The sequence below is a fragment of the Anomalospiza imberbis genome, chromosome Z (assembly GCF_031753505.1).
Source record: "Anomalospiza imberbis isolate Cuckoo-Finch-1a 21T00152 chromosome Z, ASM3175350v1, whole genome shotgun sequence".
NCBI lineage: Eukaryota > Metazoa > Chordata > Aves > Passeriformes > Viduidae > Anomalospiza > Anomalospiza imberbis.
In genome coordinates this window covers 44904217-44976305 of record NC_089721.1, presented here as the reverse complement: position 1 = coordinate 44976305, position 72089 = coordinate 44904217, and the positions used below count along the sequence as shown (strand labels likewise).

General features: G+C 37.0%; 1 long non-coding RNA gene across 1 annotated transcript; it reads left to right on the top strand.

Moving 5' to 3' along the window:
- Positions 1–58193: 58193 nt before the first annotated feature.
- LOC137465089 (uncharacterized) lies at positions 58194–62129 on the top strand. Its single transcript, XR_010994558.1, has 3 exons — positions 58194–59047; positions 60193–60285; positions 62018–62129. It is a non-coding gene; the product is annotated as an uncharacterized lncRNA (long non-coding RNA).
- Positions 62130–72089: the final 9960 nt, after the last annotated feature.

Here is a 72089-nt window from a genome sequence, read left to right as displayed (position 1 = left end):
AAACTCTTCTCCTCCTAATTAAAGAATAAAGGGTGAGGAGCCTGCAGACCTTTTCACTAAGTTTGGTGTGACTTTTAACCCGTTATTTTACCCTCTTCATATGGCTATCCTTTATAGCATACTCTCTGATATGTTAGTGACACCCAGCAGTGTTGCTGTGGGTCAGAATTGGTTGGCACTTTTGTTACAGATTTTACTTCCTGGGGATTTGTAAGTCGTCTCTAGGCATTAATAATAAATTAGAGTTTTACATATACACAGACTCTTTTTCTCCATTTGCCTTCCTGCAATATGCAATCCTAAAAAATAAGGCATTGAGAGGTCTAGAAAAAGACAAGCAATATGAGATTGAAGAAGGCATGACCAGCAAGAGCGTTCAGTAAACCCCCTGATCCTGGTTCTGTCAGCAATGGATTTTGCTTGTATTTTTTGCCAATTACATCTTCCAGGTAATTAAGTATGCCACAACTGCTACATTCCTGCTAAGCTGTCATAGGACTGTGGATTGTCCATATTCCTTCTGATGTATAAGCCAAAATCAAGGAGGTTCACATGATCTAATCATGCAGTCAATTAGACTAAAGCTACTTGTTTTCCTATCACTGTTTTTATCAAGAAATCAAACTTTATATCTGTGCTGGTTTCAGTTGGAGTAGAGTTCATTTTCTTCACATTGGCTGGCTGGTGTGGGCTATTCTTTGAATTTGTGCTAAACATAGTTGATAATATAGTGATGTTTTTGTTATTGCTGCAGAGGGTTACACAAAGCCAAGACTTTACTGTTTTTGGTGTTTCTGTTGTTTACACATTTGTGAGGAAGCTGGGTGTGTATGTGATGAGACAAGCTGTGACAGGTGACCCAAACTGACCAGAGTGGCATTCAGAGCATATGACAGCATGCTTAGTTTATTAAGTCGAGGGAAGAAGGAGGAAATGGTAACATTTGAGGGTGTGTTTCTTCAGAAGTAACCATAATGCATTATGGGGCTCAGTCATCCTAGAGACTGTCATGCTGAAGACTTGCCCTCCCGTCAGTAGCAGTGAATTAATTCCTTATTTTGCTTTGTGTGTGCAACTTTTGCTTACCCTATTAAACTGTCTTTACCTTGAATCCCAAATTTTCTGACTTTTACTCTTCCAATATTCTCCCTAATCTTGCTGGTGAAGAAGTAAGAGAACTTTCATGGGGCTTGGCTGACAGCTGAAGTTAAACCACAGCTCTAAAGTCCAAACCCTTGAAATGCTGGGATGATCTTACATAGAACAAAAGCAAAAGACGAGAGGCTCTCTTCTCCTTGGGACTAAAGTCTTATTTATTTTAAGAGCCACCTCGGATCTAAGTGAAGCTTCAGGGGGTAACAGAGGCCAAGGTGTCTGGTGATGTCCAGGAGAGGAAAGAGAGACCAAAGGTGTCATCCAGGGGGTTTTGAGCTCAGGGAAAAGGAGGCCAGGGCCGAGGGGCCATGTCCATTGGGATACAGGTGAGGAGAGATGAGGAGCAAGGGATAGACCACCACACCTGAGGCTTGGGTGGGGGGGAGACCATATGATACCAAACACCCAGTGCAAAACAACAACAACTAAATAAACTATTTATTGCAATACAACACACAACAGTACTTTTTGATGCCTAACTGGGTACACAAAGGGTTCAGGATAACAACAGATTTGATTGGGATGTGCTAGATTGAATTTATAGCTGTTACTGCTGTTTACTTAGTAATGAGCGGCGCTTGCCATGGGGCCCACTCTCCTGACTGTATATTACAGTCTAGTGTTCATTAGTGGCTGATTTTTACTTTCACTGCTCATTGTAGTGACATACTGCTGTTCACCTCACTGTATTGTACCTGAGAACATTCTGGTAACAGCCATGGTGATGCTCCTGGGCTGGAAGATGGCCAAGATACTGCTGCTGTTTTCTGTGCTGCTGTACTGGAGAGGCTGAAGCTTCTGTCTGAACTTGAATTGAAGGGGCTGTGGTGTGTGATGAGACCATGATGAAGCAGAAATCCATTTGCAGCCCATGGAGGACTCCTGTGTCAAAGCAGGTGAATACCAGAAGGAGGTGAATGTGACATGTGAGATGCCTCTCCTAGAGCAGGTTTGCTGGCAGGACTTGTGACCTCATGGAGGACCCACACTGGATCAGCTGGTGAAAAGCTACAGCCCATGGGAAGGGTCATGTAGGAGATGTCCAAGCAGGACTGCTTCCCATGGGTGGGACCCCACCCCAGAGTAGCTTTCCTTGCAGCCCATGTTAAAGACCATGATGAAGCAGACTGTCCCCCTGCAGTCGATGGAGGACTAAGACATGTACCATATTAATAGTGGACTATAGCAGGAAACCCTTGTTGCAGACAGGCTGGGGACAAGGGGATGTGTTCATTATCATGTTGAACCAGATGACCTGGCCCAAAGGACCAAGGCTGGAAATTGTAATGAATATACCTTTACATTGTTTATACAGTACCTGAGGCAAGTGGAAGTTTGTGAAATTTTTCTCAGACCTTTGAATGAAAATACTTTGTTTGAAGTATAGTTTTTTTTCATTGGTAATTGTTTCTGATAAGCTATTCCTGCAGTGATGTGGGGAAAAATTGGTTTTTTTTTCTTGATTGTTCATTACACAAATTAAGAAGTTATGTCGTGTTAGAAAAATAGATTACATTTTACATCTGTCTACTTAATCTGCTATTTATTGTTGAGTAGGAGACCTTATGTAATAATCTTCCCCAGAAAATCCAGTTTTCTTTGTTGTGGTAATGGAGGAATACTAGACTCTAAAAAGTGTGCAATTTAATAACAGAACAAAGAGCTGAATTTGGTGCTAATGTCCTTTATGTAATATCTCTGACTGGGAGGGAGAAAGAAACAGGACATGCACAGGGCACAGCTAAAATGTAGCTCTGATTCACAACACAGCGACAGAGCTGCACACAAAAAGTTGGAGAGGGGGGACTTATGAAGTTCTCTTGATTCATATGGATTGGAACGGTAAGAAAACTTTATTTTCTAGAATTAAGTGAGAACATATATAAAAGTACTGGGGAGTAGAGAATAATTGAATAGAGATACAGAAAGACTCTTGGTAGAGAAACAGAAAACTAATTCTGCTACTTAGCTTAAAAATCTAGTAAAAATAAGATTGGAAAAACAATGAAAACTGAAAAATTATAAGAGCAGTCCGTTAACATTATTTATAGAATGTGCTTTGGTAATTTCTCTGAGCCACATTTTCAACCTAAAAGAGCATTGCAGAGAAAAGCTAAACATGGTAAAAGAATGATTGAAACATTATTTTAAGGGCTGTTTATATGAATTTTGATTTTATTGGAAACAGTGGTAATGAAAAACAAAAATAGTAAAAAAATCTTATATATTACAATATTTAAAACCAGAAATTTGTATTGAGTATTTTTAAGAAAAAATATATCCTTATTTGTAATGTTGAATTTTTTCAAGATGTATGGACTGAATATAATATAGTACAGAAAAACTGGAAAAGGCAGGCTTACACTAATCTCTCTGGATCTGTAAATGCAGAAGTTTTTTTTTTTTAATTGTGAACACCAAATGGCTAGCAAAATGAGGGTATTAGTGCTACATACCAGGATTTTTGGGTTTGAGACATGATTAATATTTAAAAATCATTTCTGCGGCAAGTAACAAATTAAGAGTTTATCTGGATTAAAAAAAAAAAAAAACAACTTCAAAACCCCCCAACTTCAAGTTACTGTGTTACAAAGTGAATTGTTCTACAGCTGCAAAATCAAATGCCTTAGCTGAGTTAATGATTTTAATTTCTTTTGCATGTGTCAGCATTAATGGATGCATGCTTCTATAAAGCCTTGCATTTGAACAGGGTGCTGAGCAGACTACATTCAGTTCTATTGAATGCTTTTTGCATTTTTTTTTAATAACGCACAAAGGGAGACTTCAAATCAGGCTGAACTTCAAGTAAAAAGTTAATGCTATTCTCTTATGGGTTCAACCACCCACTTTGCTTAAGGTCACTAGTTGAGGCTAATGCTGCACAGAGGGGCCGCAGCAAACTTGGCATCTCCTTGATTAGGCTCCCTGCTGATCTAATACACATACCAACTCACTTGCCAAGTCAAATAACACATTTAGTGAATTGGAAATAAGATTTAAGTGAGCCAACACAATGCGGCTTGCCCTCTCATCATTTTACCAAATCCTTTTCTCTGTATGCTACACTGTGAAAACTGCTCTTGTTAGCGGACCTAATATTCATTTTTTTTCCTGTAGATTATTTGGAAACAAGTCAATTGAATGTTGGGGCTTCTAACTCCTCCTACCAAAGAAAGACATGACTTGTGGCATACTGATTGAATCATTTAATTGAAAGGCTGTTATTACTAAAATGAAAATATGGTAGTATACAGTTATCTTGGAGTGAAAAAAAATCTAGCATTAAATGCAACCCCTTTTAAAATAATGTGTTTACCCTTTTGTCTTCCAGTCTCTTATATCAAGAGTACTTCACATTAATTGCTGGTGAGTAGTAATTGATGGGGTTGATCACAGTATATATATTCATCTCTTGTGGCTGTATCACAGTAGTTAATTCTTAAATACAGTAAGATACAATAGAGTGACATTTCTATAATGCTTTTCATAAAAGCAAAGTAAATCACTTCACATACTGCTTGACTTTGAATTATTCTGTATTTCAATGAAAAAAAATCAGGAATGAAGTTAAAGCCTTCAAAATTTGTTCAGGTTTTTAATTAATTTTAGAAGGACAAAAGTTACAGTGTATAGTATACTTTGAGATTTAGCACAGATTTTTCTTGTACTTTAATGCAGTTTATGCTGTAATAAACTGCATCTGTATCATATCTCTATTTATGGTGTTCAGAGTTATGATGTGTATAGACTTTTTAATTATCTTCTTATCTCTTGTGGTTATGCATATCTATGAGCACCTCTTCCTTGTTTAACTCCTGAAATAAGAATTTGCTTCCTGAGGTACTCTTGTTCTTTTCTTTCTTTTCTTCCTTTTTTTTTTTTTAATAAACAAATTCAGAGGTACAATAATACAGTGTGGAAAATTGAAAAGGACCCTGACATTTATAACATCTCATCAAAGACAGGAGATTTTAAGTACAACATTAAAAAGGAAAAATTTATCTGTGTGACCTACAGCTGGAAGATAAAATGACTCTTTTTCTTCCAGAGTAAGGTCCAGTGCACTTGACTTCTAATGAATTCACTTACTACATTTTAATCTCCACTAGGGGATTTTGAGGTATCAGCAAAACATCTTGGAATATTTTTTGTGACCATCTGTGTACTTTCAATCTAGCTTTTAAAGCCAAGCATTTGCTGATGTTGTAGCAGACCTTTGGTGGTAGTTCAGGCAAACGGGATAACATAGAGTACATTTGTCTTGCTAACTCATTCAAGCAAAGCAGTGTGGAGGAAATCTCTTCTGCTATCAGATCCTCCTGTGATTCTGCAAACTATGAGTAGAACAAATGTGTTCCCTTGCCATTGCCCTCAAAAAGGAGAAAATGCTGCTACTGTCATAAGATCTATTTACAGTTGGGGCATGAACTAGGTCTGTATTTCTCAGGGAATCATTAACAGCCTTCAGGTCAAGTGGAAAAAAGTGACACAGAAAAGAGATACTTTTTTGTTGTTTTTCTGAATCATGCACAAGTCAAAGTAATATATATGATTCTAAGACCTGACTTTCAATTTCATAGTAGCTTGCCCAACCTAAACCACCAAAGTGGAAAATCATGTGGTTCAGGCCTCATGCTAAATACTTTCAGTTTCAGGTAAAGTATTTAGCATTTTCTAAGACCAAACATAAAAAAATGTAGCGGTTTGTCAGTAGCTCAAACTTTAATTAGGAAGTACAGTCTTCATTATTTGAGAAAATAACTTGAAGCATGCTTAAGAACAATCCTGAAATCAGAGAGACCTATCCTGTTTCTATTAAGAAAATCCTCCAGCAGCAGATCAAGGCATTTTGCATCTGAAAAGATGAGGCAGCACATGCTTAGGTAACAGTTGGTAGAAGTATAGCTAAATGCTTGGGAAACTGCATCTGTAACAGTGGAGCCTACAAAGGAAAATCAGGATTTCCTTATTTGTTTCTTCCAAGATCATCTCAGTGACCCAGTGTCACAGCAGAGTGGAAGCTTCAGATAAAGTTTATTAAAGAAGCCTGACTGCTGAGTTGTAATGTGCAGAAAGGACCCCCATGCTTTGTGAATTATTTCTTGGAGAGGAGAGAAGGTGCAGTTGGATCCAAACTTAGCCCCAGACTTTGTCAATGGTGTGAGGACCCAATTTATTTCTGTCTCAAAACTGGTTCTCAGAGGCATGTGGGGGAGGGGTTGCACATGTGCCACTTGCAGGAGTCAACTAGAAGATGAGAGAAAGCCTTGTCTCTGGGGATCCTTTGTCTGCCAACCATTTCATGTCTCACATGGGACAGGCAGGCAGCAGACCATGAGGGACACTGCACCCTCCAGAGGGGTTCTCCAATAGAAGGAAAAAGGTCTCCACCAATGGACTGCAGTGCTACACTAGACTGGGCCAATGGTCTCCTGTCAACAGGTAGCAGACCTTGGGAGGAGAGAGGAGGCATAAACATAACTGAGTCACAAGTTCTGGGGCTCTTTTGGCCTATGTTTTTTGGGTGTTGTCTTTTTGGGCTTTCAGTCAGCTTCTTGTTCTTGCTCTAGCATGCTTCTTTTCTCACTTGTCCTCCCTCTTGCGGGGTGCTTGGCTGGACACTGGCTGACTCCAAGCCTCCCATTGCCTGTCCTGCCTCCCTGTGCTCCTGACCAATGCCCTGCCTGCTTCATTCCTGCATTCCTGCCTGCCTCTAACCCTGCTTCGCTGGTCCAGCCTGGCATCATGATCCCCACCACAATCTTGTCCAACGTTCTGGACTTCCCGCCCGAGTGCCCCCTCCCTTCCTCAGCTCGTGTCCGGCTGCCTGTGGCCGCGGGAGCTGTGCCTGTGGAGCCGTGCCACTCTGAGAGCTGCTCTGGCTCCCCAGCAGGCAGTATGCACACACTCCCTGACATTTGGACATTGACAGCACTCCCTGACTTCTGGTGGTAATGCCCACTTTTTCTGTCTCCCCTCTCTCTCTCTCTCCCTCACCTCATCCTTTTTGATTTTCCTTCCTTCTTTGCTGTCTTTTCTAATCTTCTTTAGTAGGGCAACTCCCTCTTTGCTACCAAAAATGGTTCTCAGATTAAATACTGTCTTGTTTGACTTAATTTCATCCTAGACCATCTGTTTTAAAAGAACAACCTCACAGCTCCCCATAGTGGAGTGTGGCAAATGGTTTATGTGTAAAGGATTATAGAGGTTTAATTGAGCCTTTAGACAACTTTTTCCCACATGATGAAGGACAGCAAACCAGATATATGCCTGTAAATTATTTATTATGATAATGGTTAGACAAATAGATTCAATCAGAATTATTTACCACACAGTATAGGAGCTATAACTACTACAAGAGTACAATGTACTATATAAGCAATAATGAAGCAAGTATTTTAAAGCAATTGTATTAAAGCCAGTAAACCAAATTATTAAAAAGAAATAGAAGTTACTCACCTCTACCAACAACCAAGTGTCTTTTGCCCAGCCTCCAGAAGTAACCTTGAGCATCATCCCCACCCAAGGGAGGAATCTCCAAATATATTAGGAGATATAGGCCATTATAGTTTAAAATCATTCACTGGCAGTCATATGCCTCCAGGCCAGTTGTGTCAGCTCAGCAACTTTAGGTAAGCTATTAGTAGTGCCACCTGTTTGTTCCTTTATCACGGTGCTTTATCTGGTCTACCACATCTTCACCTCAGTCTCCAATTGTTTAACTTCCAGATTGATGTGTCTGACTGGTTTCAGCATTATTTATCACTAAAGCAGAATGGCACCTGTCTCCACTCACTACTGGTAGTTTTGTTAGTAGGTTATTGTTAGAGTTGATTTATATCATTCTAGGCAGGGCATCCTGCTGCACCTGCAAATCTATGGGACCTGATGGATACATCCAAGAATCCTCAGAGCTAATTGATGTTATTGCAAAACCTCCATCTGTTTTTGAGGTCTTGGAAATCTGGAGATGTCCCAGCTGACTGGAAGCTGGCTAACTTTGTCCCAGTTTTCAAGAATGGCAAGCAGGAGGACCTTGGAAATTACAGGCCTGTCAGTCTCACTTCAGTGCCTGGTAAAGTTATGGAGAAGATTATTCAGGGAGGTATTAAAAAACACCTGAAGGACAAGGCAGTCATCGGTCACAGTCAGCAGAGCTTCATGAGAGGAAAGTCCTGTTTATGACAACGTAACCCACCTAGCTGATTTAGGAAAGCCAGTAAATATAATTTTTCTGAACTTCAGCAAAACTTTTGATATTGTATCTCCCATTAACCTTCTGGACAAAATGTCTGACATACATCTCAATAATCATGTTACGTAATGGGTAAGCAACTGGCTCATGGGTTGGACACAAAGCGTTATAGTGAATGGGGTGGCATCAGACTGGTGACCTGTCAGCAGCAGGGCTCCATTCTCAGCCTAGTTCTCTTCAACATCATCATTAACAATTTGGACAAAGAACTTGAAGGAATACTCAGTAAGTTTGCTGATTACCATAATCTGGGAGGTGCTGTTGTCTCCCTTAAAGGCAGGGAGGCCCTGCAGAGACACCTCAGCAAATTGGAGGAATGGGCAATCACCAACCATATGAAGTTCATTCAACAAGGGAAAGTGCCAGATTCTGCACCTGGGGTAGGGCAACCCTGGATGGACTGGCAGACTAGGGAATGAAATGCTGGAAAGCAGCACCATGGAAAGGGACTGGGGAGTCCTGGTCAGTGGCAAGTTGAACATGAGCCAGCAGTGCCCTGGCAGCCAGGAGGGCCAAGTGTGTCCTGGGGGCCATCAGGCCCAACATTGCCAACCAGGCAAGGGAGGGGATTGTCCCCCTCTGATCTGCACTGGGGCAGCCTTGCCTTTAATTACTGTGTGTGTTTTTGGGCACCACAATATAACAGACATTATGCTATTACAGAGAGTCTAAAGGAGGGCTACAAAGATGGTGAAAACTCTGAAGGAGAAGCCAGCTGAGGTCACTTGGTCTATTCATCCCAGAGAAGAGGAGACTGAGGGGAGAATTTATTGTGGTCTTCAACATGATCATGAGAGGAAACAGAAGGCAGGTACTAATCTCTGCTGATCCGTGAGATCAGTGACAAGACTCACTTGTGACCAGTGACAGGATTCAAAGAAATTGTCTGAAGCTCAGTCTGGGGAGGTTTAGGTTTAATATCCGGTAAAAGGTTTTCATACAGAGGGTGGCTGAGCATTGGAATATGATTGCCATGGAAGTGGGGAGTCATAGCACCAACCCTGTCTGTGTTCAAGAAGTGTTTGGACAATGCTTTCAGGCCCAGGCTGTAATTCTTGGGGTGTCCTATGCAGGGCAAGGAGTCCAACTCGATGATCATTATAGATCCAACTCTGCTTATTCTATAGTTTGTAGGAATCCCCTTTGGTCCCCTCTGAGTATGAGTGGGGGGAATCCTACATGAACACAGATAAAAGACGAAAGGTGCTCTTTTCCTCGGGACTCAAATCTTGTTTATTATAGGAGCCACCTTGGATCTAGGTGATGCCTCAGGGGGTAACAGAGGCCGAGGCATCTGGTGACCAAAAGTTGTCATCCAGAGGGGTTTTGAGGCCAGGGAAAGAAGGGGTGGGGCAGAACTGGGAAGCCACATCCAATGGGACACAGGTGAGGAGAGGGGGAGGTGGGAACAGGTCAGGCAGAGACCATCACACCTGAAGCTTGCGGGGGGGAGGGGAAAGGTGTGTGGAATAGACCAATGTGACAGAGTGCAATACAAAAACTACTCAGTGCAAATTCCCAATCACTCAGTGCAAAACAACAATTAGATAGGCTATTTAGTGAAACACAACAATAGTTCTATGAAATTGTAATGTATACCAGCTGGTTTGTATTCCAGCATTTGGTTCATTTCTGAGGTCAAATGCAGATCCCTACATTGTGAATACAAAATCCAAATTTCCATTTCTTCTATGACATTGGAACATTCACAACTAAAAGCCACCTTGGAAGCAATGGTTTAAGTGACTTGCTCAGCATCACATGAAAAGTATTTTGTAGCATCAGACTCAACTCTGGAGCATGGCATACATCTTTCTTCCTTCCATTTTCCAACCTGTACACGAACTACCACAGAGACCCTAAGTGAAGTGCACTTATTTGTGAAGTGAGATTCTTCTCATACCTGTTAACATCATCTCTTCTTCCTCCTTCTGAGCCTGAGTAAGAGCCAGCAGCATGCCCAGGTGACCAAGAAGGACAATGGCATCCTGGCCTGTATCAAGAATAGTGTGGCCAGCAGGACCAGGGAACTCAATCTTCCCCTGTTCTCAACACTGGTGTGACTGCACCTTGAGTGCTGTGCCCATTTCTGGGCCCCTCAGTTTAGGAAGGACGTTGAGGTGCTGGAATGTGTCCTGGAAACGGCAGCAGAGCTGGTGAAGGGTCTGGAGCACAAGTCCTATGAGGAGCAGCTGTTCTTTAGCCTGGAGAAAAGGAGGCTCAGGGGGGACCTTGTCACTCCCTACAATGGCCTGAAAGGAGGTTGTAGCAGATGGGGGTCAATGTCTTCTCCTGGGCAACCACTGACAGGATAAGAGGATACAGTCTTAAGATGCAGCAGAGGATTTTAAGGCTGGACATTAGGAAGAATTTCTTCTCAGAAAGTGATGGAATGGGCTTCCCAGCAAGGTGGTAGAGTCCCTGGAGTCCCCCTGGAGTCACCATCCCTGAAGGTGCTTGAGAAACGACTGGGTGTTTGACTTAGTGCTAGGTCATAGGTTGGACTTGATGATGGTCAAGACCTTTTCCAACCTAAATGACTGTGATACTGTGAAATTTCCACAGGGAATTAAAATCTATATTCGCTATTAAATAGCTATAGTAAACGTGAATCACATTTCCCCTTGTTTAAGAATTTATGACATGTTCTTAACTTTTTGGTATTTAAGCTTATAAAGTTTACCAGCTTTTTAAAAAATTTCCCATGTTTTGTAGAATGTATTTATGTATTTAAAACTTCTTACTCATTCAGACAGATACAATACTTCAAGTTATCTTTATGTAAATAAATTAAAAGAAAGAAAATATTACAGTTCACCATTTACATTTTCCTTAACTCTGCCTTGGCACACTTTCAACTCCTAAGTTTAATCCTTCAGTAATTTTGAGAATCTGTGTATATATATATACACATGTTTGCATCTTTTTTCTTTTGATAAATGTTAATCCACTTTTGTGCTCCTCTGTGTGGATATATTAGTCCATTATTTTTACTTAATTGCACTGTTATGAAGACCAGAGGCATCAACATCTGACTCTTCATGGAAAAAGAAGTTGAAGGGTTTGCAAGGTACATGGGAGTAACTGGCCAAAATGTTCAAGTTTTGCATAAATTTGTATCTTGTTTGTTATGTAATGCCATGCCACAGCACAGCTAGCCCAACCGTAAGGTGTTAGGGCAGTGAGACATTTTCACCTTGCTGTTCTCTGCCAGCAGAGGAACATTAAAGCAGTGTATTAATGCTTCTCCAGTTGGTGCAATTTCTCCACCTTGATGAATTTCCTCTTGTCTTGCAACTCTATGGAATGACTCCTACCACATTAAAATTCTAATAACAGACAAGTTTTTATATGGATGATCCTTAAAGGACAGCATGTGAGCTGGGAGCAGCTGATGTCCAAGAAGCTGTTGATGAGACTCGGATGCGAAATAAGAAGATATCGGTACTGGGAGGTCATGACTTTGTATTTTTCAGGTTTGGATCATTTAATTCCCTTGGCCAAAATACCCACAGTACTTTTCATCAGACTGCTGGTACTTCTGTTTTTCACTGTATATCTCCTTGCTGTGCATACAGCTGCCATAGATACTGACTTTAATGACTTACAGTGGATTTCTGGTGTGGTGGTAAATACAGATGTAGACTGGTGTTATATTTTAGTTAAATGGTATGCTTTGTCTCACCCCTTGAAAATGATTGGTTTATTCCAAGCCTGTGATCCTCCCCTGCAGTATCCTGTGTCTGTAATCCCATTGGCCCAATCTGTTCCGCACCCACTTTGAATCTCCCTGTTAAGTGTGCCGGGGGGACGGTTCTCTCTCTGTTCGCTGGCTCTCCCTGGCCACTGCTCTCTCCCCACCACCACCCCTTTCCCCTCTCTCCTCCTCCCCATTCTCCCCTCACTCCCCTTTCCCCCCCTCTCCCTCAGAAACCATGCTGCCTCCTGGGGGTAGGACCCCCAATAAACCCTCATCTAATGAGCACCCTCAGAAGCCGTGTGGAGTCTCCTTGCCTCCCTGCTGCTACCAGCGAACCAACAGACTAGGGGGCCCCCCGAAATGCGCCACTACAGCAGACTACTCCATACACAGTACTAATGGTACAGACAATAACGTGGGTTATGTTCAAACCAAAACCAATTACACAAGAGATAATCAAATTGTTTTTCCTACTAAATTGCACGTTTGTGTTATTTTCCTTTTACTATAGGCAGATTATTTTAAATTTATTTTATAATTTCCTTCAGAATTTCTTGTTAAAATATGAAATGGCACAAAATTTTACACATACATAAAACACTCTGATGTAATTATTTTTTGGCCTCTGACTGAAAGGTATATTAGATCCTTAGCTTGTACTCTGTTGTAGTTTGACATGGAAGTGAATTTTTTCAGGAAGTTGGGTCAAACCAATCAGTGGTCCAGTTTGGATATTGGCACCTGGAGTGACCACTGAAGGTATGGATACGCCTCTGAGAACACAGGGGGTTAAAAGCAGGAACTCCCAAGAGCTCGCTCTCTTTGGTTCCAGTCAGGATGCTGCTGACAGATCTCCCCTGCCCAGCCATGCGCTGGGTGGGGGAAGGAAAGCCATGCGGCCTGGTTGAGGTGAGCCGAGGGGGCTGAAGGACTGGAACCGAGCCAGCTCCTGCGGACAGAAGGGTGGAGAGAAGAGGAGATGCCTTTGTTTTCCCCCCCACCACCAGAGGGAAGAGACAGAGAGTCCGGATGGCACCTGTAACTTTGCCGGCGTGGAGGAGAAGGAGTGGGGGGAAGGTGCCCAGCCATGGCCTTGGGAATTGACTTCTGGGCAGAGATTTCAGCCATCCAGGGAGTCTGAACTTTTAACCCTTTCCTGAGAAATGATGGCTTTGTAAAATACTACTCCTCCTTGATTTAAAGTAGAAGAGAGACAGTCTGAGATCTGAGATGATGGAAGAGGAAATTTTTGAGTCGGGAGGAGATGATGGAGTGGCTTGTGGCTGGACTTTTCTTGTTAGCCATAGACTGAACCAAATTCTCCTGACAGAGGCTGGACTTAGGGGGATGTGTTGGTAGGCCAAGAGACCTGTTTCAGTGATTACCAACAGAGGAATGGAGAGAACAGAGGAAAGTTGAGGAGGGTGTGGAGAGGCCCTCTGTCTTCAGAGAAAAGAAGACCTCTGTTCTTGGACCCTCGGCCCCAGGGGGAAATGGGGGGGACTGTAGTCCCAAGATGAGAAACTGAACTGTTGTTTTTCTTGGTCCTTGGCAAAGCATCCTTAAAGGAGCCCTATGAGCAGCCTGTCCATGCACAGTGGTGAGAGCACTGTGCCATGGAAAGGAGAGTGTCAACATGGCAGATTTTCTCTGGGCGGTTGCCATGTGTGACATGGAACCACAAGGGTGGCAGTTGTGTTTCCTGGGGGAGTCTGTGGCACAGGAGAGACTCCTGTCTCCCTTGATAGACTGAGTATTGATTATCTGAAGGGTGGCAACTTGATCAGGATCCTGGGTGGTGTCTCATTGTGGGTTTGTTTGGAAATTAGGTGGGAGGAGGAGGAGTGTTTTGGGAGGTCTTCATCCTGGATTTAATGTTTATGTTTTTATAATAGTAGTAGTTTAATAAAGTTTTTTCTTTTGTTATTAAACATGGGCCTGGTCTGCTCTGTTCCTGATCACATCTCACAGCAATTATTTGGGAAAGTGCATTTTCATGGGGGTGCTGGCATTGCGCCAGTGTCAAACCATGACACACTCTTACTAACTTTGATGTAGCTTTATAAATACCACTGTCAGCTGCCTAAATGAGTACTCTTATGAAGAACCAAGAAGAAAACCAATACCAGTTTCTGTGTGACTTGTGTGAAAAGACTTCATTAGCTCAAAAATGTGCAACTTAAATCTCAATAAATCGATGGTTCATTAATTAAATTACACCTATTTCTCATATAAGAGATGCAGGCCTCATATCCACAGTAGATCTGTAGGTATTTAGATCTAAGTAGAAAATAATTGTTTTTAAATAAATTTGACCCTCAAATTATTTTTTCAAGCTATAATTTTTCTCCATTAGGTACTTGTTGCAATATTGTAACAGTCAAATATTTTCAAAATAAAGGAAGTGTACTTTGACAGGAAATAGATATCCTGTGATGAAGCCTAAAAACACTGTATGAATAGTTTCAATGTGTGGTTCCACTGCACCAAAATCAAAGAAAAGAGTAATAGATCATGTAGTCTCAATGTATGCCCACCGTCTTGTCCCTGTGAAATATGTATATCCATATGTAAGTCCATGTAGACTGCAGTATTACTGAAAAAAAAAAAAAGCCAAGGCTATTAGATATTTATCATACTTTTCAAACAGTAATCATGAGATTTTTGAAAATATATATTTTTATTGCATCATCTATTTGGGTCTTTATGGGTTTTCTGTGTTACTCTACATGACAAAAATAACAATAGCTCATCTAGTAGAAGCAGCACAGGGCTGGAATCGATAATTAGTTCTGACAATTTGCTATAAGGGAGTTATTTTTCAACTACTGAAAAAGTTGATCATGCATCAATAGAACACACTTTCCATCACTTAAACAAGATGTATTCAACTTCTTGCAGCAATACAAGAATACTGGAACAGAGATAATATTCTTTAACCTACTGCTAACTTTGAAGGCTTATCTTGATCAGTAGTGTGATTTAGGCCTGTATTGATATATTTTGACCTAAAACATGCCATTGTTAAAATAAAAAGCCTGGTAATTTGATAATATCATCTTAATAGCTGACCAAACACGTCACACAGTACAATTTGTGGTAAAAAGGATGAAATTTGCTGGATTGACAAGTAAAGCTGCAGTGTTTATTCCCAGTGAGGCTGTGAACTGAGGTAAGTTTTTCTGTTCTGGCTTCCACTGTAGCCATAGCACATTATGGTTGGAAAGAAGAAAACAAGATAGGTGTGTGTCTCCACAGAAAAAGTAGGTAGAAGTACAACTTCCAGATTGGTTTCCCATATTTCCCATACTGTGACAGGTTGTATGTTTAATAATTTAAAATAAATTTTAAAAATCTTGTGTAAGAATGTTAAGCTTAAGTTCAAACTTCACTGTAAATATTTCATTTACACTCAGGATAAAAATTCTCACTTGAAATAATAGGTATGTTTCAATACATTTAAATGCAACACATTTTATTATTCCACTCCTCTGTAACAGTTTTTTTTTCTGTTCAAGATACTTCTTTCACAATAAATTAATGATAGAGAAAATGCACAGGTATAAAAGTTCTGCCTTTCAAGAGTTTCCCACAATATAGAACTATAATCACACTAAGAAAACAAACAAAAAACCCAACTACAAAACATGAGAACAACCGCCTACACTCAAATAACAAGAGATATAGGAGCTCAATGGCAATCTAATTCCTCAGCACCTCATCTTCTGAAGTCAGCATTCTTTTCTGATATACAGGGAATAGAATAAAATTGCAAAGGAAAATTTGGGATTCTAAACATAAAAACAAAGTCGGACACAAAATGCCGGATTATAATTTACTGTATTTACTTGCTGTCGCGGTGAATTGTGCATTTGCCTTTGATTCTCATACAGGAAACTGAAAATTCTGTATAAACTGACAGCAAACAAAATCATAAGAAAATATTTTTAGAACGCTCATAGTTCTGAACTTTTGCAGACAGTAGTTTTAAGCTTTTCCAACATTAACTTTTTGTAACAGTTTATTGACATAAGAAACACTGTCTGAAGTTGCCAAAAGAACATAATTAATCCAGATATGTAATTTTATTTAAGAGGAACAGAAGCTCCCTTGTACTCCCTAAATAACTTGTTTATGAAATCCATTTGATTGTTTTACATTAATTTGATTTGTGCTCTCTCACTATGCCTTCTTAAGACATACATGCAACAGTATTGAATTCATTTCATTTTTTACAACACTGTGCAATTGTTCCTGCCTTTTCTTATCATCTGAGTTGATGGACTAATTAGAAGCAGTCAAGGTTATATTTAGGTGTTCCAATAAAAAATGTTTCTAATTGCCCCAAGACTGAGAATAATTCAATTACAAATCTTTTCAGTTTGATTCATTCCTTTCTTCCTAACGAAGGATTATATTGGTGGGTTTCTGGTAATGGAACTGGGTGGCTTAGGAGGGGCATTAAAATATCCTTACAGCTTTAACTGATGTGATTAAGTTTTAAGAAGTTTGTTTTTCTTCTTAAAATCCTACAGAGGTCGAGTATTTATATGATTCTCTTGGAGCAGTGGTTGAGAAGTTGGATGAACTGACAGTAGTAATCTATTGAAATGTGTTCATTAGTTCTAAAAAGATTTGAAAAAGCTATTTTCCACCTCACACGACTTTAGTTAATAAATGGGGGGTGGGGGAGGAACATAATGATTTAATGTCCTTAATTAGCAACTTTTACTACAGGATCTCTTCTTAGTTAACACCCTGTTATTGGTTCACACTTCTGTAATCATTACTGAGTAGATAATCAGGGTTGACAAATATTTTGAAGTTGACTCATTGAGTTCAAACCTTTGCCCTGTCAGTAATCTAAACTGAACTAGATACTCATTGAGCTTGCAGAAAAATATATCATCAACAACTGGAACAAGACAGGGGAATTATATTTTTTTGGGGGATTTCCTCTACTTTCCTGTTAGGAAAGTGTGACAGTTGACAGATTTTCATTGCTTATTTCAACAGTTTCATGGGCCTGCATACTCTGCAAAATCAAAATAGTAATTAATATTAGAAATACAGTAACTTAGGGCTTTAAAATATTGCTAAAATATGTTTATTATTGGAAATCCAGTGCTTGACACAGCAAGAAAAGTGCCAGGTGGTGATTCAGTGTACAAATAAATTACACTGTGTCTTGAAATATATTTTGGAATATGAGTGGTAATAATAACACCCTTGAGAACACCCATGCCACTAGCGGACAGATTCTTAACTTCATTTTTAAAGACAGACTGACCATTACTGTCCTGGTTTTGGCTTCAGTGACCCCGGGATGGTGTAAACCAGGAGCAGTAGCTAAATAGGATGGGCACAATTTGGTTACCCGAAACAGAAGAGCTTTAATAAGGAGAAAATAACAAAGAAGGAAACTGAGCACAGTATGGGGCTAACCACAAAAGGCCAGGAACAGGGACGGTACAACAATATATACATGGCAGATTTAAGGGCAGATCTGAGGACAGGGATCCACTTATAAACTGGGATTAGGAACATGTAAAACAATGCAGTAAATAATAACCAATCTGAAGGGGAGAGCTGGGGAACATTCTAGAAATATAACCTTGTATGGATAGCTTTATCAACATATTAACTCCCATGGGGTAACTGTTCTTTAGCTTTCCTTGCCCTAACTAAAGAAGCTGATCTCCCTCCTAGGGTCTCCCTTCCTAGGCTCTGAAGCTAAAGCTGCTGCATGGTCAGCAAAGGCTAACTTGTTGCAAGATTCTGGGGCATCCATTCCCACATCTTCCCTTTCCTTATTTAATAAAATAACACATTTATTAAATGTTTATTAAACCATCCTATTAAGTAGGGCAGAAATACAAAAATAACTATGAATGTGGCAGGAACTAAAAAAATATAAGAACATTAACACAACTACTATTGCAATGAAAAGAAGTGATTCCTCTTTTTATTAATGAAAATAACTGCTCCTCATTTTCAAGCCAATTATTAATAAACAATCAAATAGTCTATTTAAGTAATTCTCTTCTGTTCTTCTTTTTGATGGTAACTTAATGATTAGTAAGAGTCTTTTGGATGTCATGTGGAGTCTTCTGATGTCACACCTAGATGGAGGCTTGCAAAGCTTTTGATGGCTTTGTCTCATATTACTGTCATATTTTATGCGTGTCCTGCATGCCTTACAGCCTCTGTCCCCCTTGTCATGGTCCTCTACCTCTGGAGGCACAACCTACCAAACTCTTCCCCCAGGCAATGAGCAAAGGCTGTGATGGAAAGGTACTTGATGGGGGGGGACTTTTCAAAATATTTTAACATAATTCAAAAATTTAAACATATGTGACTCTCCTAATTCTTAAGACTCTCACTAATCTTCTTGCATGATAGGATATTATCTTTACTCTACTCCCCCTTTTCATTCAATTTTAAAAAATATATAAATATATAAATATATAAATATATAAATATATAAATATATAAAAATAAATGAAAGCACATTTTAATAGGCACGTTTAGTAACAAAAAATTCTTTGTGAATGTTTTACTAAATGTAGTAATAACTTCAGCATTGTAACTTTTACAAGAACTAATAATTATAACAAGAAGAATCACAACAAGAATAAACAGTCCCATCCCAACCAACAACATCACCTAACCAGGTTAGTTCTAATCTTTTGAATAGTCTACTCAATCAGCTTCTAATTTGAGTGGTGATCTGCAATACAGAGCTACAAAGTTTGACAGTAGGCAAGTCTTTTTAAGATGTTTTTGTTTTTTCCACTCAGGGGTTCTTTCTATGGAATTTTCCTGAAAGACTTTAAAGGCTTATTTAGAAATTTCCATATAATACTTGTATCTGTCTGTAACACTTTTACCTATCTGCAATGTGTACTGGAAAAAAAAAAATTGCTCTTAAAAGGGTGTATCAGTGTGAATGTATATGTAAGGGTAAAATACAGTGCTATTAAGTGAGTTGAATTAAAATTAAGATTTTAAGCAAGACATATACTAATTAGACAGCTTACGGTATTATTGGAAAACTAATAACAACATAATAGAATAACAGTAATTTTGGTTACATAAAAATTATAAGTAAACTTATAAAATCTCTAACAAGAATGATTCATCATTTGTTGTGGTGAGGTTGGTTTTTGAAATTAATAACAGGAACTGAAATGGCGCAGTTGTGCATAGGACCTTTGCAGCTGTACTTGAAGCACCTCTGGTGGAAGATGCTCTTGTGACAGCTGCCATGGTGTTGATGTGGTGGTCGGCACGGTGGGTGGTGTAGTTTCAGTAGTCCTTTTCTTCTCTTTTTTTCTGGTTCTTGATAAATGTGTACTGTCTTCTTGTTGTCGGTGGAACTTCTAGGTGACAAAGCCTTCCATTAGAATAGTGCTAGAGATGGTGGTTGATGTTGTTAGAGTGGTAACAGTTACTTGATAGAGCTGCACTGTATAGGCGGAGATGAAGTTTACTTTTGGTGGCTTTTTCCTAGGGCACTGATGTCTGGATCTTTTGCACCACTTATCATCATTGTTGAATTTTTCTTTCTTTGGTCTTTTGGCCTGCTAGTTGCTTTGGGCTAGGGAGTTCTTTCTGATGAAGGCCTCTTGGTAGGCCCTGGTGCAGGCTGCTGCCATATTGAAGGTAGGCACTTTCTGAACACAGGTGGGCAGGGTTCCGGTTTCCCTGGGAGAGGTATGGCCAAAGTCAGAAGGGACCTAGAGGCAGACCTTAATGACAGAATGGTGACTGAGGTGGATGGCATGAAAAAATGGTTAGTAGATGTTTCAAAATGGCAGTCGTTGGATTGTATGGCAGGATGCTGATTAAAATGGTGTTTGCTGTTCGTATGACAGCTAGTGGGATGGTCAGTGGAGAATTGAGGAGAAGGCTCAGGAAAAGGTAAGATGGGATGGGAGGGATTCAAGATGGTGTGGCCATTGGCATCTTGGGCCCCAAGTGGAGCAGTTGGAGGTGGACAGGGGGCGGTGGGCTAACAGGGTGAACTGCACTTCCTCCAAGCACAGTAGCAATATCGGCCCCGTATCTCACTCCAGGGTAGTCCGAAGGGTGAGAAGGAGGAGGACATGAAGTGGCAGAAGTTGTAGTCTGCACAGGCACCCGTGCCTGTGGTGGACTCCAATTTCATGTCCAACTCCCAGGGTTAGGGGAAAGGGAGACAGTCCTAGGTTGGGTAGGATCAGTTGAACTGGATTCGCAATGCTTTTCATTCATTTCAAAAGTCTCAAGGATTATGCAAAAGATGGAAAGCATGTGGAGTGCTATGGAGTCCCTCTTAGTCGTTAATTCATTAAGCTTCACCCCCACCAAGTCCCAAAAATCAGCCTTGGTGATATTAGAGGTTGTGGCATCAGGAAAGTTCTAGGAGACTCACTTGATGATATTTTTAAGTTCCGGCTTCTTGATCTCCCTCCCATGGGCTGTCAAGATTAATTTAAAATGTCCATAAAGGTCCTTCTCTACAGTTGACGTTCTGGAACCCCTCATGGGGAAGTTGGATTGCTGTGGGATATGCCCCCCCCCAGTTAATTAGGGCAATGAGTGGAATGTCTCCCTTTTCACTCTCCTTTTACAATATCCTCTCTGTGGGTTGCTGCTCATTCAGATGCCTGCCGCTGAATCACTCCCAAGCCTGGCTCCACGAAAAATATCACACCGAAAAGAGGATGGCCTACCAGTCAGTATCTCCCACTGACACAATCCCAACAGGTCCCTCACTATGAGAGTCCCTTTTCTGGTGGCACTTGTTGTGGCTTTGGTTTCCATGAACCCAAGATGGTGTTAGCCAGGAACTGTGGCTAAATAGAAGGACAGGCACAATTGGGTTACCCGAAACAGAAGAGCTTTAATAAGGAGAAAATAACAGAGGGAAGCTGAGAACAGTATGAGGCTAACCACAAAAGGCCAGGAACAGGGACGGTACAACAATATATACATGGCAGATTTAAGGGCAGATCTGAGGACAGGGATCCACTTATAAACTGGGATTAGGAACATGTAAAACAATGCAGTAAATAATAACCAATCTGGAGGGGAGACCTGGGGTACATTCTAGAAATATAACCTTGTATGTATAACTTTGTCAGCATATTTACTCCCATGGGGTAACTGTTCTTTAGCTTTCCTTGCCCTAACTAAAGAAGCTGATCTCCCTTCTAGGGTCTCCCTTCCTAGGCTCTGAAGCTAAAGCTGCTGCATGGTCAGCCAAGGACAACTCTTTGTTAGACCCTGGGGGACCCACTCCAACAATTACCACCCCTGAACTAGGTTACACACTGAAGGAAGAGGGGTAGCACCACAGACCTTTGGAAGTTTCACAAATGCAAGTAGTTCAGTTTGTGATTGATTAGTGGGATTTGGTCCACATTTGTTTGTTTACTGTTGTGTAAATTATGAAATGTTTAGGGTTTTTTGGATGCCAAAATTTTTAAGGAGCGTAATTTTTACAAATGAATGAGCATATATTGATAAAAATACTTGCCATTACACCAATTACGTGCTGATTTTAAATGCTTAGATCCAGGGATGGTATTTTTTAAATCTGGTGGTTCAGCATGAATGAAAGTCATGTTAAAGTTCATAGAAGCAGATGTCAAAACATCAGGAGCTCACTCTATAGAGAAACTTCAGTCTCTCTGCCATAACCACATGACAAGGAGTGGCAAAGATTGTTTAATGCATGAGTTGTCAGGATGCAAGCCTGCTCTGACACAGATGCCTGGTGGGAGGCCTCAAGCAGTGATACAGTTATCCCTTAGTACTGCAGCCGTGTTAAATTCCTGTGCTCATTTTCAAGTCTACTCTATAGAATCAGTGTTATAAGAAAAAAAAAAAAAAAACCACTGAACAAAACCACAGAGGAAAGAGAACTCAGCAGCCCTTAATAAATATTAAAATCAAATTAAAATTAAAAATTCTGAAATTTCAAAAACATCAGGAAAATAGCACAAAAATTAAACAATACCAGATTTTCTTCTCAGAAAGTTTTCCAAGTTCATTATTGAAGCCAAATTTATTTGTGGACTATTAAGCTATTAGCTAGATTTTATTAACTTTTTAAAACATTGAATTGATGAAGCAAATATAGACACAATTTCATTCATTCTTTAACTCTTGGATTATCCTGTCTGTCAAGTTCTGAAGATTTTTTTTATCACAATGGCATGATAATTCTTGACAAATTATTGTGGTTAAAAACAATTTTTAAAAAGTTACTAAGTAATATTAGTATGTAGGTGTAAATTGTTTTTTTGAGATCATTTGTTTGCCTTCTGAACAAGGAGCACAAGGAAATTTAGCATGTGCTGTTAACACATAATTTTTAAAGTTGTTGTGCAGTGGTAAGAGTGACCATTACACCTATGAGTACAGTTAAACATATTTTAGTGTCTGCTCACTGTTAATGAATTCTTTCTGTAACCTCTAGTATTTTTATCTTACAGTATTAGCAACCAGAAGACCAAAACTGATTGATTGGTTTGGTGTGGAACCAGACATTTTTTCTGCCTTCTGTAAAAATCAAAACAATAAGACTTTTTTAAAATAAAAATTAAAATATATATTTAGTTTTCCTCCAAACAAGGTCCATTGTGAAACCAGATATTTCACTGGTATTCAGGGTTTTGTCTTGGACCACAGCATAAAGCAGTTTAAGGGCAGTATTGTGGATTAGGAAGTAAATAATATGTGATGTAAAAACTTGATGACATTCAGAAATAACCATCTAAATTGCATTTTAATTTTTCTTTTTTGTGGTCAAATGTTTCAGACTAAAAATTTCAGTTCATGCAGTTTAAACAAAGTCATTTATCAAGCTGATTTATTGGTTTATTTGCAACCCTTAATTGACATGTAATCATTAAATTATGCATTTATTATCAATGTCAATAAAAGAAAAGAAAACTTCTAAGTGAGGATGGTAATAGTAGTGGTGGAAAAATATTTTTCCCCAAATAAGCATTTTGACATAAGCCCTTCTTGTTGATTTGTTATTAGTGCAATTTTCTAAATTGTTTCCAGATTTTGGGTTGCTTGTTGTGTTTGTGGGGGGTTTTCTCTTGAAACATTTTCATTCCCCCATACCATTACAAATTCAGAAAACCTAGGAAGTCATTGCATAAAAAGTGTATTATCCCCAGACATCCACTAATTCTCATTGATGCTTTTTTTTTTCTTTTTCTTTTGTGGGGCATCAAAGTTTTACAGTTCAAGTAAATTGAAAGAGCTAATAAAAACATATTGTAATTAAGTTGTTTGCTTTCCTTTTTGGTCTGAACAGAAATCCTACTGTGTTTAAGAAGCACTGGTTTATTACATAAATATTGTTTTGTTAAAAAAAAAAAAAAAAAAAAAATTTTTGATTATATCTAAAAGTAAAATTAATATATCTATTCATTAGGTAATTGCTTTTTTGTAGTATCTTATTAGTTGTCTAATAAGGGAGTTTTAAAATGTATTGAAACCTTCTGCTTGCAAAGACATTTCCCTTGCTTGAAACTAGTCTTGATGTAAGTCTTCAAAATACACATTTTAGAGGCCTTGATTTTGTTTCATTAAACTCTTTTTTGCCATGTCTGATTTTGAAGTGAAGATGTAAGAGAAAAGAAATGAAATAGTTTGCAGAGTTTACTCTCATTTAGAAACTTGGGGTCTCTCAAAATTTTTATCAGAGTAAAGCATTTCCATGAGTATGTTAAATGTCTTTGTTTTGATCGCAGGCTTAAATTCAGGATTAAGACAAGTGCATGAAAATGATAAAACATTTAGTAATGATTTTGGATCCTAGTTAAAATGCATCTTGTTTTACTGTAAACATGTTCTCCCATCGTATCATGTGCCTTTTAATTTTTATCTAAAAATTAGCCATCTCATTGTAATGGTCAAACTAGCCAAGTATTGCTATTTTTCTTTATTATTTCTATCTAAGGAATTCATGCTCATGATCCATTTTGACTTTATATAGCATCTTTGTACCAATTAAATTCACTTCAAACTAAAGTTATTGTACTTGACTGCATAAATGTGCCTTAATTACGTGAATAGAACTATAGCCAGATCCCTGAAACAGTACGAATTAAAACATCATTTCACAGCCAAACAGAAACATGTTCCCAATCACTGCACATGAATTACTGTTATATAGCCTGGGGCTTGTATTAAAAATCACTGAATAATTGCAATCAGATTATTATAATCAAGTACAGGAGTAGTGATTACGGGTTACAGTCATTTTAAGCTGCCTTAAAAGTCCCATATACTGATCATATGCATATTAAAAGTTTATGTTAGTGATAAAATTAATGAACAGCATTGTAAGCGCCTGTCTGTGAGATAGGTGTCACATATCTTACCATACAGAGAGCTGACTTTGCAAAGCAAGGACACTCAGCCTTTGCAAGCAAGGACACTCACCCTTTTGGGTGTTCTCATCAGAAAGTTATCAACAAGGATGGGGGAAAAAAATCCTCCATCTATTTTCAGCACAATCTGCTGCTTTACTCCATCCAAACTTTCATATATGTTTTTGTTTGTCATTCTAAGTTTTCACCAGGAGCATTGTTTTCACCTATTTACTACATTCATTATTAAGATGGTATTAACTCATGCGAATCGAGCAAAAGACAAAAAGAATATGAAACACTGTCAGCATTTAGACATTGAAGACATAAACATGACATTTTATCTCTGGTGGCTATTGGAGGACAGCATAGAGCAGGATACAAAGGATACGAAGAATAAGTATTAAAATTTTTCCAGCCTGCTTCATGTGATTCGTTTGAAGAGGCCATAAAGTAAGTAGGTGCTTCTGATTTCTTGAGAACTTCATTAAAAACAGAGATCCATGCCATATTAATATTCTGATTGAAAGAGAAAAAGAAGAAAAATGACAAAAATATTTCTATTTTAACTATAATCATCTTGGTTTTTCAATCAAATTATGAATATGGAATAAGAGATAGGAACTGTATTGTGATGGTCTGAGTCTAAAATTATATCCTGAACCAAAATAATCATGAGGCCTCTTATTGCGGAGCAATATCTTAGGAACATGCATACTAACCACAAAATCATTTCATTATGGTTGTATAAGAGAAAGGAAACATAAATGCAAGAGGAAAGCTAACAGGAGCAAACACAGTGAACATGCAGAGGGACCTCGTGAAGAAACATGATGTTGAGGGTTTCATATCACACCAAGGTCTCAAGGGGCATTTTCTGAGGGCCTTTATTCAGACAGTTAGCAGGGGATTAATGTAAGACAATTAAATGCGAATGAATAAAAAATACTTGCAAAGATAGACCACCAGACTATTCCTTCTCTTGCTTCAGACTTCTAGCCACCACAACAGCCAGCATAAGCCAGAAAAAAAGGCCAAGCAAACACTCAGATGCTGCTGCTGGAAAATTACATGCTATGTTTCAGTATATGGGTTGCAGAGAAGCCAAGTTCACCCTTTGGTTGCCCAGAGTGGTTGGCTGAAGATGCGGAACAAGGCAAAAAGGAAGTGAGCAACATGAAGGGGCTTGAAATACAGGCCCTAGAAAAAGGGGTTTGGTCCAGTAGGACAACAAATTCTCAGGACCTGCCAGTGAGCTTTAGAGCTTATAAAATATATGCTGCAATTTATGAACATGATTTTATAAGTCCACTTTGCAAAAAATAGAAAAATAGATACCTGTTTAATTACTGAGGTGTAACATCTGCAATGAGATCCAACCATGTCATCTTCTGAGAGCTCAGAAGAGATTCAGGAGTCTGGGAAGCCTGGTTCTCACTCATTACAGTGTTGTGTTCAGCTTCTTGGAGTGAACAGGTTGGCTTGGAGATGTTAGGAAGGATGATGCTTCTAATGAGTGTGTAACAAGAGGACTTAAACAGATAAATGGATACAATTCAGAGAATTCTTCTTTAAAAAATGGTGTCTAGCAAATACTTTATGATACAATGGTTTACAACATCACCATTAATGAAACATATCTCAGTAAAAAGGACAGATGCATGGATTTTCCCTTACAAAGCATAGTAAAGTCAATTATTTCCAAAAAATTGCTGATATGTTCTTCACATCATCCCCATAACACACATTAAAGTACTATATTTTTCTCCAAGAAGCTCACTTAGGAAAAATTATGACTGTAAAAACACTGCATGGGGGAAAAAAAGAAAGGATAAACCTAAAAGTTTAAACTGCCTGCAGAGGTCAGGAACATTCCCACAGTGTAAATAATCATGGTTTTATTGATATTGAAGTGTATCTACAGCTGCAGAGAAAAAGTATTGCTCTCTTCTCAAGCAGCAGGAATAGCTCTTCTGGCCTCTCTTGTTCCATCTTGTGGATTCACAAGTCTATGCATTTTGAAATGTTTTTAGCAAGAACATGGTATTGTAGATGTTGGCACTTATGGGGTTTAGATCTGACACATCACAACTACAGGTAAGAGTGAAGTCCAAAGGACTTCATGTATCATGGACTATTATATTCAAAAAGTTAGTTTATTTGTTCAAAATACTTCAGTGCCTTTTGGTTAGGAGACTTGATGGATTTGGAGAATTCTGTGGAGAACCATGGAGAAGTGATGGGTGTTTAATGAACAGCAGTTGTGACTGGAATGCAGGGTGTTCATCATGAGGAACACCCCACTTGCTGTATGACTGGTCCTGTTAATATGAGCTAGTAGAGATGTGAAAGTTTCTAGTAACAAGAAAGGATTTTTCTTTTTCTCTCTTACATACTTGCTTTTAAAAGCCTGTGTTTTGCAGCATTTGGGGAAATTCATAAATACTGAATTTTGATAGGCAAACTGTTGAATGAGAAAAATTCACTGATAGACACTGGGAAAATAATTACTCCAGTATTCCCTACAAAACTTTAAAAAAAAATTATTCATTTCTGCTTCCCTAACACACACTTTGAAGGTATTCACCATCCTTTAAATCATCCTTTAACATCACATTCAAGACTTCAGACCAGATATATTTTTAAGATTTCTTGCAACAACTGAGGCACGGACTCAGACCAGCAGAGATACTGAGATGTTTATTCAGAGAAACAAGCTGTTTTTATACACTTCTTCAAGACACAGTATTTTCTTATATGGTGTTTTTCACTAAGTGACCCTATCACACATTGCCACGTCATCAACACGCTTTCTAATGTCCTTATAGGGGTGATCACACGCTGTTCAGATGTCTGGCAGGTTCTGGCAGGCTCCTCTCTGAAGGGTGTCTGTCGTGTGGAACGTCCTTCCCCCAAGCTCAGGAGGAGACAAGCTTCTCTGGGCTGCCACAGCATTCTACAGGCACTTCCCACAGCCTGTAACCCAATTCTATCTCATCTCTCTCTACAATTTCTTCATTATTTTCAGTGTCCTAGAGCTTTCCATAGGTCCAAGGAAGGTCAGTTTTCATCCAAGTGGAATCTCATATGAGGAAAATTTAGGTAAATAAACTTGTTCTGATCTTTGTAAGTCTGTGTTTAAGATATAATGTTCCTATAATTGCAGCATTTTAGTTTAACTTCTGTTATATGAAAGAAAAACAGATGGAAAAGAACAAAACTAATATGCCTCTTTGGTCTGAAATGGTTTTGTATATCTGTCAGTCAGAGGTGAATTTGGTGTTCCAGTGAGAAGAATTTTCTGTACTATCCTTTGGGATTTCTGCACAATATCCCTTTTCTTTACCCATTTTCTTAAGTATTCGTGGGATATTTTTGTAATTTTAGGCAGAAAAGCGTGGTGAAAAACATACAAGGGACAGTTGTTTTCAGATGCAAGAAAAAAAATTACTCCAGTTAACCTATTCAAAACATGATGATTGGAGAGAAATCTCTCTAATGCTGGTTTGGTTTTTTTTATAACAAATTAGAAAGTAAATGTCCCAGAATTAATTTCCACTACTGAACTGCATACCTAAGGAATTGTTTTATACACACTTTTCTGGGAATCATTGATTGGTACTGAGCCAATATTGCAAGGTTACTTTATATACCTTACTCTCTCATGGCTCCAAGCCATTATGACAATTGTGTTGCAGACGTGTGAGGTCACTTGTGGACCCACAAAAAATAGTAGAGTTGTTCCACTCTTACACTGAACTTTAGCTCTCAGCCAGTGAGATCCTCAGAAACCCAGTTCAAAAAACATTAGCATTCCCATAGGATGGGCATCTTCCAATATGGTGCTTGGCTTCACAGCAGGTAACTCCTTGTCCCTATCAAAGTCTGGCTTGAGGAGAGGTTCTTCTAATCAGGTTTGTCCATTACGTCTGCACTGGTGTATAAGATTTGAAATACAAGGCTTGCTTCATTCCTCTGGAGATGGAGTCTCTGTTTCCTCCACAGACCTGTAGAAATGATAGCACTTCAGTGAATTCACCTAATAACTGAGGCTGGAGGGGCATAATCCTCTGATTTAGGCATTACCTCTAAATATTAGTAAATCTAAATTGTAGTTAGTTTGATTACTTCATTTTGCCCTCAAGTGTCTCAGGCCTACTCTTTTAACCTTGCTTGCGTTCCCTGTAAACTTCAGGATTTTGATTATTGCCCAGTTGATAGCAGTAGTGTTTTAGAGGAAATTTAACAAGATTCAAGTTTTTACTGCAAATTACTAAATACAAGAAAAGATACGATGCTTTCCTCACAGTAAATTTTTGTCCACAGCAGCACAGTAAGTATATGTTAAACTCTTTCCAGCATAAAGCTCATGAAAACAGACCACATAAATCAGCTTGTGGTCAACCCCTTTTCTTGATGCTCAAAAATGCCAAGAGGAAATATCCACATTTATAGTTTTGAAGACATCACTTAATAATAAGAGCATAGTATTGAATTTATTACCATTGATAATGCTCCAGTACAATCTGGTGTAGCAGAAGCTAAAATGCTCTACCATTTAAATCATATCTGAATGCATTAGGATAGTTGGCCTAAGCAATCAAGTTTCTCTAAAACAGAAAATTTCCCTCTGTTTCTGTGTGTTGGAATTATGATGATCATTCTGCTTTCAAAACAGGAAATGCAAAAATAACAAATAAACTTTTTTATTCTCTGACATAAAAAACTCTACCACACAAACAGACCTTTAGAAGGGGTCTAATTTAGATTTCACCAGCACTCTCCTGAAAGACGATGATGATAAACTGTTATGTTAAATATAATGTTTCATTTAGTACAACAATAAAATTGAATGAGAATCAAGTCTGCCACTCAACAGAATGATGGGGGAGGGATGGAGGAGGAACAGCAGAATAAATAACTAGAGTTTAGTGAAGATATTAAAATAAATACCAGTTATGTATTTCTAGTGACTTGAGTCTTTTAATGTTTAACCATGTTCTCAATCCAGCAAAGACATCTAAAACTAGTACAATAATTTGAAAGATATGGTATAAAAAAATCAAGCAGAAAAACTTGACAGAGAAAGGCCGCTGATGAAGCTGTGTACTATTGATTAACACTACTTTTTAAAATGTTCATTAGTTTTATGCTTAGCAGCTTGTCATTGTCTAAAAGGGCATAGGAACAAACCTTTCAGAATAAAGGCTGAGAAGTTTTTAACTCATGACAGGAATTGGTACACGTTCCTTTGCTTTCACTAGCATCAGGAGCAGACAAGAATTAGCTAGCTTTGGTGATCAGTAAGATAAAAGAATGTATCTGAATTATTTAGCAATGACAAGAGGGTGAAAGAAATAAGAAGTAAATTAAGATGTACAGAGCAGATACTGTCCATGAGGTAATTTGATCCTCTTTATCAGGACAGACAACTTAGCCAAAATATGAAATTATTTCCCCATGGGAATGATGCATATCAATGTTCGCAATTGCTTTATTCACTTAAGTACAAGTTGATGGTGCATTGAAGACTATAATGTATGGAAAATTGAAGGAAATAGAAGGAATGACATAATGATGTAAGAATATGTTTTTTCATTATGCATTTCAATTTTAGTAATTACCTTGAAATCTTTGAAGAAATGGGGGAAGCAGGGGTGTAAATATATTTCCTCATATTTTTCTGTGTTTCTAATGGACTAAAATCTGGAACAAAATAAAAGAGCTTGTAACTTGGTAACTCCTTGTGTGTATCACACATAGACCACAATCTACCTGATAATGCCCCAAATATTAAGCTAGGGATTTATCAGCCAGACATGAAAAATCAAAGTGCAGGAGGTAAGCCACCTGAGCTGACTTACTACACAGTCCAGTGACCAGCAGAACATAAAGCACTGTTCTACTTTCACCCCCCAAAAGTCACATCCCTGTAGCAGGGAGGGGACCAGGCTGTGTTGCTCCCTGTTTAGAATGTTTTTCAGTAGGCTCAGTTCTCCCAGCCTGTAAGCATATTTCTTGCGCAGTAAGATCATATATACATTTTCAATTACCAGAGAAGTGGAAAAATGTGATGCTAAATTTGAATTAGACAAACCCATAAGCACTCCATTTGGTTTTAGATTGGCCACAAAGCTCAGAGAACTTGGCAAAGCAAAAAGAGCCACTTCCCATTATCTGTGCTAAGGGAGTGGTATCTTGTCATGAGGAAATAGTCTTGGCTTGTCCCTGTAGTTTGCTGAACACCTTTCTATATTATTGCAATTTGTGGCATTTGACAGATTTCAGCAAAAATATAAATATATAAATTCTTATACTGGTTCATGTTTCTGTGTGAAGACTGTGCGAACAGGCCAAATTGTTTCCAAATGCAGGATTCATGACGTAGAAGATTTTTTTTTTCTCCTCAAGGGGGATTCTCTGGGAGTAGTTACTCTGTGTTAAACATTGTCTACCCTGTCAAATATTTTATTTCTTTTTATCATGTGTCTTTTCCCCCTTTCTGATGTGGTTTTGAAATTAGTACATTCCAAGTGAACTTTGGCTAAATTTAAAAGGCTTAAGTATGAAACATGATACGTTGGAATACCCCTTCATATCAATTCATAATTCTCCCAGAAAAAGTCAGCTTGTGGAAATATGACATCTAAATTAAAATCTGGAGACTACTCCATTTTATTGAAAAAAATATAACCTTATTGTGTCAATAAGTGTAAAAATTCCACGTCTTTATTCTGTTCCATGTATGTTTTCAAGAGAAACAAAAAACCTGGAAATGTTTTTAGAAACTACATAACCTGTATTATCTATGCAGAATGTAGGTATAATACTACATTGACCAGCAACAATCATGTAAAAGGTTATGTTTGAGAGTTTTTTATGCTTCTCAGTACTATAAAGGAGTGTAAGTGGATTTTAAACATTTTGATTAGCACCACGAAGATTTTAATGTTTTATTTGAACAGTTTGCTATAAGGCAAACACATTTGGTAGACAAGCAAAATGAAAGCATGGGCATCAGGTTCCCCATTTTCTATTAAGTAATGTTGCGAAGTAAGCAGAAGTTGGATTCAGATATCAGATAATTGTCTCCACACTATGTGTCACAGTAAATAATTTTAATTGGTTTAACTTCAGGGACCATTACTGGCCTAATTAGAAACATGAAAAGGCTACAAGTATTAGAAAATATCCTGAAGGAATGAGAACATTAGCAATTCTGTCAAGCCATTTTCAAAATAGTACACAGTAGCAGTCACACTTCACTAAAAGGCAGCTTACTTGAAATGTGCTTTTTAGGAAAATGGTACTTGTGGTCTTGCAATGTGAGAACTTGATGGGCAAGCAGGGAGAATTTGTAGTGCTTGACGTATACTAATCTGATCCTAAATTGTGTTTTTAAAGACATGGGTTAACTTTGTTCAGCACAGGAATTATGAGAGATTGGGGCCCATGAGGAAGTTCACTTGGTTAAAAGAATAAGAAAATATAATCATATAAAGCACCCAGGTTATGTGGTGTTTAGAAGGATGGGATGTTATGAAAATTTTCAGCAAAATTATGTCAGCCTCCTAGTGCTTTGGTGAAGCTTTGTAAAAATGTTTTTTGAGCTTTTAGCTCTCCAACTCTGCCTCAAGCTTTTAGATCTTCCATAAGTATTCACACTCCAAATGAGATCATGAGTTGTGCTGAATGACACTTTCTGGTTTAAACGCTTCTCTCTGTTGCTTTTTAAAACTTCCTAGACTCTAAGAAGAGACCCTATGGCTTAGAGGCCTGCTCTTTGACTCCTCTGTAACTGAAAGCCAACAGGCAAGCAGGGTTAGCTCAAGAAGGGGTTATTTTACAGAGCTCAGATCTCAGTGTTAACTTCCTTACTCTTGCAAAAACCCAGAAAACAGAGCTTTCCTTCATTTGCACTCAGCTGATTTATGTAAACATAATGAAATTTTTTAAATGCCATTGCTTTAATGAGCATGTGGTTAGCTTCAGATTTGTTCTGTCACTGTGTTCGATTGGTCTACTTCTGCTTACTAAGGGTTTATTCATTACTTAATCTTTTTACAGGTGTTGCTTACTTTTTAGATGTTAGTGGGCACCACTAGATGAGTTACAATTGTGCATGTTTAGAGACTGGGGTTGAAGAAAGGAAGGAAAACACGCTAGTGAATAGAAAACTCATTTTCTGCTTTATCTGGCTGTGTTTTTCAATTGGGTTATCATCCTCTCTTATGTGGTATTTTATATAATAGGCCTGAGGTAGCACAATATATACTACAGAAGAAAATTTTTATTACAACCTTAAAAGAATGATTAGTGTTAAGCTATATGTTTACCAATAGAGGCAGGATAAAATCTTGTGTGGGAGGAAAAATGATGGAGGCTGCCAAACACCTACAGTATTTTACTGCTGGAGAAGAGAATCAAAGATTTAAGCAGGTCATACAGCTTGAAGTGTTGATGAATACCTTCCAAATAAGGGATATTTTTGTTAATGATGAATCCCTTATAGCTATGCATATGTAAAATATATGCATAATCTATTCATGATTAATTTCTATTCTTTTATTAACCAGTGGGAATTCCAATATACATATTCATAGCCAAAATACATTTCTAACATTGTTCATTTATATCTTAATCTTATTCATTAAGTTCATTATGTAGGCTATACACCACCTAAAAAGTAAACTCCTTTATTTTTATCTAGTTTCAGTGACCATTATTTTGTTCACATAAAAGACACACTTAGTATATCTTATTTCATAATGCTGTTTTGTCAGGACTTTCTTGTCCCCGAATAAACAAGACAGATTCAATTCTTGCAGAGTGTCTGCACAATGTAGTTTTATTCTGCCTGACCTTTTGCTTGTCTACATCTAAAAATGTCTTAGTAAGGTATCATCTGAAAGCCAAATATACTATATAAGGGTAAATAATTTTTTACCAAATGTTACTTTCAGACATTTTCTATTCCTCCTCTAGGAAGGAGGAATTTCTATTCCTCCTCCTTCCTGATTTACATTTTTGAAGACCATTACCTATTGAACAAAAATTTTCATTGATTTAGCAAAGGTTTTTCTGATACCAGAGTGCTTGCAATGCTTAAACTGTGAAAAAGACCAATAGATCATGCATGAGATTCAAAAATAACTTTACCTAGTCCGTTGGTGTAAATACCAGAAAGCAGTGAAAGTGCTGAAACTGCTGAAGCTTAGACACGCATTAGATAATGAATGAATATGTAAAGCTTTGATTTTGTCAAACTAATGAATATACCAGCATAGTCATATATGACTTAAAATGAAATGTTTCAGCAAAATGGGTTTTTTGTGACTGCTTAATGTTGCAGTTATATATTGTGTGAAGTTTTAATGGTACCTGGTATCTTTTTGCACTTAATCTGAAAAGGTATTGCAGCTGCAGAGTCTACAAGAAAGTGGCTTGTGATATGTATTGAGAGTTTCCCTTTGATGACCTCAGTGAAAAATTCCAGAGGCAGAGTGCAGAGCACCCAGGTGTGCAGCAAAAATGGCTTCATGGTGACATTTGGTTGGAGCCCCTGTACCACAGGCTGACCTCCCCCTCTGCCCTCATCCAGCTGACAAAGGACTTGTCTTTTGGCATGCACCCATGTGTTTTCATACTCTTGGTGATGGTCTGGGTTCCATGTTTTGAAACCACCATACCCACATGATCTCAGAGCAGCCTGTGAATGTCTCCCTGATTCCTTCACATAAGGAGGATGAAGATGTACTTTTTAATGTTTATATTACATATAAATATAAATATATCCTTGCACATAACTTAAGATCTAAAAATCCCATGTACTATGGACAATAAAAAAAAGTTCCAGAAAGTTTCCATGAAAGACCACACAACTAGAAGGACAAACCAATGATTCATGAAACAGAAAATGTAATTCCAGTTATATTATGGACAAACGGACAGTGGCATGGAGCTCCAATTGCCCACAGTGTGGGAAGACTACTGCTGCCTGTGGGACCATGGAAACACAGAATCAAGTTGGAAGGGACCTTCAAGATCATCTGCTTCATCCATCAACCCAGCACCACTACAATCACCCTAAACCATAGCCCTAGGGCACACACAGACACCTCTTGAACACCCCTAGAGACAGTGACTCCACCACCTCGCCAGGCCACTTATCCCAATGCCTAACCACACTTGTCACAATTTCAGTGGTTCTTATTTTTTGTAATATCCAGTCTGAACCTCTCCTGGCACTACTCAAGGCCATTTCCTGTCATTCTTTCACTTGAGCCAGGGCAGAAGAGACAGATTCCTTCCCCTCAATAAAACCTCCTTGTTATAAAGACCATGGGGCAATCCATCCCGGAAATGTGTATTCTTCCTTCATCTTAGTGAAGGACTATGTAGAAAACAGGAGAAATCTGTCTGAGTGACACCAGAGGGATGGAATGGGACCAGAACCTTGTTCTTGACCTGTCTTTCTGTGAACTTACAGCTCTAAACAGCAGAACAACAAACTATTGGGCAATAATCCCTGATCACCTTGGGCAAAACTCTTCCTAAGGCTCTACCAGACTTAAGTCAAGGCTGTCAGTCCCACATCTTTCTGTCAGTCAGCAAAGACCTGTCCCAGAGTGCCTGGGCCACAGCCAGCCTTTGGCTCCCTGTGACAGGGCACATCACTGGGGCTAGAGCCAAGAGCTGGTGTCAGTTTTAACTCTGTAACTTTTAGTCTGCCTCCTTGCAGAAGAGATCTAATCTCTGACTCTATGGCTGAGTACAAGAACCTTTCATTTTATGATTCTGTCCCTACCTGGATCTGCAGCCATGAAAGGCAGGATATGTCAACAAACAATGGGACAGGCACTGTAAACTACCACAGGAAATCTTGGATAACAGCTCTGTCAGACTTTTCAACATTATGCAAAATGAATAATGAATCTATGGCTGTATTGCTGAGGACAGGAGACCACCATGCTCTGGTCTTCTTCCTCTCTGGGTTTGCAGCAGAAAAGGCAGGAAAATATCAACACATATTAGGACAGACAACATCAATTTATCAGGAACAGAACATTCTCTGTACAGATAATCTCATGTCCTTGAAGTGAGGTCTGTGGTATACTTCAGATGTACTAGCCATTCCAGGGCAAAATCCTTAGGCCTATCCCAAAGATCACTTCAAGACCTTCTGTAGATTCTGCACCCTACAGAACAGCTTTATGTAGATGTCTCTGGGAATTGGCAGTGTGGCTCTACATAAATATTTAGACTGTTTTAACCAGAAGATTTTCTAAGTAGCAGTCTTCATCCTATAAGAAGATAGATATTTTGGTATCCAGGTCAGGATCTGTCCTTAGCTGAAAGGATTTTCAAATGAAACAGAATTTCATTTACTTGTGGCAAGCTAGTGCTTCACCCTCAAGAAATGGGCATTTTCATTCCATATACACTTAGAAGTTGAAGGTAAAATGTCTCATAAAAGACGGTCCAATGGGAAACCTGCCCTAGAAGATCAGTTAAATTCAATGTTTAATGCTCTGTCCTTGTTTTGTTTATGAAAAACAAACAAACAAAAAAAAAATACATCTGCTTGAGAATAGATCCTTCTGCTAAGTTAGAATAATTCTTGAAATCCACTGTAGACCATATCATGCCTATGTGGTGGTTGTGGGAAGAGTTAAGGTATGATGAAACACAGAAAAAGGAATATGGGAGAAATTGATATCTATCTTTCTCCTCTTATATAACTGCCAAGTATCCTGGCTTGTACTCTGTGGAAACATGCTGGCCCCACCTTTAGTTTCACCCTATCCATTCAGAGATACTGCTGCCTAAATAAAGATCCATTTTAAACCAAAATTCTTTCCTGTCAAATATGAAAGTATGATTTTACCATCTTTGCAAATATAGAATTATACTAAACAATTTAGCTCAACTTCTTTGTATTTTCCTTCTTTCTGAAAATGTAGTAAGAATTTGCAGACATTATTTTCTATTCTGCTTTCCTGTCTGTCTTAGGTTGCAAATGGAGGTGTGTTTTGTATTGCCATCTGTTAGAGGTAGGGCAGTTTTCTTCTATTAATTGGGCCACCTGTTGAAACCATTTGAGGCAGTTTTCTTTACCTCCTGCATGATACCTTCTCATAATGGGCCATTGAGTCTCACTGCATGACTGATAAAATTACATCATCCCATTGGGAGATACTCTGCCCAGGGGGAAGAGTCAAGCATTCCTACCTGGATATAATCTGAGATTGGAACACCACAGGCAGGTTTTTCCCACTGGATTCCCCAAAGAGCAGTGCTCTTTTCCTCTAGATTCCCAGAGGAAGACCAGGCCCATCTACACCACTGCTGGACCTTCAGATTAAAACTACACCCTTCTACAGGATCACTGCTTCAACAGAACCACACCTGTCACTGCAGGAGGACTGCAGCCAACATTTAATTGGACTGCTACAAACACCCTGACCCACAGGGTGTCAGGTCATATTCTGACTCTGTCAGTGTTGTTTTATATTACTGCTTTTTTTTGCTCTTTTTTTTTTCCTAATAAAGAACTGTTGTTTCTACTCCCATATCTTTGCCTGATAGCACCTTAATATCAAAATTATAATAATTCAGAGGGAGGGGATTTACATTTTCCATTTCAAGGGAGGCTCCTGCCTTCTTTAGCAGACACTTGTCTTTTCAAACCAAGACACTGTCTAAGACATATGAATGTGACATTCATTCATTGTTTCACTTCTGGGTGGCTGGTTTGCACTGGGAAATGATTCTGCATTTCCAGCTAAATTTTTTTCCAAACAGGATACAGCTGAATCAGTGTTTATATCAGTGAATGTCTCCAAGTTTCTTTATCTGTCCGAGGCAGCAGGTTTCTTATCTGACAGCCTTATAATTATGAAAATAGCTGCATATGAATGATTTGGTGCTAACATAAACAACTGGCCTCAGAGAAATCTAATGAACTAACTTGCAGGATTTGATTTTGCCTAATTAAATGTAAATAATGTTTAATGTTGTATGTGACAGGATTTCTCCAGAAACATAGGGAGGTTTTTATGTAACTGAAGTGCTATTATGAGTGCTATTATGAGTGCAAAGTGCCATGATGAATATCATGAACAACTACATGTTGTATTTTGTTTTCAGTAGTTATCTTTCTATGTCTTTAAATAGAAAACAAAGATATTTAAGATCTAGTGCAGTCTATGATATTGGGCTTTGCCTCTCCCCTTGCCTGGCAGCTGACTGGTGTGGGGGCGACAGTGGGTGCCCATGGCAGGGGCTGCCCGGCCTGGCCTGCCTGAGACAGGGGCTGGGCTGGGCATGATTTGGCTTTGTTTATTTTTGTGTTTTTCTCCTCATTCCCCCTTGACTACACTGAGTTTCCATTAACTTTCCATTCTAAGTGAAAGTGCCGATGAGTACATTAGTAAAATTGAGCTACAGATTCAATGAAGTGGAAAGCTGAATTAGATCTTCAGTAACACCCTCAAATATGCATACGTATATGTAGTGAAATACATTTGCTTTGGCCGTGGGCACAAAGTAGGCAAAGCCACAGAGAACTGTAATTCCTTTTTTCCCTCTTTTCTTTCTTTTTTTTTTTTTAAGCAAAAAAAAAAAAATCAATCTTTTTCTAGTTTGTGCTTATTCGCTCTGTCCTGCTGAGAATTAATTTCAATGAAAAAAGGCTTTGTTTGCTTTCATATTGTAAGTATAAATATCATTGCATAGTTATGATTCAAGGACTTGTAAATGACACTTGAGACAGGGCAAATACTGTAGGCATGTGAGCTGGTTAAAACCTGTCAAAGTATTGCAGCTAGGTCTAGATATTCTTGTAGTTTTCAAGGTGTTGTTTGCTGTATTGCACTTCTAAAATATGTTTAAGTATAAAAATACATGCTTTCCAAAGCAAAGGTATTTTAAAATCATAATTTTTAAGTGTTTTCCAGTATTTCTGGCATGCACTAGAACATTTTTTATCTTTCTTACCAGCCATATTCAGAAATTTTATTTTAATAAAATCATTCATGGTTTAGTTTTAGAGTCACAAGAACACACCGCAATTTTAACATCTTCAGGCATAAATAAAGCCCACAGCACAATGCATAATATTGTCTCATTTGGTGGAATTTGGTAAATACTCTACAGGGACTTCTGGTATGAAATAGCTATACCATGTGAATCCACATTGAGACACACAACAGGACACTGTTCAGACACTGCAAGTCATCTCAAATCAGCTTAGATCTCTCTCAAAACCCTTAAATAGTAATGATATTGAACATGCATGCAAGGCATCGTGCTTTGCCCTATAGCAACTGTAGTCACAGGTTTGCTTCTTGCCATTTGTTCCACATTTAACCAGAATAACACATCACTGGTGAACATATATGTGAACATACTGGTAAAAAAACCATGGAAGAAGTTGCTGCTTCAATATGTTGTCCCAATACCCCAGGTTCATCAGCCCCATCTCATTGCAATAGCTTTTGGCTGAAGTTCTGATCAGGATCAGGATATGAAGTTGAACTCTAATAAGTAAAGTTATATTCATTTAACAAGATGGGACTGGAAAGATAAATTGAAGGTAGTAGTTTTGGAAAGGTAATTATTTATTGTGTCCAGTAGTTTGGATTCTTAATTTCTTTTCTCCTTCAGGTAAAACTCTGTAGACCAAACAGCATAATGAACCAGTTACAAAGTCAAAGCAACCTGTATAAATCCAGTCACATCAGTTGCTTCAGTAAAATTATAATAGATTTACACCTGTGTTGGTGAGAAGAGAGGCTGTTGAATTAAGCTTAAGACAATTAATAAAAATAACTTTGCTTCTGTTTTCTACTGATTGAGTAGTTAACATGTTTTCATTGTGTTGATATCGCCTAGTTTCACTTTGCAATGCATATCAACTCAGAGTAGAAATGGTTAAATATGAAGAAGCCAGGTTATTACACATTTCAATTCCAGAGTCAAATATAAAAATTTCTATTATAGGGACAATTCATTACATCTCAAAATGGCAAATGTGCATCCTTGTCAGGTAGAGTGTACTCTGATGGCCTTTCCTCAAACACTGAATGTGGAGATTTGATCTCTTCTAATGGTGCTGAGAAAAGGGTAATTACGCTATGGTCAAAGCTAATTTGCTTTCTGCCAGATGAACTGTTGTATTTTATTGTACGCTGACATTTTAAAGTAATTACGGCACTGTTGACCTTAGACAATTCCAGTTGTATCGCTGTCTACAGCTGCAGCGTTCTACCTTTGGCTGGCAGACAGCGGCAGTAACGAGGTAATGACACGGACAAAGAGCACCATATGGGGCTCCTTTGAGATACACAAAGCCCAGTGAAAGGAAACAAGAACATTTTAACATCATCATTTCAGTCACCCATTTCTACAGCCATAAAAGATCCCATCCTCCTTATACACAAAATACCCTGAATACTTCACTTCGTCATACACTCTATATCTGTGTGTTTTCCTTCTGTAAATGGCAGTGTGCATTAAGAAGAAAGAGGTCAGGTAGAACTGAATGTGACAGAGTGGTCTTTCTCTGACATGGGTTCAAAGGTTAAAGACTATTGATTGAGATAAAAGCCTAGGTCCTTATCTAATGTTAAAGACACTTCTTGTTGTCTGAAATCTGTGCACATAATTAGGCTGAAAGAAAAGCACTTCATCCAGAAAATCTCTATAAACTGAGCTTCATTAAACATAGATATTAGTTAATTTAAAGAAAGAAGTTATTTTTCATTGATATATTTTAATGGTTGTCTCTTCAAAGCTAAGAAATATAATCATGTGCAGAGAGCTTCCTGGCTAATGTATTCCTGCTAGGACAGAAAACCAGATTGCTATCACTCAAAAAGAGTAATGCTTTATTCTCTCAGAGAAAAAAAATGTAGGCTGTTGAAGACAAAATTTATTGTTTCAAAGAGCTGGTAAAAAACTGAACTTTACTGTTGCATTAAACATTTTCCTAGCTGTTTTGTGGCATGGGCAATAGAAATGTTCACTTGTTCAAAGCAGGCAACAGGATTTTACCTGTGTCATGCTCTACAACTTACATGATAAATGTAAAGAGATAGTGGAAACGATTCTATGATTGTAAATCAGTTAATCTTCGTTGGAGTTAGTTTTCCACAACGAGGTCTTGTTAGAAACAGTAAGAAAAAGGAGATTACAGTTGGCATGTGTCAGAAAAATTACATCTGAAGAAACAGGTTAGTCCCAGCATTCAGTGTTGCTCTCGGCTCTGAACTGAAAATATAATTTCTTAGAAATCTAGTTTTCAATTTTGCACAGGTTATCCAGTTGTGGCTGAATATTACATGGAGAAATAACCTATGCATCCTAATAGCCTGTGTTTTGAGAATACTGTCTCTTTATGAGAGGTTCTGGAATGGGAACAGGTGTTTTGAAAGTTAAACTATGATTGACTATAGAATTCTGTAACTCTGGCTACCTGCTGAAGTTAGACTTCTGGCCCAGAATTTACATGTGAGATGCATATGTTTCTAATAATTGTCCAGCCTTATGTTTCCATTCTGGACTCTGGTTACATTTTTGGGGGTACGGGGGAATACTCTGAAGGCAATTTTCTTGTCTTGTTTTTTGTATTTTAATACAAAAAGACAAGTAAATGTCTGTTACTCCATTCAAAAACATGCCTTGGTGGTGAATGAAACAAGGTCCATCACTCTGTGCATAAAGACCTATGCTCTCAAGCACCTATAAAAACACCATCCCTGTGCCTGAAAGGCAGAGTGACAAAAAAGCGCAAGCCATGCCAGCTGCTTTATGGCCATGCTTTCTGCAGTGACACTTTACAAGAGGGCATAAAGAGAAGCCAAAAAGGAAAATATTATAAACAACCTGGAATTAAAAAAAAAAAAGTCTATCTGTGGCATTGTAGCATAATACTGTAGAGTTGTAAGAGTGAGATAGAGAGGTGCAATATATTTTACTAGAAGAGAAACAAGTGCCCTTAACACATTGCAGAGGTGATACAAAGGAGAAATAAATTGTATTCCAGATATTCATATTCACACTGCTACCCTGAAAGTAGAGATTCAAGGATGTGTGATGGCACAGATGATCTTTTTCTTTATCCAGAATGTAGGACAAAAGCAAAGCATATGACAGGTCTCACTAAATCTGGTCCTATAATAAAGTTGTTAGTCTCTGGTATTTACTCATCAAGAGTGGTGACAAAAATATCTATATGGCAAAAAAGTAATTTAAGATGTATAAACATATTGATATTTCCCCAAGGAATAAGGTTAGATAATGCATCAAGGAAAAAGCATTGTCTATATATGCCTGTTTTCAAATTTGATTGCAATTTGTCCTATGGCTGTGTTCCAAAGCAAATGGAACTTGAGACTACAACATCTTTGTTATAATCTGAGGTTAGATGCTGCAGCTATTTTTTTTATCACAACATGCATGCTTGCTCTACACCCTGTACATCTTGTGTTTACTCTGTATGTTGCAACAGCTAAAGCTCAAAATATTACTCTGCTTCATGTATAGGCAGCAGATCGAGCCAGAATGGGTTTATCTTCCTAGCCAAGCTAAGCTTGTCTCAGCTGGAAATTGCACTTTATGTGTTGGATAGTTCACAGGTAAAGAATTACAAATTGCACCATATTATTCTTGTTTTATGCAGATTCCATATGGGACATGCATGGATTGTTATTCATGTAGTTTCACTGGAAAATTACTTGGAATGGGCAAGAGTAATTTTTGTTCTTTTAAATTAGAAATGGGAATACATTTTTCTGAATTATTAGCACAGTTTTTATTTGTAGGTTGAAATTGTTGGTGATGCCCCCTGTGTTCCTTGGTAGCGGTCATGATGCAGGACAAGACCCACTATTGATCTTTGTGGAGTTGTATTTTCACCCTTCAAATTGGCTTCCATTTAATGTGAATTCTTATGAAAGCTAATAAAGGGAAAGAGAATTACATTTCCTGACAGAAAAATAGGTTTTGGGAATAAGCAACCTATGACAGGAGAGAGAAAATTTAACAGAAAGGATTTTGGAGAATGAAGACAAATAACTTAGAAAACAAGATCTTGAAATGGAAAACTGACAGCTGGTATCAAAGATGAGAAAGGGAGAATTTTGAGAAATTCATTAACTAGGGGCATTTTAGGTGAAGGAGTACTCATTTAAAACAACTGAGAACTTAGGGTGGTAAAAAAAGGGAAAGAATCTGAGAAGAAAAGCTATAAAACTAGAGAATGGAAATTTCAGACTAGATTAATCCAGTTTCTGCAATATTTTGTGACATACTGTTCCATCAAGGATTTCATATTTGGATACATTCTTTGTCTTTTGCAATATTTATATTTAGTGTTCTTTGTAAATAAAGATAATGGAAGTAGTTCACAAGAAAATTTTAACTTTTTGAAAAATTCCAGAAGTTATTTTCTTTTTAAACAGAATGGCTCTCTTAACTGTTTGAAATTAACTAGCTTCCCATGCAAAGTTATTTAGTGCTATAAAATATAGTAACTTTAATCAAGTGTAGAGATTCATTGCGGGTCATACTAGATCTGTGTCAAATATGTGACCCTCAAATCTGTGTGCAGTTAGCTGTGGAGGTACTAACTTCTGATTACTATCTTGAATTTATTGTCCATGAAATAGTCTGTTGTCTGCTTTTCTATCAAAACAAATATGAAGACACATATCTGGCACATAAAAATATATCTCAGAATACTGACATTGAGACTTTTTGAAATATAATGAAGCAAAAATATATTGCTAAAAAAATACCACTTTCTTCTGATTTAAACATTCATTTCCAATATCAACAGTTTATTCCTAATTTTGTTTATTTAACTATAAAACTTTTCTGTGGAAAGCAAAAGGGTTTCTTAGCATTCTCTCAAAAGTAATCAAATTTAAAATGTGGCAGCAATAACAAATTCAAATGTTTTTTAAAAGGGAAACCTTAATTTTTTTGCTAGGTTACAGGTTATTGCAGGCTATCTGATTACACAGCAGACATTCCCACATTATCTGCTTTGAATATAACCCTGATCCTACAGAGAAGTTAAAATTTCTTTAAACATGGAAATCAATAAAGAGGTAATGACACTTTCATTGGAGAAGAGTATACAGATATATATTTCAAAGTGAATGTTGTTCACTTTACTTATAATTCCTATCTAGTTTCTTGTGGTTAATTATTTCTGTTGGTTTTTATTATGTTGTTATATTTTTAAGAGGATGGTAGTACCATTTTTCTACACAGAGCTCTAAAAGGCTTAATCTGCCTTCCAGAACTTTGGTCTACATTGACAAACCTTTAATCTCAGTTCTGGGTTTGGAAAAAAAGCAATACAATTATTTTTAAAAGTTTGACTTCAACAGTTAATTATTCATTTACTGAAGATGTACTGGGTTTTTTCTCTTTTTAGGACAAGTCCCAACTTTTTTCTTCTAAGTCACTTATAAAAGAGTCTTTCAGCAGGTCTGGGTCAGTTCTTAGTCACAGAATGTTCATCTTCAGAATAACTAGTGTCTCCCTTTCTCACCTTCCAAGAATAGCACAGGTTTTGGGGAAGTGTTGCTTTTCTCATACTCCTTTGGCAGGAAACCTTTGTTTCTTGGAAGCCATCATGCCTCTGTTGCTCTCTGTAGCAACCACAAAGTCAGAGGTGGAAAATTATTTCTATTTTAGTGCTGAAGTTTAAAATTTTTTCTTTAAAATGCATGATTTTAATAGTAATGAAAAAGCCTGTCGCTATGAATAGCTGCTGATTTATAATGTTATAAGATGGTCTGCTTTGTAGGGTTCACTGCATCCTAATCTAGACATTCTGCAGTGTTTCTGTTCTGCCTTAGCTCTCCTTTTGTTCCTATATTATTAATTTTAATTGATCTAATTAAAGAATTGTTGTGTACATATAATTCTAAATAAAACATCTTGAACTGTAAAGTTCAGATTATATCAGAATTCAGAAGTTTCATAAGCAATGTGAACTTTCTGTGACATTTAACCCCCTTTGGCATAAGTTGTTTTATTTATTTTAGTAAAAGTTTATTATTAATGTCATCAAAGCAGAGTGCAAGATCGCCTCAGAGTTACTTGTAACTCAGTTTATATCAGTTCAGGAGATCAAGGGCACAAGACTTCACATGTTCAGGCAGCTGAAATATATGGTTTTTAACTAATCATTACTCTCTCATAGAGTTAAATACAGTTCTGTTTCAATGAGCTAGAATAAAACTTTCTTTAGGGTTATGGCCAGGATAGTTTGCTACATTCTATTCTTTAGGGACTCTGCTGCAGGGTACTGAACTCATTGATCATGAAAATAGGACATTAAAGGAACAGTGCTTTTTAAAGGTATTCTCTGGAGATGTGTTAATCTCTGGCTAAAGTGGTCATGCACAGTTTCTGAGTGAGATCATTCACAGCACTCTGCTTCCTTCCTAGGTCCACACATGAGAGCAAACTGATGGCAATGCATCCATAGTATTTTTCTATACATCCTTCAGATGTTTAACATAGGCAAAATTTAAGAATCTTATGTCTATTAAGCTAACTGTGTACCAGTGGATTTTTATGATCTAAAGATTTAAACTCCTGTTTCCAGACTAGTTGTAGAGGAAGTAGTAGTGTTATCACCTATGAATTAATTTTTTTATCTCTGACAGGGTACAGTTATTCTTCAGAGTAAAGTAACAAACACCTTTTCAGAGGGTGTCATGCCTGCTGAGAGAAAGAGAGGAAAGGTGTTTGGAAAGGAGTAAGAGGGAGATCAGGAAAAGAGGAGGACAGGACCTCAGACAAATGACAAGTGTTAAAGTCTCACAGAGAGATGGAAAGAAGTGAACAAGCATTGCCTATGTAGAACAGCAATTATGGTTGGTTAGTTTATAGGAAAAATAAAATGGATCAAACTCAAGACAGTGTATATTTGAGCTATTCTGTATTTTTCTATTTTTCTCCTTAATTGTCATACCTTTTGCCTTCTTTTTTTTTTTTTTAATAGTACTGGAGATATTTTGGAAGACACTGGAACTTTATAAAGGTGGTTCTATAAAATTTTTGACCCTCCATTGTGTTGTGAGTGAGTACAGCTCTGTGTAATTCCCTAAACTTCAGGATGAAAATTGAGTCCACCTATTTTAATTTTGCTGCCCATTAACTTCAGGTGGAAGACAGGAATTCTTGTCATTGTGCCACTCCTTGTGTCCACTCAGGGACTCCTGGCTCGCTCTGGCACAGCGGATAGCGAGGGACACTCTTCCCTGACTCGGGAGGTTGGGAGGGTGGCTAAGGCTTTTGGCCTTGCAGGGTGAGACAGTTGCAACAATGGTGGAAGTAAGGAGTAGACTCCAGTTGGGGGTTAGGTCTACGTTAGGACCCACAACCCAGGGGAACCAACCGACAGGAGCTCCAGACTGGGCTGTGGAGCACAATATATACGGCAGTGGAAACGGGAGGAGATCACCCACCCACCAATGGGAATGTTAGGAGGTGTGGAAGGTGGGGAAAAAGACAGGTGGGGAATCCAGTAGGGGAGGGGGGTAGGAGGGACCCCTGGCCCCCGTCCAATCACTCAACACCCTTTGTGGAAGGTTCTGGATGAGTGGGATGGGGAGTTGAGTGATGGACAAGGCACCAGGAAGGGGACAGGGGAATGATCCAGCAAACTGGGGTGAGATTGACATCAGGGAAGGAGGAGGTGATTGACATACAAGGAAAGGAGTAATTCAGGGTAAAACCATGGCGGGGGGGAGGGTAAAGGGACGAACCATTACAGAACTGGTACAAAAACATGAAACTTAAAAACACAATACAACAAATTCTAACCTGAAAACAGCGTGCATCTCAAACTGGCACAGAAGTGTTTTTGCAGGTTATGGCTGGTTTAAGAAGACTGAACTGTCATGTACCATCAGAATTAATGAGGCCATACAGGTCTAAGGTCTCTAAAAAGGCCCATCTAGATTAGAATTGATTAATCCTGTATTGGGCTGCAGAGTATTATTAGAGTGACAACAGATCTAGGTTTTGTGTAAGCATAATTTCATAAAGATCACCAGCTGTATTCTTTAATTAGTGCTGTTCACCTGTAGCTTGACTGTAGTGAAAATTTCTCCAAAACCATTAACACACATTTGCTGAGAAATAACTTTGTGAAGAAAAATAATTGTCAAAGATATTATTTATAAGTAAGAAAATGTGCTCAGAAAAGTTCAATGTGGAACACAAATCCCTTCAAATACTTGAGTTTCTGACAGAATTCCTATTTCTATATCATGCATAAATTTCCACCTTCCCACTGAAGTCATTACTTTTTCACTTTTATTAATGAAATTAGCTGTAAAATCAAGTAGTCACTGAAAGATAATGTAACTAACATATAGATATACCTAAAACCAAAACTGCAAGTTTGAGTTCCATTTAGCATTGAAAAATTCAAAATTATTCTGATTTAAATTTGACAGCTGTTGTTTCTGTAATCAGTTAATATAATGTCTGTGATCCGAATACTAATAAGATTTGTTTCCTTTAACATAAACACTGAATGCTAAGCCCAAAGGAGTGTTGAAGACAATGGAATTTTTAAGATATAAATGTGGAAAAATAATAAAAACAAGCTTAAGGAATCTTTGTGGTTTTTTAATCTCCTGTTCTATAATTCTGTGGAAATAATTTCATAGCAGAAATTGATGGCTTGCTAAAACACCATCTTAAAGGTTTGTCAACTGTTTGCATGATGTTACTGGTATAATTTAAAATAACTATTCTCTAGAAGAACAAGGGACATTATTTTTTTAACAGAGCTTTTTTATTTTTTGCATTGTGGTATTGGTTCCCAATGTATAATCAATTGAATATCACAAAACCTATTAGCTATCTAGCTTTAATTTCCTACCATTCAATATTAAACTGTCAAAATAAGTGGTTGTTTCAGAGTGATTATCATGATCATAATGAGGCCTGACACTTGTGACACTTCTGACATGCAACCACCAGCAGGTCCATCTCAGCAAAGGAGCTCTGAGTGCAACACATTGTAGTGGTGGGGAGAGTTGTAAGTTCACAGCTTTGCACAGCAGATGTGGCCACACATCTTTGCGCCCCTAAACGCACATACTCATCCAAACTGACAGGCCAGACAATGGCACAAAAAAACCATCCCTGACACTTAAACAAAAACTTCATCTCTAAAGAGACAAAGCTGCACACTGAATATGTTTCCACTAGTAAATTTTCCAAATGGAAAACAATGTATATTTTATTAATGAAAAACAAATTGAAGCAGGGATGACAAATACATTAGTGTTTTTTTAAAACATTTTATGAATGTGCATTCTATTTATTTATAATATTTACCTTCATATTATCATGCAAATGATTTTGTTAATTATTTGTATATGCTTCACACAACAAATGCAAGGAAGTAGGGGAAAAGAAGCTAGAGGACTACACTAAGTGAAACAAAAAATTCATCAATCAAGTGAAATATGATTTTGCAGTCTTCAGTGTATAAATAGCATTTTTTTCTTTAATAATTATTTAGACAAAAAAATAATTATGTGAACTAGAGTCTTTAAAGTCAACTCTACCTGGGTAATTGAAAATTTTATTTTTAAAGGAGGAAAAGAAAGCCCAATTTTCTATTTAAATTAACAGCAACAGAGCATTGAAAAGTGAAGCTAGATATGTGCATATTTACCATAAGGGAGCGAACTGGGCAGTAATGGGCTCTGGAGACTCATATGGAGACAGCTACACTTATCATGAATCAGGAAAGTGAAAGAGCAGCCCTGGTGTGCTCTGGGTCAGTCACAAGTGTAGACTTCAGAGAGCTATAAATCTCCAGCATGACTTCAGCTGCCAAATCTCAGAATTCCCTTCTAGCATTTTCCTATAATTTAAAGATTATGTAAGGTGTAGAGTGAGAGTGTTAGATGAAAATACTAATTTAGAGATAAATCCTCTAAATGCTCTAAAGCAGCAGCTTCTGCTGAGCAGGATCATCTTCTGGTACACTTCAAACAGGAATTGCTGCTAGTTTTGTCAACAGCAGGAGGTCATGGATGACTGCCAAACAAAATAAGGACATTTTCAATAAAATGCTTTCATTTTTAGGTAGTCATAGAATATCTTCCTGTGCCATTTTATTAGTGATATTTATGCTTTGATATATTGTTTCATACTGGCAATTCCTTGACAGATATCTTAATTGTGAAATGAGGTGGAGTAAAAAACCAATTAATCACAGTTAACTCCTTCTGGCATATCCAAACAAGATATTTCGTTGTCACTTCTGAATGTTTTGAAGGTATTATCCAGGCTCACAGATTTTGTATCCCACTGTGAGTCTGCTGGTCTTCAAAATCTGATATTTACATGTTAAAATCCAAAGCATTTAGGAAAAGTGGTAACATTTCTTAGCAAATTAACATTTTAATTACTGCGAAATAGAAAAAGGGGTTATATTTTTTTTAACTTCATCAGCATGAGCTATAGGAACAGACCTTTTAGATTTTGATAATTGAACCTTGTAGTTAGGTATGCATATTATTTAGTTGCCTTGTTGGTATAATTTTTGTAAAATTATAACCAATTCTAGGACAGAGAGGAAAGAATAAAGTCAAAATTTCAGGGGTTTGTTTTTGCAAGGTAATGTGAAATCAATGATAAGTGACATAGATGCCTGTGATAACATGAGCTCAACTTACAAAACTCCAAGTTCTGTATTCTATTTTAAACACCAATTTTGCAGCCTAAGGATTATGCAATAGATCTACAGTTCATCAATATGCAGCACACATAAGCTACATAGGCAATATTAGCTGACCAGGTGAGTGTTTTAATGAATGAATTAGAGTGTCAGACATTACTGTATTTTATAAGTTCCATAATGTGAAGTTGATGGTGAAACTTTGTTAATTCTGATGATGAATTATATTAGGCCTGAAAAGTTGTCTCTTATAACCTGGAAAATAAACATAGCCCTTTACATGCAAAAGGGTCACAACTCTTGTATCTGAAGTACTCAGGTAATACAGCTAATACTTTTCATTTTGTATCACAGTGGACTTTGAGACATATGTGTTGCATGCTGGGTTTGCTGCACATATGTATTAACAAATGTTATATATGTTTGTGCATAAACTGTTTAGGATCTCTTTGATCATTCTGGTTGAGTAGCATTCAATCTCTATCAAGTTCAAAGAGTGATCCTCTCAACTTTGTGAAAATTGGACAAGTGCTTAAATATGTTTCTTTAAGAGCTAGCTAGCTAGATAGATATAGATATTTTATACTTTATAGATATTTTATATATATAGATATTTTAACTTTTGGGATATATGAAGAATGCTTTCTGAACAGCTCTCTAGTTATATTTTCCATGGCAATATGACATTTCAGTATATGGAAGCTTGATTTATAATTTCAGTTTTCTGTTCTTTTTTAAACTGTTGTCTAAGAGATAGATCTAACGATGTACAAATATACTGAATCATGTATATTATTTTTTCTGTTCTTAGTCCACTGTAAAGCTTTAACAGCATGATTTTATTTTTTCTTGTTTTAGTTTTGTCAGCAAAGTGGACAGTGATAATGAGTGCACCCCAAGCACTTGGGGTTTCCTGGTAACACCAAGCCATGTGTTGCAGCTGACACACTGGAAGGAAGCAATGCCATTCAGAGGGACCTTGACATGCTTGAGATGTGGGTCCATGCAAACCTCATGGAGTTCAACAAAGCAAAGTGCAAGGTCCTACACTTGGGTCATGGCAATCCCAAACACACCTACAGGTTGGGTAGAGAAGTGAGTGAGAGCAGCCCTGAGGAGAAAGACTTGGTGGTGATGGTTGATGAAAAATTCCACATGAGCTGGCAGCGTGCGCTCGCAGCCCAGTGAGCCAAACCCTTTCTGGGCTGCATCCAAAGGAGCGTGGCCAGCAGGATGAAGGAGGTGATTCTGCCCCTCTGCTCTGCTCTTGTGGGACCCCACCTGGAGTGCTGTGTACAGTTGTAGTGTCCCAACAGAAGAAGGACATGGAACTGTTGGAGCAAGTCCAGAGGAAGGCCAAGACGTTGATAAGAGGAATACCTCCCCTATGAAGACAGGTTAAGAAAATTGAGTCTGTTCAGACTGAAGAAGGGAAAGTTAAGTGGAAAATTCATAGCAACTTTCCAGTAACTGAAGAGGACCTACTGGAAAGCTGCAGAGAGATGTATCAGGAGTTGAAGTAATAGGACAAGGAATAATTGGTACAAACTGAAAGAGGGGAAATTTAGGCTGGATATTGGGAAGAGGTTCTTTACTGTGAGGATGGTGAGGTACTGGAGCAGGTTTCCCAGGGAGGTTCCAGATGCCCTAAGCCTGGAAGTGCTCAAGGCCAAATTGAGCAAATAGGTCTAGTGGGAGGTGTCCCTGCCAATGGTATGAGGGTTGGGATTAAATGCTGTTTAAGGATCTCTGCAAACTCTTAACATTCTATGATTCTATGTTTTTTTTCTTTTCTGTTCATTTCATTCAAACACTTAGAGACACAGAAGGGCTATTGTTTCATTCCTTCCCTATATCAGTTACCAATAACATCTCAGTATTTTGCATCCTAGCTTTGTATCTGAAATACAAAGGCATAATACTCACCTAATTTATCTCCTCTGTGTGCTGAAAACATAAAGGGATCTGAATTTAACACAGATGTGACCTCAGAAATCTTTTATAACCTTTGTTCACCCTAATTCCATGAAAAAGGTGCATTCTCCTCAGATCAAACTAATATATGTGTAACACATATAGTATTATAGTATAGATAGACCTGGATCACAGAGGGGAGATCATACTCCTGTGATGGGATCTGGATATTTTGCCTACCAAGGGAGTTGGAAGGCTCTGTAGCACACTGAGGTAAGGTCTTTTTTTTTTGCTGACCATCAACTCTCCATACAGTCTGGCTGCCTGTGATGTTCAACACTTCATCTTGTTGCACCAGTGTATCTCATTTAGACCATAGCTTTTCCCAGTAAGAATTAAAACTAACATAAGCTGGTTTTCAAACCTAAAGTCTCTGCAAATTCCTCCAGAGCACTGGGTTTCCCTATCCTAGTCTTTGGACAGGTAAATACCACCTGGAATTGCCCCCCAGAAGTCTGGAGTTATGCATGCCACTTTCCTGTGAACGATTCAGGAAGACTTCACAGCCCATATTTCACATTAAGAACACTGATAAAACACAACCAATTACAGTTCAGGTGGGAAATTTTTGAAGTCAATGCACCTGACCACATTCCTACAGATCACCTACTTCAGAACACATCGCTGAAATAAGAACCAACCTTATTGCCATTTTAGAGAGAGGTGGAATCACACTACAAAAATACTTTGGGAATTATCCTGTCTTGTTCCCCATACTCTAGGAGTCCTTTGTCTAGTCTTCAATGGTTAGAGATCAGGATTCTGTAAAATGTAATAATATCTCAGAGATATGTAAAATAGGTAGAACACCATGAAAAGATATGCTAAAATATAATAGTCTGCATGAGGTTAGTCTTAACTGCAAAAGTAAATATTGTTTCTGGAAAAAGTGCAGTTAATTTTGCTAACTTTTAAAATAAATATAAAAGATTTTTTTAAAATTAAATGTATGCAGAAAATTGTTTTGCATGTTACTTCTGTAAAAAATTGAAATAACTGGCAAGCAACATCTCATGCAATTTTTCTCTACTATTTTCAGTTATTTTGTGAAATGACTGGCTTCACAATCTGAGTAGAGCATAAATTTAGATCTCTGTGATACTCAGCTTTTTTGTATGTTCACCGCTTGATTTTTTTTTTTTTTTTGATACAAAAATTACAGGGTATTTGTTCTCTATATACCCAGATAGATAAATTATTTTCAAGCATATGTTGACATCAGTTATTCACAGGCAGTATATACAGTATTTTCAGTAAATATACCATGACTGCTGGGAGAAGGTGCAAATAGTCGTTTTATTTCTTTATGCAAAGATAAGGAGGTTAAGGAAAGAGAACCCATGAAGATCCTGCAGGCTTTTATCATTTAGTGTGAACAATGCTATCATCTCCTGGATAAACCATAAGTATGGATGCTATAAATTCCATTAAGTATATCTTTATAGTTGTAACAAAATATTACCCAGTAATATGAGACCATTGGAATAACATGGTAGCTATTCAGTCAGGTTTTATTTCAGGATTTCTGTGTCATAAAATTTTAAGGTTATTAACAATGTTGTAATGGTTATGGTGGTGGCTTGAATTGAGTTTTTTTCTTGTTTGTTTGGGCTTTTTTGATTTTTTTGTTTTTAATTTTTTTTTCTGGAAACTGTTTTGTTTTGTTTGTTTGTTTGTTTGTTTTCTGGAAACACTTCCTTTAGGATATGGACTACTTAACTTCTTTTTCTAAAAGAAATACGGAACTGCACAGCTTACGCATTCAGCTTGGTGTCCTTCCTTCTGCTTTCCAGCTAAATCAGTTGTACGGGCAAAACCCGCTAGGCTAAATCAGTTGTATACAAAACATTGAGGTTTTGAGGAGAAAATTCCAGCATAGTTGAACTGAGTGTACTGCTTCTGTTTAGATGATATCTATAAAACCAACTCTCTTGATGTTTTCTGTTTGGCATAACTGTTTACCAACTTCATAGTTAATTTACCAACTTCACCGTAGTAAGAAGATTAATTTTTTCTGCAAAAGGTTTTTAAAAGTAGTGCTTTACCAAAGCACCTCTCCATGGTCTCAGTGCTCTCCAGCAGCAGTATCTGACCCACAAATCTCAAAAATAGAGCTGTTATCTTCCATATGGGACAAGCCCAAGGCAGTTGTTGTAACATGTCTTGTCTTTGGTTGTATTGAATGTCTTTTGAGGTCAAGGATCATAGTGGGTGCAGGAAGTGCCAACCTGCTCTTATAAATCTTATTAAAGAGCTTCAAACCTATATGGAAGAATTTTTGTTCTATGTTACTTCTACACAACATGCAAAGTAAGTCTTTATTGATACTATTTGTAGGTAGCACCAAGGTTGCTTTGATGTATCTAGTAGATTACAAAAAAACATGGGGAGGGAAGAGGCCATGACAGCTTCATGAGATTTTTTTTGGCAAAGAGCATTTGTAATAAAGTACAGAGTAGTGTTTGCAACTTTTGGTCAGGCATCCAAACAAATTTCTGTGACTTCTGATGAGGAAGGTCTTTAACTTGTTTAGAAAATGTAAATCTGTTGATAAGTCTCCTTAATCATATTAATTTGTTTTGATTAATGGGTTTTCACAGACAGGACTGTATGTAAAATAATGATCCTTCCTACTAGTAGTTTTCTTTGGTACAGTATTTGTAATGACTTTAATGTCTTGATGCATTGTTGCAGTTTGAACTGGTATGCATAACATATAATTAATGCTGTAATCACAATTTGTATTTCTGACTATTTTGTCTATATGATTATTTCTCTCGTAGCTGTTTTATCATTTTTTCCATGTCTTCTCTACTTCCAAACACCTAATGACAGAATAATTTAAAACAACACAGTAGATGTAGATGCATAAAGAAAGCAATTTATAAACATAAGCAATGTCCCATATTTTTCAGTGCCTTTAAATTATTCTGATTTAGAGCAGTCAGTTGGAGGTACTTTACAAAATTACAAAGTTTTTTGAGGTCTATTCCACAAAATTTCAAGCCTCTTGCATATGCCTTTTAGAGGACACAGAAAGTGAAGATAATGAAATTCAGATTTTGATATCTCTTGAGCAATAGAGGAGAGGAACTCCTAGTCTATATGAATAAGCTACTTAGAAAACCAAAGTGTTTATGTACAGACCCAAAAATTTTTAGGAGTGTTTGTGTTAAGCTAGTATGAAGTGCTCTTAGTGATTCAAAAGACTAGATGACCCAATTGCCTAAACATCGGTTCTAGTGTGGGTATAGAAGTTCTCTCTATCTATTTCTTATAAACTTGTGCTTGTCTTGTCAGGAGTCTGGATATACTCTTACTGGTGTAGTTTCTTGGCTCTTCATGCTCAGTATCTGAGGTCAAATCAGATGTACTTTGACAGTGACAAAGTTGCTGAGGCATTTAATCTGTAAGTGTTCGGTACTGATTTGTTTTTCTGCCTAAGAATGTGAAAGGCTCTGTAATGAATCTAAGAGTTAAATTAAATGAGCTTGAAATCTCTTCACCCTAGAATTGCTCAATCGTGTTAATTTATTTCCATTCAATAATTAGTTTAGACTGGGATTTTTATGGCTTATGGGTGCAATTTTAAAAAATACAGATCATCAAAATGAAACCTCTGAGGAATAGAGGGAGTAGAAAAGAAGAGCACAGAAGGTTGAATATGAAAATTTTCTCAGCCTCCAAGAACATTTTAAGATCAAATCGAGGATTATTGACTGGTGGGTGCTACATTCATTAGAAAACATGGAAGACTACCTTGAGATTCATGCATCAGTGATTCAAAGCAGGTCTGGGCCTAAGTCTCAGCAGTTGTGGACATTCTATTTTCAGCAATTAATAGTTATGGAATTTAGCTTTATCACCATCTCCTTGTGTTTCTGTTGTTTACTTGTTGTGCTGTGTGTTTATTGCTTTGTGTTTGTACTTTTCAAATTTTCTAACTGTCACAACACAATTGTTTCAGCAAAGTAAATAGTTTCTAGTTTTCACACTAGAAAGTGAACACACAGTACAAGAGTAAACCCCAAATCTTCTGTTCCCTATGTTCCCTGAGCTCAGTGAGCTGTCTGTTATCCTTTTTTCAGCCCCTTTTTCTTTTCTTTTTCTTCTCTTTTTCTTTCTAGGAGAAAGAAACAGTTAAACTCTGCCTTTTATGCTGTTGTGAAATGAAAATTTGAAGAAAATCTTATAAACCCATGTCACAGAAGAAAATAATTTACTGTTTCCTCTGCATTCTCAAAGTGAGATAAAAATACTCTGAATTGTGAGTCTGATGTATTCAACATGTTGTTTTAATTTCTTGTTTTACATGCAACTCTTCCTTGTGTAATCTTTTTCTTTTGTTACCAGTTGACAATCCCAGCTGGGATCAGACTCACTGGGCAAGTGAGTCAAAATAAACTCTCAATCCTGCCAATAGCCATTTTGACAGTTTTCATTCATGTCAGGACAGCACTACTTTATGAAAGAAGTAAATGGCTAGGCATAGTCTAAGACAAAGTCAATCACTGCAGCCTGCAAATTGATAGAATCATCACAGATTTACAAAACCACCTCTTTGAAGATGCAAGATGAAAGAAACACAGGTAACAGAAGCCTGTAAGGATGCAGGTTTAGCAGACTTCATGCAGCAAAATTAGGTGACAGGAGTTTTGTGCTCATGCTCTGGTGGTGTATGCAGTCATTGCTTAAATACTGAAGTGTTACAGGGATTGGACCAACCATAATCCTGTAGTCATAACATTATCATGTTATATGACTACAGGATGGTGTTTGGTCCAACCACTTAATCATGTAATGCCTACTTTGTTTTCACAGCTCATTTTCTAGTACAAAGATAATGGTATACTGTAGAAAAATGTTTTCTAAAACATGTGGCACTGTATGGAGACTTTAGATATCCAGTTGTGGATATCCCAGCCCCACATAACATTTTTTCATGTGTTAATCAGGAACTAACAATGATAATGATTTTGTGATACTTTTTTTTTTTCAGTGTGCTGACTTATGCTATTTCAATTGAGATTCTAGATGAGATAAAAAATATAAATAGTAATTTTATTTTGAAACTTCAACAAGTGTTTGTTTTAAAACATCCTTATGTATCATTTTATTGGTTTTGACCTTTCAATGCATAATGCTACAAATATAATGTGAGCATATAGGGATTTTTTGTTGGGTTTATGGTTTTGTTGGGTTTATGGTATTTTTTGTATAATTTGCTAGAAGTCAAGAAGTTTTACATTGATTATATAAAAAATTGCAACTTTCCCTTTTCACTTTGATATAGGTTATATTTCTTTTAAGTAAGGTTCATCATTATATTTATATATGTATTTATATATGACTATCCATAGCTATATATATACAGATAGATGGATGTGAAAGTTAACATTTTGAAACAAGAATTGAATTTCTGTTATCTTTACACTAAATGCCCAGAAGCAACACAACAGGATAAACTGTTGAATGCATCAAAGAAGGAGTTTTAAAAAAATAGCATATTTTTTTCATTCCTCTAGATATTAGCTAGCCGTAAAGAAACGGTAGAGCTCTCTCTAAATCTAACTGACACCAGTGGGTTTTACAGCTGGACTAACTAGTCACTTTGAAAGGTGTTCCTTCACATTGATTTTATATGACACCAAATATTACATGTACTGGAAGTGAATGTGAAACATATTTGGTTGGTTAAAAGTATTTCATTAAATGGCTGTCTTCCATAAAATTTTCAAACAGGAATCAATCAAAGATTGTGTTGTAATGTGGAAATTTTAACTCAATTTGAACTGATTTGGCTCTTCAGAAGGTTAAGGTAGTTTAATGGTTGAAAGCACATTGCTGTGCAGCAAGCTGCAAAAGTCAAAGGGTTAGGGGATTAGGATTTCATTTCCTTTTAGCCATGGCCATGTCTGTTTTCTGTCTAAACTACTTCTTGTTCCCATTTAACCCATGCTTTTAAAGACAATAGGGGTTAGAACTTGCGGGCCTGAGGCTTCATTTTAACAAGATGTCTCTAGCACTTTGGTGTGTAATTTGTCATAAATGCCATAGGTCAGGGAATGTTAGAAACCTACAGCCAACAGATGGTCATTATGACAGCAGTTAAGTTTCAGAAGCAAAAGATGCTTTGTGGTATTTACTCTGGCATGTGAATGTTACACCTCTGAAGAATATTTTCAAGTTCACTTTTAAAATGTACTCCTCCTTTTTATCACTCACTTCTTAACTAGACCTCATAGAAGCTCCTGAGCTAAATCTTCTTCCCACTGCTCAGAGGGGTCAGTGGGGTTCCTTCCAGCAGCAAGATGTATCTGTAGAACAGTCCATTTCATACACAAAGACTAGTAATTTTCCAGAATTGCTAGATGCAGAAAAACTTTTTATTGTTCTGATAAATTAGAAAGAATTTCTTTTTCATTCTCATGTTATTTTCTATTCTGTTTTTTTTGTTTTGTTTTTTTTTTTTCCCAAATATACTGGAAAGGAAGGCTTCATATAATCACAAAATAGGCTTCTCCTGATAAGACAGTATTTTCAGTTGAAATCTGTATTATTTTCATTCACAAGATACCACCAGACCTAAGAAACTTTACCTAAGCAGGATACATTATGACAGCCAATACACAATATTTAAGATTTTAAAGACAAGGAGAAGGAGGGAACTGTCAGAAGCAGCTTCAGCATCGAAACTCCTTCAGCTCAAAATCACTTTTTTAAAAAGTCTCTTCAATATGCATATGTAGATCACTACACTCAGATCTGCATGGGAATCATTTTACAGAAAAAAGAGCTGTCTATTCCTTCAAGAGGACTGGCTGAGTAGTTGGGTGATCTCATATAACCCTTATGACAAATATTAATCTTGGAGAGAGAGCAAGGTAGTCTTTTTTTTTACAAATCAGCTCTACGAAAGTGTTTAGTGCATAAGGGCTTGATTCACGTAAGTGCAGGAATATAGATGTAATCTTGTGTTTGACAAGCTGACAGGCAGGCAAATGGGTTTAATATCATAAGTGAAGGAGGTGGGTGAGCAAAAGGTAAAAGACAAGCCTCTATTTCCAAGATAACTAGTTAAGTCAAAAAACCTTCTGCTATATTTTGTAGGAAGAAGCTATGATCTGCAGATATACTTAAAGCATCATTCAACAGGTAATCATTCAGAATGAGAGAATTAATTTTCTTGCTAGACATTGAAGAATCTGTGTTACTATGTGTTATCCAAGTCACTTAATTGAACTTTGTGAAGGTCACTAACTGACATGTTTTATACATGTGAGGAAATAATTACAGCAACAGTAACTGGAATTTGAAGACCTAGTCTGGTTTCCAGGAAAATAAGGCTATGTCATCCATCTGTGTGCCTGGTAGTTCCCCTATAGTAATTTTTGACCAACTGTCCCATTTCAGAGAAATTTCAGACAAAATATTAAAACAATAACTCAGTTCCAGTAAGTTTCCTGAAAATTAGTGACTGGGTACAAAAGTCAGACCCAACTTAGTCCTGTTACTACAAGACTATCAGTAGGCAATGCTCTCAGACTCTCAGTGCAGGATTAGTGCTTCCATTGCATAAAACACACCAAGATGCTCTCGTTGCCAAACAAGTGGGTGGTAGGTAAGATTTAGTTCCTAAAGTCATCATCTCAGTACAGGAATAGGAGGGGTGCAGTGGTAATTATGGCTGTAAAAAGCCCTATCAAATTCCTCAAGAAACCACATCCAATTTGTTCCATTGCTAACAGGACAATTTGTCTTCTCCTTGCAAAGTTACAGAATAACTACCTCCAGCAGAAAAGGTTTCTTCCTCCTCCAAGCTCAGGACCTCATGTTCCCAAAATTATGTACTTTACGTGTGCTTCATCCATCTTCACAGTAATAAGAATTTTCTCCTGGTGATGAGGGTTTTCTCAATGCTTAGAGTGTGAAGGGTAGAATCTGTGGTTCTTGGCACCCTCAATGTTTCCAAATTTTGTATAAAGAGCTGCCAGCTACCAGATTGTGAACCTTGTGGTTAGTTATATCTTCTTGTTTTCCCTTCCAGAATAAAACGTCAAATACATAGCATGCTTATATTGCCTGAAGGTAATGAGAAAATTGTGAGGCGATCATTTCTCCAGGGTCACCATAAATTAAATATGCAATTTTTACTTCCCAAAGGCCTCAGATTAGAGAAATTAAAACCTGAAGGATATTACCTTCCACAAGCTGAATTCTATTTTATGCTCTCGCAAGGCAGTAGCCTCCAGAGTCCTGATGACCCCAATAGCTGTCTGTAAGTGAGTGGACTACAATTCCTATCAGTCATTACGACAGATTTGATCAGCAACTAACTTTATTTGAGCACTTTATAATTAAAGTCTGTCCCAATGATTGATAAGTATTGGATCCATCTCTCTCTGAAATAGTTTAGCTATTCCTAGTCTCTGGATTTTCCAGATCCTGATTGTAACAAGAAAGGAACTTAGACAGCTAAGAGAAAGACATCACAGATGGTACAAACCTTCATATGGAGGATTATTATTTTATTGTTGTTTGAGGAAATATAAGCAATCTTCAAGAAAATTCTGAAATTCATAGAGAAAGTAATGAGTGATACCTCAGACACTATTAGAAAGATACTAGGCCTTTCTAGATTTTAAGTACATGATGAAGCATTATCAATATATTTTCTATTTTCAGACATAGCAGAATCTTTAACTCTCTCATGGTAAATTCTTCTGCCTATAGCTTTACCTAACTTTAAGAAGGATATCAAATTTGGTATAACATGAACAAATTTTATGAAGCAAATTTTGGTAAACACTTCTTCTGTGTTACTCCTCCATTTAGAATTTATTATTGCTTGATATTAATCTTCAAACTAGTAAAATCACATGCATTTTTACACAAATATTTCATATAGCATTAGCCAGTGTTTAGTAACTGACAAGTATGTATGTAATGTCTTTATTTTTTATACCATTTCTTGGTGCTATGTTTCCTGCAGCTCCTATTTAGTAATTTGAGAATGGAAAAGGGAAAAGGTCAACAGAAACTTAAAATTAAGAATTGTTCTGAAAATTTCCAACATTGACAAGTCGTGAGAAATATTTAAATACATCACTTTGGAATGTAGATCAAGTTATCATTTTATTTTCCTGACAACTCTCTCAGGTGGAATAAAGATATTACGGGATGTAGATGTAAAATGCTTATGTATGAGTACAGAAAGTGATCATTAGCACATTTTTATTAAACTTACAAAAAAAAGCAGTTTCTTTTCTCATGTCAAAAATGCCATTTTACACATACTCAACACTTACCGATTTGTAGGAGGCTTCAGAGACTAACCCTTCACATATATAAACATGTGAGTACACTGCATCACAGAGAAGAATGTGTTTAACTTAATACTTTTGCAGCAAATCCACATCGCTGTATGCTTCACACTGAGCAATTTTGCTTACAACTGCAGAGTTTATGCTGATCTTTCAAGGTAGTTATCACCATCTCTCTTGAAGTGTAGCTGCTTATAGAGAGGAGAGAGAGAGGATTTATTGACATATGGCACTTAGGACCTTTCTATCCTGAAAAAAGGTACAAACAAAAAAGAAATGTCCAAAAGCGATGCCTTCCACAAAGTGAAAACTTCCCCACACCCTTTTAACTCATCTCTTATTTTCTTAAGGTCTGCTTTTGAGCGGTGAGATTTCCAGCAGAGTTGTGAGGGTATTATGGTAAAAGAGAGCATGTATTAACAAAATTATTGTTATTGTCTTCACCATAGTCAGGAAACTATACCTTGGCAAAAGAAAACATCATGACATTTTAAAATGTAATCAAGGTTTTCTGAGGGATTTTTTAGTGTGTGATTTTTTAGCTATTGCATTAATTTTTATTGTCTTTTTTTAAATTGATACACATGCTACAGCTTCAAAATATAAATAAGTAGCTTAAGCTTGTGCAATCAATGAAAATGTATAGCTGTATATGCTGTATTGAAATTTCTGTTTAGATTCCATACATATATAGATGAGATTAAAAGTGTTGTAATGAAAGCTATCCCTGATACTATTTCCAAGCTTTAACATTGTGATGTGATGCTTGAACAACATATATATCTTTGAACAAACTGCTTCAAACAGTTCCAAGCAACTAACTAGCAGTAACTACCTACTCTCTAAAATATCACTTTTCTTCTCTTTTCCATTTATATTTTCCCTGTTTCTGTTCTATTCACATCAAGTGGCACCAAATTTATGATAAAAAAACAGTTTTGCAGGAAATTTAAATTAAAAAACCCACGAAAATATTTCTAAAAATCCAGGAAAGGAATCTGAAACTGTGGTTCTAAATTACTGCTGTCTTGTAAATACAAAAAATAACTATTATAGTGCTATTTTCCTTCCATCATTTCTGGGTTGCAGAGCATGCAGCTTCAGGAATGGTACTCGGTAGACTAATGAGCAATTAGTATAACACATAAATTTAATAAATAAATAAAAAAAAACTCCCAAAACGCCTAGGTCTTGAAAGTAGAGGTGGCCACTAATAGTTAAAATAGAGTCATAAATAGCTATAAATATTTAAGCTTTATAGTTCGATTTGTTTGTAGAGGTAGCTATTTGTCTGCTTGTGAGATGGTAAATTCCTGCCTAGTACAATGCAGCACAACAGGCAGCTTCAGTGTGCACGCAGACAAAGAGCCCCAGGCAGCCCCACCCTCGCCTATTTTGCTTTCTGACAACACCCCTTGTTCACGAAGCCCCTTCCAATTATAGTCTTTGTTGGTAATGTTTACTTTTTTTCTTTCAAATCTCTCCTTCCTTGAGTCTCAGTCTTCCAGACAACCAGCTTGCTGGAGCCAGTTTAAGGAGGCAGAGAAAGAAAAAATGAAATCCAGCAGATGTCTACTGTGCTAAAAAACACTACCAAATCCTGCCAAAAAGCCATCCTGAGGAGGGGGGCAAAGAAATCAGATTATTAGTGTTGTTTTTGTTGTTGTTGTTACTATAGTAATAGGAGTCATCGCTGTTGGCATTATTGTTATAATTATTATTGTTGTTGTTATTGTTGCTGTGATGATGATGTTGATGATGAAGAAGAAGAATATTATTATTAAATACAGTTTGTTATTCTCCTTGTATTATTACCCAAAACTGTCTCCCACCTCTCTCTGAGGACGCAGGCTGGTCACGTGCATTCATAATGACAAAAATGCTGCTTTAAAGTGCACAGTGAATATCTTTCGATGTGTATCCCTCCTCTTTTTTCCCCAGCTGGTAAAAATGTTATTTATTAATGAAAGACACTTTTCCTTCTTAGGCAAAAATGGCACAAATGAGAATCCATTGTGTGTTAATGCCCAGAGCTTTTCCTTGGCGCTTTTGTTTTTTTTGCTCTTGTGATTTTTATTTCCTCCCGAGCTTGCGGGGATTTTTGCTTCTGGACATGGGTGGTTTTTTTGTTGGTTTTTTTTTTATGTTTTGTTTTTTTTTTAAGGGGGGGTTTGGTTGGTTGGTTGGTTGGTTTTGGTTTTGTTTTGTTGGTTTTTTTTTTTTTTTTTACAAAAGCAGTTATTTGCTTTCATGCCTGAAGTGCATTACAAAGTGTGTTTTGGAGCATATTACAAAATGTGGCAATCCTGCCTATACATGACAGATTGTAACAAAAGGATAAAGCTGTAAAACACTTTCACATAAAGATGTTATAATACCAGCTTGCCACTTTGTAAGGTGGAATACAAAGCAAATAAAAAGCAGTAGGTAAAAATGCCTTCTTTCCTCCCGACCACCTCTGCCCTCCCCCTCCAATATCGTTGCATCAGATTAATTAAGACCAAAAGATGAATACTTTGATCAGGAGGTGGCAGCTGTCACTCAAGCTTTTGTAACCTGCATTTCTGGTAGCATATTCTTCCCGTGCTCTTTATTCCACTGATAGAGACATGTCATGATTCATCTCAACAACTTTGATATTATAGACTGATTACTACAATGTCTCAAAAATATACATGTATATATATACATATATGTGCATAAATAAACACAGAAGTATGTTCTTCATTAAAGAGCATGGTTCTATGTTATCCTTGTCAAATTCCAGCTAAAAAGAGTTGGCATATAAGTATTAACATATAATTAAGAAATATTGCTCTTTTTGTTCCTTGTTTCTGAATTTAAGAGAGAAAAATTAATGGCAGATGAAATCATCAAAGATATCTTCTCCAGACAAGGGAAAAAAATTGGCATAGCTCTAGTATTTAGCAAAACCTGAAATTTCAGTAAAGTGCTGAAGTCATGTTGATTCAAGAAGCTTAGTCAGCTCAATGTAAAGTTGAGAAAACAAATGTTGAGAACATTCTCTTTTTTCTTCTTAAAAGCCAAATTTTTGTTTCCTAATTTATGAGATTAAAAGGATCATTTTATCTGATTCTATATGGTTATATACATCTTGTCATATATGGATATGTCTTCTATAATTCAACATATATTTACATTTTCAATGGGCTTTACCACGTCCTTATGACTGCAAACAGCATTTAACTAAGATATTAGTATTTTTTCTTGCCCTTTTTTTAGCAATAATCAAAACAGAGATACTTGTTCTCTTCTTCTACCTTGAAATTTTTGTCACCTATTAACAAAAAATAATCATCTGTGTTGATCATCCAGCCAAACAAGCCCACATACCCTCCACAAGGAGCACCTGTATTCCAGATCTTCCGGACATTAAAACCAGCCATAAATCCAGTTCCCTGTAAATGAAAAGGTTTCATGGACGACTTAATTTGCTGCGGGAAGCCAAGTTCCCAGTAGGCTGCCCATTTCTCAGCCCATGACTTTTAGTGTGTCCACCTGCTGAAAACCATGTTTGATTTCTGGACTTGCAAGTTGCCTCTCAGCAACAAAATGGAGACATAGAGGGAAGTGGAGAAATTTCTATCTCTCTGTCATCATTAAGGGGGTTGCCCGAATGAAAAGTGTGATTTAATGTGGAAAGTAAAAAACCAAGGAATTCAAAAAACATTGAAAGATTTGCCAAGTGGGCCATTGCAGTTCTTGTGACAAGTGAGATGTCCCTAAGGAATTCACTGCAGGCTGAACTGAAAAGGGGATTAAGTCCTTTTAAAGGGAGGAAATGTAACAAAAGCAGCAATTTTATGATGTAGCTGCATAAAATAAGGGACTGCTTTGTGCAGCTGATTGCCAAAAGTCTCCAAGTGAAGCAGCCAGGGCTGCAGGCCCCACTCCCCCTGAAGTGTGCAGCTCCCTTTAAAGCCTGTGCCTACCCTGGAATAAGAACACAGCTGTCATTTAGGAATAAATAAGAGATTATTGGTTTGTTTCTATGTACCTTTTTTTTTTAATTTTCCACACCTACCAAAAAGTGGCCTGTAGGGAGATTTTACTCTAGTGAAAGTTGCTGCTAATTAAAATAAGTAATTAGTGTTCCTCCAGGCTTTGCGATTTCACTCACTTTTGCCTGCCAGACAACATTAGTTTAAAACCAATCCTGTTTCTAGCAATAACAGACCATAAAAATGTCACTTAACAAGTATATAAGTGTAAGGTTACAGTTCAGATTTTGATTTATTTCTCTGGGGCTCTTTAGACAGCCATAGTAAAGTTGGAGGGAAGGGGAATGGGAGAGTTAAACAATTTGTAATTCAGGTTTAGATTTGTTGGAGTTTTTTGAAAAGTCATGTCACTGCATTCAGGTGAGCTTCAAGTGTCAGCTTTCCAAGCCACATTTAAAACAGAATTGGATTTAAGGCAGTTTTCCAAAAGAAACCTCACTTAGCACTTTGTAAACAGATAATTTCATTAGGACCTTTTATTTCTGCTCCTGATTCTGACAAAATGAGAACTTTTTTTTACTGTTTCTCTCTGAATAGGAGTTTAAAGGTATTGTTGCTTCATGTTAGTACAGACAAAAGTGATTATATACCTATTTTCTTGCTCTACAAGAAACTTAAAGAGATCAGTATAAAATTTCAAACATGGTGATGTACTGATTGACAAAAAATATGATTATAACACCACTCCTATCTTTGGTTAGTTTCCAGTGTTCCCATCATCACAAAATATACAGCTGGATCATCTTATTTGATGTTGACATATGTTGGATTATACTTTCTCTAAGGACATTCCAGCTTGATCTAAACACCTCTGGAGGTTCCATCTTTTTGTGCAAGGAAATTTTTTCATGCATGGATAACACCTAAATTGCAAATCTACAATAGGAGCATATATAGGTGATTTTTTTCCTATAAAAAGAGAGTACAGTTTTCTAAAGTTCAACGAATGGACACTGATTTTACTTTAAGTTTGACTATCTTCTATTTCTGTTCATAAATGAATCAGAGAAAGGAAAATAGGATTTTTTGTAAGTTATAAAAATATTTTACACAGATAAACAGAATAAGATTGTTTAGTAGACACACTGAAATAGCTGTAATTCAACACTAAACTATTATTTTCAATGGGATTTTTTTTTATATACCAAGAAACAAGTCTGTACAGATGAATTGATTTTCTTGTAATCTTAATTTTAAATACACAAAACATACTGGTTTTAATCACAAGCAGAAATGGGGGAAATGTCCACCTGTTTTCTTTTTTCCTTTCTGCTAAAATTTTAATAATTCAGTCTGACAAGATCCATCAGGTTCTGTTTACATAGATCTTGATAAAATACTTCATCATATTGAGTAATAACAGATTTAAAGAATAGTTCAGACCTTTATGAATATCAGGATTTTCTTTTATATTTTAAGCAACTTAGAATTTGGAGTTTTTTTAACTGATGTTTTCAGCTGATGTCTTCTATAAGAACAGACAGAAAGAACCAACCAAGTTTTTATTTATGTTTTGTGTGTGTGTGTTTTGTTTGCTTTACTGGAAGGATAAGAACAAATCTCCATCCATGAACAGACTGTGGGGCATCAGTGGGCAGGATCTCCTATGTCTCCTGGGCACATAGTAAACTCCTTATAGATTAACATAAAACCTTAAAAGGGGAAGTATAACAGCTCTAATTTTATGTAGTTAGCTATATTTGCACAATTCCAGTACAATGCAAAAGCCAATCTTCAGAAGCAATTTAGGAAGAGCAACGGTGTTCATGTTGCATCCAAGAAACAGAGAACAAATTTTCTAATGCAATGCAGTTTCAATGCCCAGATGTCCCCTGTAAATTATTTTAATGGTTATTTGATTCTAACTTAAACATAAATTGGCCTTAAGATTCAACCCTATCTTACATCCACTTTCCTTATGCACTTCTGTTTATTTCAAGTCAAGTTTTTTTTCTTATATTGCTTCCATACTTATGGTTTTTTCTCCTTATGGCACTTTTTAGAGTAATTTTCATTTTATTGACAGTATTGAAGTGGAGAATCTCAACAGCATACTACACAAATCACCTAGTGAAATAACCTAGGAACATCAAGGAATATCAAGGCAGTAAATGGTTCACTGAAGTCACATTTTATCAATTAATTGAAATTAATTTTCCCTCCCCAGCAGTGTTCTTCATTTGTTATCTTTTTTGTGTAATAATAATTACTGAATAAAATCAGTAATTGTTTATAATACTGTTTAGTGAGATGTTCAATGAAATGAAATTAATCTGGCATAATGTTACAGATGATAATGTGCCTACTTATTTCTTACCTCATAAACTTTCTCCTGTTTTAGAATTCTAATCAGCAAGTGAATAAGGATTGCAGAAGGGTAACTTTTCAATTGTGTAGCAACATTATCTGCAGTATGTTATTGGTCTTCCCACAACACTCTTAGAAAGAAAATGCAGTAATATGCTTAATGCAAAGAACTGTCAAGTTCTTGCTTTGAAAATGCTGACAATGATAAACCATCTTGTTTTAAATCTTTTTTTTTTTTTAATTCATCCTATCAAAATATATTCTTGTCATTCTTCTCAGAGTTCCTAATCTCAAAATTACATAGCACTGGGGTTCAAGATTTCAACCTTGTAGTGATCATGCAGACTAGATAACATACGAAATGCTGTGTGTGATTGGGGATCAGTAATACAGATAAATTAGGGATAATAGATGGCTTCCATGTTAAACTGTAGCAAAAGTTTTAGTGGTTTGAATTTTTTTAATGTTTTACTAGACAAAACAATTACAAGAGATGGAAGAAACTAGGAGATTAATTTTGTATGTTAGGAAATATCTCTTCAAAATTTTTGCCAGGATTTCTGGTGTGTTTTATAAGTCAGGTTGTCAATCTTCAGACACTTTTTCTAAGCAGACAAATCAGAAAAGGAGGGAGTGTTAACACTGGAATGTTCATATACTGAAAGCCAAGCACTGACACAGATTTTGAACATCCAATTTGTTTCCTCTTAATCCTTATTATAAAAGTCATTTGTAGCCACAGCTCAATATTTGCAGATATGGTGAATTTGAGAAGCAAAAGATTTCAATTACATGACACAAAACCAAGATGTCCACTATCAATATTTCCTTCTGAAAATATGGACAGAAAACGTATTAGAAAAGCTTTCAAAAACAAGAACTTCAAGGCCTTCCTGATAATTAATTTTAAGGATAATAAGATCTTGTCGTATATGCAAGCAGCATTATAACCATCTTAAGTCTTTCAGATTTTGGAGGTTGCTTCAGAATCTGCTAAATTTTCTGCAAGCAGGAAAAGAAAAAATCCTTCATCGGTCCCAGCACACGGGGAAGAGGTTATTGTGGCTACTTCATGGAGAAAACCATAGGTACGGCTTGGGGTAAGATATCTGCTTCTTATGCTGTATTTCAAAACATATTGTGGAGGATATCCTGCCCCCTGCATGCTCCAAGTCTTGAAAGGATAAATCAGAGTAAAGCATCTCTGCTGTTTCATGCCATTTGCTTCTGTTAGTGTGTCTCCTTCATACAGTACAATCTACATTAACCAATGTTATGCCCTCAATGTCCAGCCTTATGCTATGTCTGAGGCTGGTTCAAAGCAGAGCAATTCTCATCTGGTTTTACCAAACTGTCTCTGCAGACAGAAATCACAAGTAGCTTTGTGTTACTTGCAGGATGCAGGATAATGAGGAATTTTATACTCTGAATGGGCCATACTGCATCTTGTGTAAGCCAGCACAAATGTAATCAAATTAAAATGCTGCCTGCAGAACATCATCTCAGTCTCTAGAGCAGCCCAACCCAACACTGCACCTTTTAAAGTGCTGTTGTAAAAATGTTCCTGGTCAGAAGAATAAAATGTATGGTGTGCAAAATTTTCTCAGGAGGTCACTTTTTTATATGTAGGATTTGGTGTCAAAGTCAGAAAATACATCTCAGTTTATTTCAGTGTAGCATCTAAGTTCAAATTTTATGGTTATTTTGCAAAGCGGTGCAATTATGCACCATTTTAGATAGAGTGAAAATGATCAAAAGTCTCGAAGTATGTATATGACATGGGAACATAACAGTAAACAGACACTGTTTTGCTGTCCTTGTGCTGTTTTTAACACTAATGGTAGACCCAGTCTCCTCCTCAGTTAGATGTTAAGCATTTTGGTGATTTTGAGAGTCACTACATAACAGCATTATATTTGAGGTATAGTTAGAATATATTTGGTTTGTCTCACATTGTGAAGCCAAGTCAGTATTATTTTTTTAATGATAATTGAGTGTTTTAACTTTTCTTCAGAAAAAGAAACATAAAAATTTTGCACAGATTTAGCTATACATCATAGCTGCCTTCTCTACATTCATTACTTAACTTTCTTAAATGGAAGATATTTTTATGATTTTTACTATAGTCTTAAAGATCTTTACATTGGCTCTATTTGTCTTTCACTTTGGACATGGCTTCCCTTATTTCATCCTAAATTTAGCTACTTAAGAAATGTTGAATAATATTATTACTGCTTAGGAGACTGACCAGTTCTGAAAAAGTTCAGGATATTAAAAACATAGTGGGGATTAATTTTGTTAGCTTCATTACCAAGAGTTTCAAAGCATATGGAATACTATGGAAAAGCTTAACATACACCGTCTCCCCCTATCCCCCCACCCCATTTCTACATTTCTACTTAATCACTTCTTTTCTTAGATGATGAAAAATATTCAATATTTCTGGACCTTTTTGTCCTCTCCAATTTTGACAAATACTAGGATATTCAATTCTAGGTAAAAAGACATTGTACTCACACTATTACTTCTGCAGCCTCCTACAAGTCCATACTTCATCTGGCCTCTCCACAGCAAATACAATATGAACAAGTGTTAAGAGTGCTGTAGCTACCCCCTAGCATAAGGCAAGCTTGTCCTATATCAGAGGAAATGTCAGATTAACTTAATGATACTTTAACTCCTGCCCATAAATGAGTTATACTGTATATTCTTGTCTCTGAGAATCAGAAAGATTAGTTCAAAAATTATCCATTTTAATAATGGGAAACATTACTTTTGAATTCATTCCGTATATTAAGTAAAATCACACTCAAAGTACATATATTAAAGCACAGCTGTCTCATTTAGATGACTAAAGTCATGACACTTCATTAGTGGTACTCCATATCAACAGGAAATATGGTTGTCTGTGCATTTTTCAGAGTACACAGTAAAGTTATTGTTACATTAAAAAGTTTTAAGTACCAAATGGATGTAGAGAATATACTTCCATTTTCAGGTGGGGATCATCTTAAGGTTAAAATTCATCCAAAAAATAGATGTAAGAAAACTTTCACTTCTGCTGCCCGTGCTACTGAACAGATTGCAGTGGTGGTCAATCCAGTACTTTTAACAGATGCAAAATATGCTTCTTTTAAACTTTAAAAGTAATGTGGAACAAATCTCAATGGCAATTTGTCCTGTACATGTGGTTGAAAAACACCTGCTCTGAAACGTCCATCCATATTTCTATCAGCCTTGTCTACTAACATAAAGGGATGGGTAACAGGTCAAAACAATGAAAAAAAGTAAGATCCATGAAAAAATTCATATCCATTAATAGATTTTTTTTAATTGTCTCCAAATTGCAGTATATTTGAGTTAGGAACCTAGGCACCAGTATACGTACATTTTTCTCTTTAGCAGATTTGGAGCAATGTTCTTTGCATGTAAGAACTGTAAGAGCTAATTTTGGAGATGCATAGGTTTTCAAATGTTGTATATTTGTCTCTACTTCCACAAGCAGAAGACTGCATAAGGAGTTATAGAGAAGCTGCCCATCAAATCCTTTCATCTGAAAATAATAGGCCTAAACTGCACATAGCCCACTAAAGCTAATAATAAATCATTAAGTTTTAGAAAACTGAAAAATCTCACTTAAGAGAGTCAGAGTAAAGCCCAGAATCAGTCAACCACAAGCAGAGGTTATACTCTTCCTACCTTTTCCTACCTTTTCAATTCACCTAACCCAAAGGCTGAAGAAAGCCAGTAGAGGGTTCATCATCCCACTTCCTCTCCATCATCTTCCTCTGGATGTCAAGCCCCATAGCAAAGCAGAAAAAGCTATTTTTCTTTTCAATGTTACAAAAAGAAGAGAAGGCAATTACTTGAAAACTGTCCTTTCTATACTATGCATCTGAGGTGGTACAGCTTGAATCTGAAAGTAAAGATTGGGGTCTGGAGAATTTTTTCTCTAAGTAGCTATAGTGTTATGGAATTGTGTAGAAAATGTGGTATCTCTGTACAGTTTAATTTTTCCAACCATTATTGACGATGTATTTCAAGGTAGAGAAGATATTTTAAAGGCAGGCCTGATACCAGAAATTAGATTATAGTGACACCTGTTATAGGAGTTAGTAACATAGATATCTGTGTATTTATCCTCTAAAGAATTTGGCAATCTCTTTGTGGTAAACAAAGGAAAACATGTTCTTAAGGTAACATAATTGGATGCTTTGTGACTCTGTAGTATGTAACAGGCCTTGTCAGGCATAAGAAATTGATTGATTGATTTGCAGTAGGAAAAGGAGTTCTGATTGATTCTCTGAATCAATCAAGATAAGATAAGATAAAATAAGATATGGATAAGACTCATAAAGAAAAGAAAAAAAACAGTAAAAAGAGACAAGAAAAGTGAAAAGGTGAACTTACAGAGAAAAGAACTGTTTGCTACTGAGAGTATTTAGATTAAGGAAAATTGTTAGCCTTGGTGCTTGTGTGTTTTGATTTGATCTGCATTTACTTGTTATGAATATTAAAACGGAAGAAAAATATAGCACAATATTATTGCTGCTTAATATACCTAAGAGTAAAAACACCCATAAAAAGCACCAGCTAGTAACTTAGGCAGGGTGGGAGTTGGTGTGCATGCTCCACAAAGAAGGTCTGCCAATCATTTTGCTTAGTAGTCAGTTCTACTTTTAGTGCTCTCCCTGTCATATTGTGCTGATGGAAGTGTCCAGTTCAAGGTCTCTGGTCCACTGCCCAAATCCCTCTAAAGGTTTGATCTGTGATATCCAAGAGATCAGCTTTCCTTCCCTGACCTTTCGTGGCAGCAGTTCAGTGCAATTGTTGTCTAATAGGAGGAATGCTTAGTTACCTATTTCACAGGCTCAGCCTTGATTATGGAATGAACTCATACAATAAGAAAGAGCACAAAACTGACCACAGAATTAGGCTCAGAGATTGTATCCCGAGAAATAATTCCTTCCCATACATATATAACAAACATGTACATGCATAAACTGTCTCACCAAATGATACAAACACACAGAAAACCAGTCAGGAAATCAACCTTACAATCTCTGAGAAAGGAAATAAAGAAATAAAAGTATTAAGAAATTACTTGTGCTATGAAGTCTTAATTAAAAAAAAACAGAAGATAGATGGATATATAGTAATGAAGTAATATCCTAAGTCATATTTTAAATATGTAGGAAGAGATTTCAAAGAACGTGAGCATTATGTCCCACCACTGT